The sequence below is a fragment of the Rhinopithecus roxellana genome, chromosome 9, assembly GCF_007565055.1.
Source record: "Rhinopithecus roxellana isolate Shanxi Qingling chromosome 9, ASM756505v1, whole genome shotgun sequence".
NCBI classification, from domain to species: domain Eukaryota; kingdom Metazoa; phylum Chordata; class Mammalia; order Primates; family Cercopithecidae; genus Rhinopithecus; species Rhinopithecus roxellana.
In genome coordinates, this window is record NC_044557.1 from 124,496,359 (window position 1) to 124,568,447 (window position 72,089).

General features: G+C 40.3%; 1 protein-coding gene and 1 pseudogene across 2 annotated transcripts; both read right to left on the reverse strand.

Moving 5' to 3' along the window:
- Positions 1-14,576: 14,576 nt before the first annotated feature.
- Positions 14,577-59,155, reverse strand: MTMR9 (myotubularin related protein 9). Of its 2 annotated transcripts, XM_010384580.2 has the most exons (10): positions 57,611-59,155; positions 47,744-47,852; positions 42,539-42,664; positions 37,637-37,810; positions 36,242-36,459; positions 32,947-33,108; positions 27,354-27,495; positions 25,528-25,748; positions 22,621-22,772; positions 19,424-19,862 (listed from the first exon to the last, which is right to left on the reverse strand). In XM_010384580.2, exons 1-10 carry the CDS (start codon positions 57,790-57,792, stop codon positions 19,699-19,701), a joined length of 1,650 nt encoding a protein of 549 aa, XP_010382882.1. In that variant the 5' UTR covers positions 57,793-59,155; the 3' UTR covers positions 19,424-19,698. The 2 variants fall into 2 exon arrangements, with proteins under 2 accessions (XP_030793601.1, XP_010382882.1); XM_030937741.1 differs by lacking the exon at positions 42,539-42,664 and having other exon boundaries at positions 14,577-19,862.
- Positions 59,156-70,802: 11,647 nt separating this feature from the next.
- The window catches only part of LOC104679118, a 19,527-nt pseudogene continuing 18,240 nt past the window's right edge, over positions 70,803-72,089 (reverse strand).

Here is a 72,089-nt window from a genome sequence, read left to right on the forward strand (position 1 = left end):
GAAGGAATAAGAGACATGGCAAATCACCACGAAACACTACTGCAATCATTGCTGCAGGCAGGGTCCCCAGATGTGGCAAAATTAGCTGGGGAAAACTTAAGGAGAAGCAGGATATTTGCATAGTCTCAGAGCATCTCTCCCGAAATAGATGTTTGTCAATAACAAAGGGAAAAATATTAACTTTGCAGTGAGGAAAACTGGCATCACCACCTTAACCACGTGACCCAGGTTTATCTCTCCAGAAACGTGTTGACAGAGGAGGCGCTGGGAAGAGTGCAGCGCGCTGGAGGTTTTCCTACCCAACAATACACAATCTCACTGCGAGAAAACATTAGACAACCCAAGTGGAGGGACATTGCAACAAGATAACTGACCAGTACCCTTCAGAAGTCTCAAAGTCACAAAAGACAGGAAGACTGAGAAACTGTCACAGATTAAGGAGACAATGACTCCTGTCAAGTGAAATCCTGGATTAGATCTTGGGACAGAAAAAGAGCGTCAGTGGAAAAACCAGTGAAATATCAATCAACTTTCTAGTTCATAGTACAGTGCTCTTTTTACTTCCTTATAGATGACTTCTCCATTAGAGTTGTACTATGGTTATGTAAGAGGTTAATATAAGGGGGTGCTGGGTGAAGGATACAAAGGAACTCTCTACTAGTTTTGCAACCTTGTCTGTCTAAAATGATCTTGACCGGGCATGGTAGCTCACACCTGTAATCCCAGCACTTTGCGAGGCTAAGGCAAGTGGATCACTTGAGGTCAGGAGTTTGAGACCAGCCTGGCCAACATGGTAAAACCCTGCCTCTACTAATCAAACAAACAAAGACAAAAATTAGTCGGGCGTAGTGCCACATGCCTGCAATCCCAGCTACTTGGGAGGCTGAGGCACAAGAATCACTTGAACCCGGGAGGCAGAGGTTGCAGTGCGCTAAGATCACGCCACTGCACTCCAGCCTGGGTGACAGAGCGAGACTTCATCTCAAGAAGAAAACAAATAAAAAAGATCTTAAAATAAAAACTTTTAAAAGTATCTTGATAAGTTAAAAAAAAATGCAGTAAAATTTGTCACTTGGTAAAAATGACTAAAGAGCTTCCTGACAAATGTTTATATGTAAAATTTCACTTGGGAAAAATATACTTTGCAGAAATAATGACCACAAAATAGACCGACAAAGGGAGAAATGGTTTAAACCTGAAATGAGCAAAATCACTGGATATTGAATCAAATCTTTGTTGCAAATTTAATAGAAAGTAATGAATTACAAATAAAATTCAGTAAAGAAAAAAGGAAAAGGAGGGAAAATGAAATCATTCATAGAAAATTGATTACAAGCTTAAATTTCTAAATGAAAAGATTTTTTCTTTGTATGCAATTAGAGAATGTGAATACAACTGTGACCCTAAGTTCCTAAACAGGGCATATCAAAACATTCTGTTTTAGTTTGTTTGCTTAAGATACCTAGATGTATGGTTCAGGAAGAATGGACAAAATATTCAAATTCCATGCTTCATTTCAAGATTCCACAGTGCTTTAAAATATGAAGGGAGAGGCTTGTTTCTGTATAAGGTCTAATAGCATTGCCTGGGCAGGGACTTATGCCCAGAATGACTAAAGAAATTAAGCCCCAGGGAACATGCAAGTAAATTACATCAAACCACAACTTCTGTCCTTAGTTACTAATGAAAAAGTAAATAAATAAATAAAAGCACCAGGTCTCCCCTTCCAATTGCAGGAGTAGAGGGTCTAGAAATGTAATGTCCCATACAATAGTCACTAGCCACATGTGGCTATTCATGCCTTGCAATGTAGCTAGTTTGAACTAAAATGTGCTGTCAAACACCATATTTTGAAGACATAGTGTTTAAAAATGTGACTATCCATTAATGAATTTCATTAATTGTATGTTAATTGTATGTTAAATGGAAAATATTTTTCATAAGGTAAGTTAAATAAAACATATTACAATTCATTTCATTTTTTTTACTCTTGTGTGATTAATAGAAATTTTAAAATTATATATGTGGCTCATATTAGATTCCCATAGAACAGCACTGACCTAGAAGTTCTGAGAGAAAGTTCTGTAGGCTGTGGACACCCTCTTTCTCCGTTATTTGTACAAGGCCAGTCTTGACCCTTCATTGGTCTAAGAATTACTTAGACCCTTGAAGATTTCCACTATCCAGCAGAAGCAATGAAAGCAATGCTGGTAACATCTAAAATAAAAATCCAAGCCATGTCCTATAATTCACAACCTCCTTCTAGAGAGAAATTACTATTTCTGAAAAAACAAACAAACAAACAAAACTGCTTCATGGACTCTTTGATTAAGACTTGCTCTGATAAGGTAGTTACCTACTAATGCTCCACCTCTTGGTGGACTGCTGATGGTTAGGAAGCGGGTGACGTCAAACCAGACTTTTTCTTTAAACATTTAGCCTAACAATTATTACCACGTCCAGTAGTTATCAAACTGCAGGATGTAACAGAATCACCTGCAAAGCTTGTTAAAACACAGATTTCTAGTCCCTACGCCAGAGTTTTTGATTCAGTAGGGATAGGGTGGGGTCTGAGACTGTATTTCTAGCGAGTTTCCAGATGAGGCTTATGTTGCTGGCCCAGGGACCATGCTCTGTGCACTGTTGCTCTAGTAATTCACCTTTCCCATGAAATGTCCCTATCTAGAGTCAGCCTCTGAATTGACCTATTAGAGATCTTTTCCCAATAAACAAGATTGTAATTAAATGTTGGCAAATAGCCATAAACAAATTATCTGACAAAACTTCTGTAACCCAAGTTGGTCTGGGCATGGCACTTGATAAGATATAAGCCAGTCTCTCTTTGTGTCCTGCAGTTTCTGTCTCAACATTGTAATGGTTAATTTTCTATATTAACTTGGCCACAGGGTCTCCAGATATTTCTGGATGAGATTAGCATTTACATTAGTGGACAGAATAAAGGAGAGTGCCCTCCCCAATGTGGGTGGGTCTTATCCAAGCCACTGAAGGCCTGACTAGAACAAAAGACAGGGTAAGGGAGAATTCACTGTCTCTGCCTGATGGTCAATGGGACGTTGGCCTTTTCCTGACTTTAGAGTTGGACTCAAAGTGGAAATCAGAGCATCGGCTCTCCTAATGCTCAGTCCTTCGGACTCATACCACAACACATCATCAACTCTCCAGGGTCTACAACTTATAAATCTTGAGACTTCTCAAACTTCATGACCACATGACCCAATTCCTTATCTCTCTCTGGAGAAGGTAATACAGTCATTAAATAAATCTGAAAATTCTGACAGATAGGGAAGTCATCCTGATTTGAGCAAATCTCCAAACAGAGTTAGCATTAGAAAACACTTCCTTGGCTAGGTGCAGTGACTCATGCCTGTAATCCCAGCACTTTAGGAATCCAAGGCAGGAAGATTGCTTGAGCCCAGGAGTTCAAGACCAGCCTGGACAACATGGCAAAACCCCATGTCTACAACAACAACAACAACAAAATAATTAAATAATTAATTAATTAAAAAGAAATAACGAAAAATAAGGCCAGGTGTTGTGGTTCATGCCTGTAGCCCGTAATCCCAGCACTTTGGGAGGCCAAGGTGGGCGAATCACCTGAGGTCAGGAGTTTGAGACCAGCCTCACCAATATGGTGAAACCCCGTCTCTACTAAAAATAAAAAATTAGCGGCCGGACGCGGTGGCTCAAGCCTGTAATCCCAGCACTTTGGGAGGCCGAGACAGGCGGATCACGAGGTCAGGAGATCGAGACCATCCTGGCGAACACGGTGAAACCCCATCTCTACTAAAAAAAAAAAAAAAAAATACAAAAAACTAGCCAGGCGAGGTGGCGGGCTCCTGTAGTCCCAGCTACTCGGGAGGTTGAGGCAGGAGAATGGCGTAAACCCAGGAGGCGGAGCTTGCAGTGAGCTGAGATCCGGCCACTGCACTCCAGCCCGGGCGACAGAGCAAGACTCCGTCTCAAAAAAAAATAAAAATAAAAATAAAAAATTAGCTAGGCATGGTGGCTGGGACCTGTAATCTCGGCTACTCGGGAGACTGAGGCAGGATAATCATTTGAACCTGGGAGGCAGAGGTTGCAGTGAGCCGAGATCATGCCATTGCACTCCAGCCTGAGTGTCAAGACGGAAACTCCATCTCAAAAAAACAGAAAAGAAAAGAAAAGAAAAGCCAGGTGTGGTGGTGCACACCTGTGGTACTAGCTACTTGGGAGACTGAGGTGGGAGGATCAATTGAACCCAGGGAGGTCAAGGATGCAGTGAGCCATGATCATGCCACTGTACTCCAGCCTGGGTGATAGAGGGAGACCCTGTCTCAATAATAACAATAATAATTTCTCGATGAGAAAACTTGGTATATGCATGATATTTGTTGAATATTTGTATTTATGAACAGACTCAAAATATCCACCCGGTCAAAATGATAATACAATGTGCCCTTTACTTACACTTCACATCTTAGCCCTTGTTAATAACCCATACCCAACAGAGATCCTTTCCCCTAAAAAGGGGGAAATCTCCCTCCAGCAGGCCCCTGGAGAAGCCTTCCCGACTCCACATAGCCAGGCAACCATTGCTCCTCAATGCAGGTAGAAGACTTAGCTATCATGGATACCTCCAGCACCATGATGTCCAATGCCTGAGTCACATGGCCCAAGGCACCAAGCTGCTTGTATAGCAGCTAGAACTCACTGCAAAGCCTCCTCTTGATCTTTGAGGCCCTCCTCAAAACTGGCAGCCTTTCAAGTCACCTGATAAATGGATCCAGTGGTATTCTCATGAGTGAATCTGCTGTCTATGAAATAGAAGAGGCCTAACCAAGTGCTGTGCCTGTCTCTTAGAAGTATGAGGTGCAAACTTGAATAAGTTAATGTCTTTATCTTGAAAAGGATGCCTCGGCATGCCCAGATCACCAGACCTCTAAAAACTCCACCAGTGTGGCAGGCCCCTCAATCTTTTCTAGGTCTATCTTCCATCCTCTGGAATTCATGAATCTTATCAAGGCACCCAAAGTACTCACCACTTCTGCTCCCCAGCTCTGAAAAACATGACTCACCAACATAGGGAGCAGCCTGATGTTCTAGAGCAGAGGTCAGCAAACTTTCTGTAAGGGAGCAGATTGTAAATACTTTATTTTGTTGTCACAGCTACTCACTTCTGCCATCATAGAGTGAAAGCAGCCATAGACAATACTGTACATAAGCAAAGGAGTGTGGCCGTTCGAATAAAACTTTATTTACAAAAACAGGTAGCAGGCTAGATTTGGCCTACAGATCTGAGTTTGCTGATCCCTGTTTTACAGAATAGCCAAATGATTAAGGACCCTTTGGACTGTATTGTGACAGAGAATGAATAATTATTAAAGGCCTGGAGCAAGATCATGAATATATACTGACTTTTCGAAGGGAATAGTTTCTGAAAAGACAAAATTTGCCAGATAAATAGTACACCAGTTGTCAGAGGCTTTGTAGGTCTGTTCTAGTAATGATGCAACATCTGGGCCTAGCAGCTGTGATTGGAGCTACCACTTAATTAAGATTACAACAGATCACTATCAACCACCATGACCTAACTGGATGTGCAGGGGTCAGACTGATGAATCAAAAAAAAAAAAAAAAAAGTGTGAAGGACTGACACCCCTGCATCCTTTAGCCCTGGAGAATGGTACTAATCTCTGCCACTGTGACATGGCCTTGCACACAGTGTCCTATAACCCAGACACTATATGTCCCTACTCTAAAAGCAGTCATGGTGGCATCAGCGCTCCCATGGCAGTATCAGTTCAGATGCTGTATTTAACAGCCCTCGAAAGAGCTACGGATTCCCTTCGTCCCAGCATAAAATTATTCTGGTAAGTGACCACACGTCTCTTTGGAGAAGGATTGAGGGAAATTGCTACTGTCTAAAGTTGCCATGGTGTTGCAGAGTCACTCCTTAAAAGGAACTACCTCTCCTCAATCAGTAGACTCTGGGTCTTAGAATATTTCAGATTTAAGGCCAGGCACGGTGGCTCACGCCTGTAATCCCAGCACTTTGGGAGGCCAAGGACGGGCGGATCACCAGGTCAGGAGATCGGGACCATCCTGGCTAACATGGTGAAAACCCGTCTCTACTAAAAATACAACAAAAGTTAGCTGGGCGTGGTGGTGGGCGCCTGTAGTCCCAGCTACTCGGGAGTCTAAGGCAGGAGAATCGCTTGAACCCAGGAGACGGAGGTCGCAGTAAGCCGAGATCATGCCACTGCACTCCAGTCTAAGTGACAGAGTGAGACTCCATCTCAAAAAAAAACACACACAAAAAAACAGTATTTCAGATTTAGAAACTGAGCACAAAAATGTAATTTTTCATCGTGCCAGCTGACTTCAGCCTTCAACTCACCCATTCTTGACCATATTTTGTATAAGGCAAAGCAGTGACCTCACTGGCTGCCAGTCTCATCCATAGGAACACCATGGTCTATTGGCCATTGCCAAAGATTGCTGTGGAAAAGGTTCCCCTGGTCATTATTCCAGCTTTGCTTCCTGTTACAGAAATTACATCTACCTTTCCACTGAAGATTAATTGTTGCCATCTGTCCTCTGCTATTCTGAAATTCTGTCCTCACCATTGACACTATGGAGCCCAGCTCAATAGAGACACTTCCCCTACAATGAACCCCAGCCTACAAAGGTCACCACCACTGAGCTTCCCAACAAGGCCAGTGCCATCTCACTAGCACATTTCTTATTGCTGTTATGATGGAAAGACCTCTGGACCCTCTGGAGAACAACGGAAACTGGTCCATATAATGAATTCGTGCAATCATACCCACCTCCACGTGCTTCTTGACTCATTCTTCAATAGTCTGCTGAGGAAGTTCTGGCATCCCCACCTCATTTACTAAAGACCATCATTTTTCCAAGCATCAGCTCCAGATGTCCTTGCCAGGATGCTAAATTCTGAGTCATAGGACAGTGTCTCCAAATCATTACTCCTCCTTTCTCAATCTTTTCCCCACAACTCCCAGTGCTCCCTCAAGATCCATTCCCAGACATGTTCTCCCTGGGCATATCAGCCAGGTCCTGAAGCTGCTGTGAACAATTCCTTGGGGAACTACAGCAGGAACCATGTTGAGATTTGATTCTATTTATATTCATTGTCATAGAATCCTTGAGGGGCGGTGGCAGTAAATCCTAGGAGGACAGGTACTATCTTGTGAAGACTCAACCTGAAGAGTGACATCAAGAAGATAGCAGAGTAGGAAGTGACAGGAATCTGTCTCTTCCTTTACCGGAGTACATGAATTCAGTCACTGGGACTTAGAATGCAAGGATAGATATGGCAAATGTGTTAAAAATTTATTTTGTCAAGGATCATGAGAAGTAGTTTGCTTTTCCCTAGCAGGACCATGAGTCTATTTCCACAGTTTTGCCCCAGGGCTATGTCAACACTCCTGGTCTCTGCCATATATAGAATGCAGAAATCTCCATTGTTTTGACATTCTTAGACTATCACACCGGACCACTTCATTGAATACATGAAGCTGACTGGATCTGATGAACAGGAAGTAACAAGTGCCTGAGATGTCTGAGGAAGACATACGCAAGGCAGAGGGTAGAGAAAAAACCCCACAAAAATTCAGGGCACCACCACTTTGATGAAGTTATTGGTGAGTGATGGTCTGGAGAATGTCAAGATATCCAAGATGAAAGAGAAGTTGCTGCACCTTGTACCACCTATTACTAAAGACCAAGTGCAGCGATGCATCATGAGCCTTTTTGGATTTTGTAGGCAACATATATCACACTTGAGTATACTTCTTAGAGCCACTTAAGTTACTGTAAAGTAACCCATCAGTCTACTGGTTCTGAGTGGCTACAAGAGCAAGAGAAGTCTAGGCAACAAATCTAGAATGCAGTGCAAGCTGCATTGCTACTCAGCGATCTAGTGATATTTGGTGTCTGTGGCAAATAAGAATGCTGTAGGTAGCTTCTGACAAGTCCCAGTAGATAACAAACCAGAACTCTAAGATTTTGCAGCAAAGCAATGCCCCCTTCTGCAGATTACCATTTTCTCTCTGAAAAACAGCTTCTGGCTTGCTCTTAGACCATGGGTCATCAAGAACTCATGCAACCTGAGGTACTCATTATGAACTGGGAGTTTTCTGACTTTCCAAGCCAAACAGTTGGATGCATACAACAGCAATCCATCCCAAGTGGAAATGGTATAGCGGATGGCGCTTGAGCAAGTCCAGAATGCACTAGAAAGTTGTATGTGCAGGTGATTCCGATCCCTTTCACACTTACTTCGGCTGCATTGCCTGCTCTCCTTTAGCTGGCATCGTTGGCATCCTGAGGATTTCCTTATGACCAGCTCACAGAGGAAAAAAGGTATTGGACCTGTTGAGCAGAAATATTCGAAAGAACTTTAATGATATATTTGCTCACTTTTCTGGCATTGGAGATGGCCAAAAGTACTTATCTACATCAATTCATGGACAGTGACCAATGGTTTGGCTGCCTGGTCAGGAAATTGTAAAGAACAAGATTGGAAGGTTAATGTCAAGGAAGGCTAAAGAAGTATTTTAAATACACCTTTCAGACTGGGCATAGAGTGTGCAGATTTTATAGTCCAGTGTGAATGTTCACCAAAGGGAATCTAATACAGAGGAGGTTTTCAACAGTCAGGGGGACACACTGACACATCCTGTGGGTCATAGAGTCAAAGGATCAGTCAGCCTCTTTCTCCAGCCACCCCAGGTCCTGGTTAATGGAACCAAATACAAAGTAGTCATATGGTAGGGATGGTGGCTATGCATAGTATGGACTTCCTCTGGGCAAGACAAATCTGACTACTGCCACTGCTGACTACCCAACCTATCAACACCAGAATCTAATGCCGAGTTCTTGATACGGCACTCTTTTCTGAAGGTGGGAAGCAGCCAGTCACCTGGTACAAGGTTGATTACACTGTACCTCTTTTATCATGAAGGAGTGATTTGTCCTCACCAAAATGTATACATTCTGCATACTGCTATGCATTTCTTGTCTGTAACACTTCTCCTATCTGAAGATAGAATGTTATTCACTACCATGTTATTTCTTGAGTTTAATTGTGTCCTTCCTGCAACTTCACGTGTTGAAGTCCTAACTCCCAGAATGTAACCTTATTTGGAAATAGGGTTATTGCAGATGTAATTAGTTGAGATGAGGTCATTAGGGTGTGATATAATCCAAAAAGACCAGGAAATAAAAGGGGAAATTTAAACACAGAGACATGCACACAGGGAGTTTGCCATGTGTAGATGAAGGCAGAGATCAAGGTAATACTTCTACAGGCCAATAAATGCAACAGACTGCCAGCAAAGTACCAGAAGCTAGGCAAGAAATACAGTCTCGATTAACATGGCTTTATAATAAATCTTGAAGTTGAGTATTGTCAGTCCTCAACTTTGTTCTTCTCCTTCAATACTGTGTTGGCTACTATGGGTTTTACATCTCATAAACCTCAGAATTAGTTTGTCATTATCCAAGAAATAACATTTTTTTTTTTTTTTTTTTTTTTTTTTTTGAGACGGAGTCTTGCTCTGTCACCCAGGCTGGAGTGCAGTGGCCGGATCTCAGCTCACTGCAAGCTCTGCCTCCCGGGTTTACGCCATTCTCCTGCCTCAGCCTCCCGAGTAGCTGGGACTACCGGCGCCCGACACCTCGCCCGGCTAGTTTTTTGTATTTTTTAGTAGAGACGGGGTTTCACCGTGTTAGCCAGGATGGTCTCGATCTCCTGACCTCGTGATCCGCCCGTCTCGGCCTCCCAAAGTGCTGGGATTACAGGCTTGAGCCACCGCGCCCGGCCGAAATAACATTTTGATTGAGATTGCATGGAATCTAGATCAAGCTGAGAAGCACTGATATCTTGACAATATTGATTCTTCCCATCCGTGAACATAGAATCTTATTTATTTAGTTCATCTCTGATTTCCTTCATCAGAACTTCATAGCTTTCTTCATGTAGATTTTGTATACATTTTGCTAGATTTATATCTAAGTGCTTAATTTTGGGAAGCTGCTAATGTAAATGATATTTTTAAATGTCAAATTTCATTTGTTTGTTGCTGACAGATAGGAAAGCAATTGAATTTTGTAAATTAACCATGTATCCTGCAACTTTGCTATAACTGTTTATTAGTTCTAGGAGATCATGGTTGCTTCTTTTAGACTTTCTACATAGAAAAACCATATAATCTGTGAACAAAGAGAGTTTTGTTTCTTCCTTCCCAATCTGTATACTTTTTATTTCCTCTTTCTGTCTTATTGCATTAGTTTTAACTTCCCATACAATGTTGAAAGGAGTGGTTACAGTGGACATGATTGTCTTGTTCCTGGTATTAGCAGGCAAGCTTCTCACCATTAAGTATGTTAGCTGCAGATTTTTTTTCTTTTATCAAACTAAGGAAGTTCCACTATATTCCTAGTTTACTAAGAGTTTTAAAGGGTTGGATTTTGTGAAATGCTTTTTCTGCATTTACTGATATGATCACGTGGCTTTAGTCTTGATATTATGGATTACATTAATTGACTGGCTGAACTGAAGGCTGATTTAAATGTTAAATCAGCCTTGCATACATGGGACTTCAATCTTTTTTCCATTCCGTCATTCTCTGCCTTCTGATTGAAAAGTGATTACATTTAATGTAATCACTGATAAGGACTTACTTCTGCTGTTTTGTTACTTGTTTTCTGTATGTTTTGTTACTTTCTTGCCCCTCATTTTCCCCATAACAACTGTTTTTTGTGTTTATTTTTGGTAGTGATCTTTTTATTCCCTTCTCATTTCTTCTTGTGTTTTCCATAGATGTTTTCCTTGTGGTTACCATAAGCATTACACATAACAACCTAAAGTTTAAACAGTCTAATCTAAACTGACTCCAAGTTTAATAGTATAGAAAAACATATGCCTATACAGCTCTGTCCCATGTCCTTTGTTATTGATGTCCCAAATCTTTATACACTGAGTGCTCAATAACAGATTTATTTTTATGCCTTTGTCTTTCATTCCTTAGAAAATAAAAAAGTGGTAGTCCCAGCTACTCGGGAGGCTGAGGCAGGAGAATGGCGTGAACCTGGGAGGCGGAGCTTGCAGTGAGCTGAGATCTGGCCACTGCACTCCAGCCCGGGTGACAGAGCAAGACTCCGTCTCAAAAAAAAAAAAAAAAAAAAAGAAAATAAAAAAGTGGAGTTACAAGCCAAAATTACAATAATACTTTTTTTTTAATGTTTGCCGTTGTATTTACTTTACCAATGTCTTAGTTCATTTTTCCGCTACTGTAACAGAGTACCACAGACTGGATAATTTGTAAAGAAGTTTATCTGCCTCAAGGTTCTGGAAGCTGGGAAGTCCAAGAGCATGGTGCCAGCATCTGGTGAGGGCCTTTGTGCTGCCTCATCCCATGGCAAAAGGTGGAAGGACAAGAGAATGTGTGAGACAGAAAAGGGATCAGGGCTGAACTTCAGAATCTTTTTTATCAGGAACCCACTCCCATAACTAACTCACTCCCATGATAATGGCATTAATCCATACATGAGGGCAGAGCCCTTATGACCTAATCATCTCTTAAAGGTTCGACCTCTTAATACCATCACAATGGCAATTAAATTTCAACATGCATTTTAGAGAGGATATTCAAACCATAGCAAACAGAAATATTTATTTCTTCACTCAGGTTTGAGTTATTGTCTACCATCCTTTCATTTCACCTTCAAGGACTCCCATTAGCATTTCTTGTATGGCAAATCTAGTGGTAACAAGCTCCCTAACGTAGATTTATAATATTTTTTATGTTTTTGTCTTTTAATTCCTATGGAAAATAAAAAGTGATGTTATAAACTAAAGTTATAATAATACTGGTTTTTATATTTGCCCTATAATTTACGTCATGAAGATATTTCTTTCTTCACACGGGTTCAGCTTACTGTCTAGTGTTCTTTCATCTCACTGAAGGACTCCCTTTAGCATTTCTTGTCAGGCACATCTCGCAGTAACAAGCTCCCTATGCTTTTTAAAAATCTAGGCATGTCTTAATTTCTCCCTTATTTTTTGGAGGACAGTTTTGCTAGATACATAATTCTCAGTTGACAGGTTATTTTCTTTCAACATTTAAAGTATATCATCCCATTGTCTTCTGGCCTCCATGAATCCTAATTAAAAATCAGTTGATAATCTCATTTAGGATCCCTTGTAATGTGATGAGTTGATTCTCTTTTGCTACTTTCAAGATTCTTGGTGATTTTTGATAGTTTTCATATAATGTGTCTTGGTGTGAATCTCTGAGTTTGTGGTATTAGAGGTTGTCGTAGAGGCTTCTTGGATTTGTAGAATTACGTCTTTCATCAAATCTGGGATGTTTACAGCCCTCAGTTTTAAAATAATTTTTTGCTTTTTTCTAGGACTCTCATAAACCATATGTTGGTCCACTTGATGGTATCCTACAAGCCTTTAAGTCTATTCACTTTTTAAAATTCCTTTTCTTTATGCTCCTCAGACTAGATAATTTCAAGTTATATCTTCAGATTTGCTGATCCTTTCTTCTGCCTGATCAAAAACTCTACTGAAGGCAGGGCGTGGTGGCTCAGGCCTGTAATTCCAGCATTTTGGGAGGCTGAGGCAGGTGGATCACAAGGTCAGGAGTTTGAGACAAGCCTGGCCAACATGGTGAAACCTCATCTACTAAAAACACAAAAATTAGTTGGGTGTGGTGGCATGACCTGTAATCTCAGCTACTCGGAAGGCTGAGGCAGGAGAATTGCTTCAACCCAGAAGGCAGATGTTGCAGTGAGCTGAGATCATGCCACTGCATTCCAGCCTGGGCAACAGAGCAAGATTATGTCTCAGAAAGAAAAAAAAAAAAGCAAACAACAACAACAACAAACAAACTATTGAACAATTCTAGTGAATTTTTCATCTCAGTTATTGCACTTTTCAGCTACAAAATTTCTACCTGGTTCGTTTTTATATTTTTATTGATATTCTCATTTTGTTCAGACATCATTTCTCTGATTTCATTTAGTTGTCTTTTAACTCTTTGAGTATATTTAAGACAATCATTTAGTCTTTGTCTAGTAAGTCCAAAGTCTGGGATTCCTTAAGGATAGTTCCTTTCAATTAATTTTATTTCTGTGAATGGGCCAGATTTCTCATTTGTTTGCATGCTTCATATTTTTGTTATAACCGAACATCTGAATGTTTATAATGTGCTATGGAAATTAGACCTTCACCCTTTCCTAGGGTTTATCATTATAATTATTGAAGGATGTAGTTGTCTATACATTTAGTTACTTTTCAATGTTAGCATCAGACAAACTTAAATACAAAATAAGTGATCTGCTTTCTTTTTTTAAGTCAGAGTCTGGCTCTGTTATCCAGGCTGGCATGCAATGGCATGATCATAGTTTACTGTATCCTGGAACTCCTGGGCTCAAGCAATCCTCCTACTCCAGCCTCTGAGTAACAAGGACTGCGGATGAGCACCATCATGCCTGGCTAATTTTTTTATTTTTTGTAGAGACAGGGTCTTTTTATGTTTCCCATGCTGGTTTCGAACTCCTGGCCCCATGTGATCTTCTCACCTCGGCCTTCCAGTGATTAACACAGACATATGGACCAATGGAACAGAATAGAGTGCATAGAAATGAATATATATGTGGCAAAATAATTTTCAACAAGGATACCAAGACCACACAATGGGAAAAGGACAGTCTCTTCCACAAAATGTTGGGAAAAACCGAATATCCATATGCAAAAGAATGAAATTGGGTCTTTATCTTACACAATATACAAAAATTAATGCAGAATGGATTAAGATCTAAATATAAGATTTTAAATTACAGAATTCCTAAGACTGCTTTTTCCCTCCAACAGTGGTGCTGTTTCTGGATGGATCATATCAGAAGGCACATGATGTTGATATCCACCAGTTCCTTTCACTATAAAGTTCGTATTTTCTCCTTTGTAACTAGTAAGTATTTTGTGGAAGGCTATTTGGAGATTATATTGTTCTTCACAAACTTTCATCACCTGCTAGTTTTGCCATTCACTAACGGGCATTGCCTAAGTCAATGATTACTGTAATAATTTGCCAAATAGTTGCTAATTCCATTTTCTTTCTACATTTAATAGCTGGCATTCTACTCTAGAAAGAGCTTTCCTTTTACCCTCATTGATTCATCTGTTTATATTAAATCAATAATATGTAGAATACATAATCCTAATTCTTGGGTGATACCTGTGAAGTATTTAGAAGGGTCACAATGTCTGCAGCTAACTCAGATGTTTCAGCAAAATAACAGTGTAACACACACACATACGTGGTATCAAAGCAAACGTGGAAAATGTTACCAATTATTCAATCTAGGTGAACAATCATTAAATCTAGGAACAACCTAGGGAGATCAGTGTACCATTTTGCAACCTTTTGGCAGATCTCAATTTTTTCAAAATGTAAGGTAAAAAATATATAGCAGATTTAATTGAAACACCATCCAAACCTTCACCAGTATGAAAAAACTTAAAATAAGCCCACAGGTTTAATTTATTAGCACTTAAATATATTCAAATTTTATTACTATTGTCTATAGAAATTTAACATTAGCCATCTGTGCAATTGTCCTCTGAGGCAGAGGAACACCATACACAAATATCACACACTAAGAACAGTACCGCATTTGACAAGACTGTTTCTTGATTCAGTAAACCAAGCTTGACAAACTGGCCAACCCAAGGTGAATGATAACAGTTATAGGGTATAGGTGAAATTATCACTTACTGAATATTACAAACAATATTAAAATGTTACACAGACGTACAAAAGTTCAGCTTTTTTTTCCCCCCCTAAGACTATATGTATATATGTGTGTGTGTAGACAGGTTCACAATATAGAAACCTATACCTTACAGCACTCTTGAGGTTTTAGCAAGGCATACATTTTATAGACACATTTGCCATACAGTGCAATTTTACTGTGTAAGCCATGAATAATAGTGCACTTAAATCCAAGAGTCACATTCAAATATATCAAGAGAACAACCCAAATACCCGGCTATTGAAGAAATACACATTCTTTGTTTTTATAAACTAAGTTCTGCAAGTACAACATGTTTTTGTGTAGATGGTATTAGATCAATAAGGTTTTAAACAATGAGATTTAGGGTGTATTTTGTAGAATAATTCACCTCTCCGAAGATAACGTGCATTGTAAATGTGTTGGCCAGACATACACAGGCAGTGCTGTACAACTCAGTTTTATTACAAATCACAAATATAGTTAATCCTTAGACCTGCAGACAGTTAAAGAGAATGGCTCTAGAAGTCAGTAAATCCTCATCAGAATTACTCTGCAGGACAATGTAGTGTTTACAGTGAGCCTCAATATCTTCCACTACATTGGGCACAAACTACTGTTCCACAGTGTAGTTCAAGAGCTAGGACATTAAGTTTCTTAAAAAGGATTTAGATAACAAGTTCAGACATTCTAATACCCAGTCCTAGAATTTCAGAGGGTCTCTTCTGGGACTACTGGTTTAAAGGAAGATGCTGTGGACAGTGGATTATAAAGACCAAGCAAAGGTAGAAGCAATTTTATTCAAGAAAATAAAGAAAACTGATACTATAAGAAAGTTATAGTATCAATATATATTTTATCATCTAAGAATAAATGTAAATGGAGAAATGAGTCTTATAATGTTCTTTAAGATGATGGGTAACATAAAAATACTATATGGTAATAACTTAGAATACTAGGTCTGGAGGAGAACAGGCCTAGCCCATGTGAAAGAATAAGCAGCAGCTAATCTATGTAGTCTTGAGGTATAGTATAAACCTGGAAACTTCTCTGAACCTCTTCAGTTCTGAAGGTTGCTCAATTAAAACAACAACAACAACAACAACAACACTTTATCACATGTACTGAATGACTTCATTCTCTGATAAATGTCAAAGCCTCCAGAACAGAGGATCAGCTATCGTAACTATCGCCCATTTTTGGTCCAGGAAATACCCTTCTGACAAAGAGTGCTCATAAAACGCTTGTGTCGCTTTCATTCATTCTATGTAGAAGTGGGCAAATACCAAAACCTTTATCCCAGATTAAGGTCTGATAATAAGTGAACCTGATGACCTACTTTAGACTGACAATTCAAACAGCTATTCCTGAAACCAGACAACTACAAGAGTTATGTCTTTAAGCAGATTTTTCAGAGTGCAACTAAACGTTGCTCCTGTTTTTCACTTGAGGAGACTAAATTATGGTCAAATCTTTTCCATGATACTGATTTTTTATTTAACATAAACCAAATACTGACTGATTCAAAGAATAAAATGCCACGAAATTTCATCCTTTAAAACAAAAAGCAATAAAACCCCATCTCTAAGTCAGGTCTCAAAGTTCAAAGAAATGTTTAAAAATCCCCCATATGGGATTTGACATGAATGTCTATTATTGTCCCCTCAAGTCTTCTCAAAAATCACTTTAAAATCTTGCTTTGAGACCCTAAGTTTTCTTGGAAATAAAATACATTTATAGAGTTTTAAACCTACTGAATTTTACTATTTCTGCTTGCTTTCTTCCCATTTAATAAAATCAAAATAAAAAATTTTGACCAAACAAATATATATTGAAAGGTCCTGCCACCAAAAAAGTTTCAGGTTTTTAAAAATATATAATCAACCAACAATGTTCTTCTGATTAAAAAGAAAAGTACTTATTTAAATCTGAGGATCCTTACATGTTCGATAAGAGGATTATGATGATCCTTTGTATTTTAAAAATATTCTTTGCGGGGCCTACTTTATGTATCTCCCATATAAAAACCAGCTTTCACTCCACATGAATAGAGGAGATGCTGAATACGCAGGAATCTGATGATCTCTCACGTGATTATTACTGGCTCCTCCGGGGCAATCCGCTTGCTCACTCATTCTGCCACCGTTCTCTTCATTCAAGTGTTTAATGCCACATTTATCAAAGGCAACTCTCCAATGCAACGTTTAACAAGTGTCTTCTCAGGAGTGTATCCATGTCATTTATTCTTCTCATCCAAGAAAGGATGAACTTAACAGTACTACTAAAAACCTCTTCAAATTATATTGATAATGGATTTATTTTTGACAGCTTTTGACTTTGGGAAAACTCAAATATTTGGATTACCAAATGATACTTTTGAACATACACTGATACCAAAGTTGATTTTTACAACCTGTAAACAGATGTGAAGTTTGGACAATTCCTAATTGTAAATTAATACTAAAATGCAAACTTGCCAAAACAGTATAGATTGTTGTCTCGGTAAGACAATGCAAACGAAATGCGAATACCGTGCTATGACTGTACTCTGGCTCGCACAGCAAATGTGCATCAGGAAGACAGGTCTACCTTGATGGCACATCATCTCTCCATTACCAGGCCTAATACAAACTCCCTCGCAAGTTTCTACCCATGGAAGCCCTATGGCTGATCAACAGAAGCAGTGGGAGTCACTTCTGGCTTTTTCTTTACTTAGAGACAGGGTCTCACTCTGTTGCTCAGGCTGGAGTGGCCTGATGCGATCATAGCTCACTCAGCCTCAACCTCCTAGGCTCAAGGGATCCTTCTGCCTCAGCTTCCCTAGTGGCTGGGACTATAGGCACACACCACCACACCAGGCTAATGGGAGTCACTTCTAAAGAAAACTCGCTAGATGGTTTTCCTTATACACCTGTTAGCTGAGAAGAAAAGGTTCCTTCATATACAATCTTGAGACAAAAAGAGAAGAAAACAAAAAGGTCAGCTGTATTAACAGGCATATCAAGCAATTTTGAGGGACCACAAAAGAGTGAGGGCTGTTTCTTTCTTTCTTTTCTTTCTTTTTTTTTTTTTTTACAAAACTAAGATGGACATTCCACACAATGCAGAGCTATGAGAACATCTCTTATGCTCCTTGCCATGGGATTTTAAAGCCCCAAGGTTCATAACTACAGCAAAGAAAGTAATTCAAAAATAAACCGAGCTTAAAGAAGGCGGCAGGCAAATTTTCCCAAAGAGACTGTGGGCTGCTGTGTAGCCTTTGCTACAAGGCTGAGGAAGCAGAAGAAAGATGAAACTTGGGCAACTGGTGATGAAAAGTATTTGCCATTTTCAAAGGCTTCTCAGTGTGGCCATAGATTTTGCCAGTCGATTTTTAAAAAACAATATTTTTAGCTCAACACACAGCCCTAAAGCAGAGTTCAGTGTAGTGTGTTCTCTTCTAAATGGTTACATACAGATGGTATGGAAATGGTTTTAAAGATTACTCATAAACTATCCTTTTAAAGAAAAACTAGAATTGGTCGTATTTGTTAAAATGAACAATGTCACCAAACAGAAGTGTAGGTGGGAAATACTGAACCACAAACACGTGGAGTTGCAGGCATAGCGTGAATGTGGCCATCACTGTTTCTACAACACTGAAACACTCAAATATGTTTCTGAGGCTTCAAACACAGAGCTATATTACATTCATAAACTTCCCCCTCCACTTAAGTTGGATTTGCCTAACGCATAATGGACAAATCAATAGAGCCAAAATAAATTTGCAAAAGGCTCAGGTCAACATGAAAATTTTCACCTTGGTATTAGTAAACTCTTAGAATACTTACAAATTAAAAAAAACCACACACAATAAAACGCACATACGCATACAAACCAGTGCAATAAGAACTTTAGACAAGGGCGGTGCATCTCTGGTTTAAGAAAACCGTATTTGTACCTTGATTATAACAATTTAACTGTATTCTAGATAATGGTTTAATTTTACAACCAGCATTTGATACACATTGTATATGTATGGTCCAAACCTGAAAATCAATTCAACAGTAACAATTCTCAATCAGTAACAAATTCCTTCTTTAATTCTATATTGCACATACTTTTAGTGTCTACGTTAAAATAAATTTAACTCTTCTTGATGTAAATATCAGAGGACCATACCTGTTGCCCTTGTAGAAATAATTTACCTTGAATAACAGATTTTCCTTTCTTGACAAACAAGAACGAGGATAGATTCAGCTTCGTTAGTCCAAAACTATTTTAAAGCAAATGGCTATTTTATGTGAAAGACACTGGAAATGGCTTGTTCAACACAAAACCCTTGGTTTATCAATTGCTGCCATTTTGAAAAACATTTCTATGGTAAGAGTGTTTAAAAGTCTGACCTTTTTTTTAAACCACCAAATAGTCCCTAGAGAGATTACCTGTCTCCTTAGTCCCTAGAGAGACTACCTGTCTCCTTAGTCCCTAGAGAGATTACCTGTCTCCTTAGTCCCTAGAGAGATTACCTGTCTCCTTGACTGCTCTGGAATGCTGTTTGGAGAGTGGACACAGAGAAAAAGCTTTGGATAAAATGGCATGAAACACAAACGGCATTAAATAGGTCATCTATTTCACATAAAAATAAAATGACTAGCACCTCCTCCCGGCTCCCAAAGTGACAGGGCCTAACAGGCCACATGAAACGTGAGTTAAGATAGTAACTTTCATTATTCATACAGTATTGAGAAATCCATTACATTAGAGGGGTCCCACGTCTAAAGCCTTCACTTCAAGGCTACTGTGTAAAAGTGAACTGAAGGGCACAAGGAGAGAACGGTAGACACAGGCCCAGGAAGGTCCTTGCAAACGGTGCGAGGAGACCTTTCAGGGACTCTCTTGCATCCCGTCCTCTGTTTCCAGTTCTGCCAACTGCCTTCTAAGGATATTGACTTTTGCTTGTAATTCCTTATTATATTCAATGATGTTAACCATTTCTTCATATGCTTCATCCAAATACTTAGAGGACCTATTCCAACGTAGGAAAATACCTATTGAATCCAGGAATGGAAAACAGAAGGAAGAAAGGTATAAACACTGGATTAAAATTATATTTGTGGATAAGATGTAATTTATGTATTATACATTCTTTTTTCTTTTGTTGCCACAACTCACATCTGTGTTTCATTATAATCTAAAATACACAGGAATCTTGAGGTACTGAAAAGGATGCAACTGAATACAGTATCTGAAAAGTCACTACTTGCATGTACATGCTCACTGATTCTTCAGAAATATCCCCCAAAATTATCAAATAGATGCAAACACCATTCTATGATATATTCAGGAAAACAAGATGATAATTTACAATGTCATCGACTTTCCAATTTCACAATATAAATCATTTATAATTATAGAATTTTGCTCAGACATGTAAGATCCCTTAAATGTGTGAAAACATTTTCACCAGAAAAGTGACAACTACGGTAAAAGCAGAACCACGTATGTTGTTATTTGAAAGCTGAACTGTAGTCCATGCACTCACACGCCTCTCTCCCTGTTACGTGAGAGGCAATCTTTCAATTCTGCAGGCAATTGCTTCTTTCCCCAAATAATAATAATTATCCTTTTATTATGAACCAAAAGGAAATATTTTCTCCTCTCCATGGGCCTATGTTAACTGTATCACACCAAAATAATGCCTTACAGATATTCAAGGAAGGAGGCATGAAAACCTTCCAGGCTGCACCCGCCAGTTGGCAAGTTCACAAAAGTTTTATGATTCATTAAAACACTCTCTACAAACCAAATTGCCTGGGTCCTAATGGGCCCTTCTAGGCAGGTCCCAACGTCAGGCTCTATCAGAAAGGGAAAGCAGAACGACAGCATAAAGCCTGACCCGCCCATGTTGATTCTTCTAATTCAGGAATTACTAAATATTAATGGTTAGCTGTGATGTAAATGTAAACAGCAGAGAGACATTTTAAGGCCGAAGAGCAGTCTCATCCAATATGTATGCCTACCATAGGATTTTAACTAATAGAGAGCTTCTTTCTCCCAGCTCTAGGTTGAGGAGCATGAAACACATACTGAAACTCTGGCATGGCAGGACTTAATCCACAGAACAAGGATTTCATCCCATCACTTATCTCTAAGCTCCACAAGGAGGTTTGGTACAAAGCAATTAAATCATCCTTCAGGCCACCCAGCTCCCAAAAGGGGTTTTCTCCCAAACAGCTATGCTCATTTCAGTTATTAAACATGACAGTGGCTTTTAGGTATATTGTCCCAGAAGTCCTAAACAGGAAGAATACTGTAACCTCTCAGTTAAGAGATCACAAACCCTGTACTGTGACTGTGACAACAATCACGAAAGTAAGCAAAGAGAAGTTCTGAGCAGTCACCATCCCTTCACAAATCAAAGCACTGAAGCTCACACCCAGAACCTCAAGACCATCTAAGGCCATTTCCCCACAATGCTAACTAGGGGACGCTTCAATAGATAAGATTAGAGGTGGAAGGAAGCCACTAATGGCAGATAAGCCAAGAGGAACTAGATGTGACAGCTGACATCCAGAGAAGAGACAGAAACTGACTTGTCTCAGACTGAGAGAACAAAGCATCTGAGATCCGTTGCCACAAAGGGCAAATCGTTTTCCACACATGAATTGCCTTTGAGAGTATAACATACTAGAACACGGTGTAACAACTGGCATTAATGGTAATTCGGTTTCATTTACCAAACAGCTACCATTCTTGTTACGTATACTTTATGCTGTTAAATATAAACATGAATAAATATGTGCTTATTATCTTCAAACTAACTTTAAAAAATTAAATAGTATTTTAGAGTCTTTGTTTAATGAAAAACTATATAGTTTAGATAGATTTTGGTTATTTTTATTTTTATTTTTTTTGAGAAAGTCTTGCTGTGTTACCCTGGCTAGAGTGCAGTGGTGTCATCTCTGCTCACTGCAACCTCTGCCTCCCAGATTCAAGTGATTCTCCTGCCTCAGCCTCCAGAAGTAGCTGGAACTACGGACCTGCACCACCCAATTAGCCTGGCTAATTTTTGTATTTTTAGTAGAGACAGGGTTTCACCATGTTGGCCAGGCTGGTCTTAAACTTCTGACCTCAAGTGATATACTCACCTCACCCTCCCAATGTGCTGGGATTATAGGTGTGAGCCACCACACCTGGCCAGATTTTGGTTATTTTTTAATTAACAAGCTTCAATACTTAAGGGGCTAAGCTTCAGTAGTTGGAAAAATCAGTGTATATAAAAAAATCTACTTTAGACTAGATTTAAAAATGAAGCATATAGTCCCATAAGAACAGTGAAATATCTGTTACTGCATTCACGGTATTTTGCACCCATTTATAGAAACTTACTGGAATGCCCAGCCATGTAACTCTTTAATACCATTTAACACATGAACCTATCCTAATGGCTGCTTAATTAAGGGACAGAAACCCTCCCTGAGGAGCTGACAATTTATTCATGTCCCAACTACCTACCAACTCTCTTAGGCAAAGAGTAATATACTTTCTTATCTAGAAAAAATATCCAACATAAACAGCAATGTAAAGAAACACTGTTAATTTCTCAATGGGAACTGAAAACAAAAAAAGTGTGGCTAGCTAACTGATTTGAAAGAGAGAAACATGTCCACATTGAGAATGACAATTCACACAGGTCTGAGGGCCACGTCCAGCTCACCATCTTCATATATCACCAACAGCACACACCCACAGGCAGCCGCGTGGACACCTGACCGTTAGGAAGTTTGCAAAGGATGCGCGGTTTACCTTCCCACAGCGGAAGACTCTGAGGAGCAACTGAAGGCCAGATGACAAGGTTGTTGGCTTCAAAGAGGGGGTTGGTGAATTTACTCAGCTCACCGGGCTGATTGACCCAGGACCACAAAGACATTGTCTTCTGCTGTAGCTTCAACTTACACCTGCTCAAGAAAGAACACTGCCATTAAAGTAATTAATTTATAACCACCATTATTAAGTGCTCCTCTTACTAGGATGATTTCTTCTCAGTATGGAAGAAGATAGAACATAAGACTTTTAGTAGAGAAACGAAATGTTGAAAAATAAATAGATTTGTCAAAATGCTCAACCGGCATTAGAACTCTCAACAACAACAAGACAAAGAGTATTTTACAGGCTTCCGAGAAGCTGGCAGGAGGATAAAAACTGAGTCCGGTCACATCAGGTTTGGTGTTAAACCTTAACCCAGAGAACATGACTGTACACAAAAGTCCTTTGTTGTAGTTGGTATTCTATTTTAATTAAAAATAGCTAAGTATAAAAAACTAACCTTTTTGTTTCTGGGGAGCCTACAATATAAACACAAAAATCGTGCACTTTTTGACATTTATGTCCCATTTATTTTTATAGTTTCCGTAAGAAAGGGCTTGTTGTGCAGAAACAAACAGGACAGCTTACAAACAGGAATGCCTGGAAAGGCCCCCAGGGTCTTTACTATTTACATTGTTCGAGAACCACTCTCTAATTTTTTTTTTGATTTTTAAATTTAATTTTTCCGTAAGTTGTTGGGGAACAGGTGGTATTTGGTTACGTGAGTAAGTTCTGTAGTGGTGATCTGTGAGATTCTGGTGTACCCATCACCCGAGCAGTGTACACTGAACCCTATCTGTAGTCTTTTATCCCTCGTCCCCCTTCCCTTACCTCCCCCACGACCCCAAAGTCCACTGTATCCTTCTTATGCCCATATTAATATTAAAAATGGAGGTTGAGTCAAATTTTAAACAAAACTTAAAATTTTTTAGAGACTTAGCTTTGAGGGAAAATAAATTACATGTACATAAAATACAGATTGTCAAAGATGAAAAATCAATGTGAATCGATGTAAATACATATTTAATCTATATCCACATACAATTAATAGGATTCATAATAATTCTAAAACTCTGGAACACTCTTTATCATGTAATAAACTGTCAGAGAAGGATTAACAGTTGATTGGCATGTTTTAGAAAAAAATACATTTTAACACAGATTGAAAGACAGCCTGTGGCAAACCTTACATCAACCAAAAAGATAATACATTCAATTCTCATAAGAATTTATTTAAATTGAAATTTTATTATAAAGTCAGTTTTGTCTCTGAAACCACATTATTTATGAGCTACGTGCAGCTTAGTGCATTCTTTTTGAGCAAGCAATAAAAATAATCCACATAATCAAAGAGCCTACGTGGCACTGGACTTTAACTGCTGGGATAACATGTCCCACGCTATGCTCCCAGGAACCAGGGATGACAAGGACAGGACATTCTTGTATCCACTGCCTCCAGCCCTGTGCCCCCTGCCCATGGCCGGCCAACCACTGAAGTTGTTCTGGCTGAGCCTGACACCACTTCAGAATCCTTCCCATTCAGCATTGCTGGCAGCCTCTACCAACTGGGAAGCAGAATGGGAATCTATTTTGATCCCTTCTTGAAAGCTAGTCCTGAGGATATTAACAGGTATAACACCAAAAAAAATTCATCGTCAAATACATTTCTTAAATGTTGAATTAAAGTTATATACACTGCTTTACTGAAGGGTGTCTTAAAGCCTTTAATGATTATGTGTTTGTGACCCTCTAAGCAGAGACGATATTATGCACATTCTCCAAACTTCCTTGGCTATAGAAATTGCCAGTCCCTCCTGTCCCTCCCTGCCAGAGTACAGTCCAGGGCTAAGCAGCACATGCTTTAGAAAATGGTGGCTGCCAGTAATGAGGCAAGGAAGCCTGGTGATGGTACCCTAAAGAGATCACCAGGCAACCTCCCTGAAGAATCATTCTGATGTCAATCTTCTAAATGAACCTATACACTTGATGGTGCCTGGGCTGGGAGGTGAGTTTGTTACTCTGGGCCTGAGGACAGTTTCTAGGTGTAACAAAGTCTACAGCAAGAGGGGGAAGACCTGTAATCTAGGCCAGGGATCCCCAAACCCCAGGCCATGGACCCTTACTGGTGGAACCGGCCACACAGCAGGAGATGAGTGGCAGGTGAGCGCATATTGCCACCTCCTGTCAGATCAGCAGCAGCATTAGATTCTCACAGGAGTGCAAACCCTACTGTGAACCGCACATGTTGGGGATCTAGGGTGTGCCTTTATGAGAATTCTCCTTATGAGAATCTAATGCCTGATGATCTGAGGTGGAACAGTTTCACCCCAAAACCATCACCAATCCCGCCGCCACCCAATCCACAGAAAAGTTGTCTTCCACGAAACCGGTCCCTGGTGCCAAAATGGTTGGGGATCACTGCTCTAGGCCACACTTTTGATGACCAACTGGCTGTACATCCTGGGAAAAGTCACTTAACTTCTCTGGATCTTACTTTCTTAATAAAATTAGAGGGAAGAGCTACATTATAAATTAAAGCTTTTTCCACATGTAAGATACTATGATCCTATGTCAAGAAATTAACATTTAAAATGGTTGCCCCTTAATTCATATATGGACTAATTTTAATCTAACAGAACAAAGTCTAGGACATGCTCTCACCTAGCATGAGATTGTCTCATAATAAGAATATACTTCAGGTCATTTAACTTATAATTAACTGTAGCCCTAGATTTGGCTCTAATTTTAACATAGAGCCAAATCGTGGTCTCCTAGGAGATTTTGGCTACTTAGAAAGTAGCCAAAACAAGGGAAAAGGAAAGGTCCCCACGTGAGCAGTGTACTCACCTTTCACTTTCGTTGTTGCCCAGAAATGTTCCAAACTGTGAAGCATAAGCATGCTCAAAGAGCATGATGAGGAAATTCTCATTAAATTCAAAAGAACAGGGAAACTGACGAAGGATCTGCCACACGCAGTCCAAGAAGAGAAGAAACACAGGAGCCTCCCACTTCTGCTTGGTGTTACAGTAGGCTGACTGTGCACAGCGCTGCTGGAACGGGTGACCAGCCTGGGGGAAGATGGAAGCGTGACAGTCATATCCTGGTGAGATCACATGACAGAGCATTCTACTGACACCACTACACACAATCACAGTGACACTCCTAGTACCTGGAACATCATATAATTAGGGTAGCTGTTGTACAGATTAATGATTTCTTGGTATAAAATAAATAGTTGCAGCAACTAAGGAAAAAGACACACTTCCAAATCCTTAATGAGGCTGTGCAGCTAAGGTGTGACCACAGGAACTGCATTGCCCTTGGAATATCCTATGGAAGAATAACGAACTTAAGTAATAATAAACTTACAAAATAAACCTTTCTAGGTCTACAAAATCTGGAGCAAAGTCAAAGAACATAAGCTCTCAGTACAAACAAAGAAGAATCATCACCTCTATCTAACGCTGTAGATTGTCTTGTACACTATACAAACCTCACCCTAAGTGGAGACAGATATGGAACTCTGATCAACTGTATAACGTCAGCTCTGACAGTAAATCTCTAATTATGTATGAAAAGTTATTGTGTTGAAAGATCTTTATGAGTACTTTTCTACTGGAGATAAAGCTGTCCTTAATTACCCTCTTCTCCCAAAAAGAATGGCAAGGGTCTGCCACCTACTGACAAAGTAAATTTAAGACTCATTTGACTGTCTTGTTCAGAACCCAAATACTGACCTTAACACAAATCATACTCTGCTAGGAATTTCACAGATCTGCTTTGTCTCTGGGTCCTTCTGCTACTGTATGTGACAAAGGTAATGCCACAGAAATTTTACAGTGGTTCATAGAATTTTGATATCCATTAAAATAACATATAAATAAGTCAGTCATACTCATTTGCCTGTCTACTATGCATCATGAGGAATATAGCTCAATAGACTTTCGTCAAATATGGAGCATAAACTTAGGATGGACTGACTTAAACAGAGGTAAGGTCAGTTGTCAGGCAGGGTGGACATGGTGTACGTAACAACATTAGTACATAATAAATGTGAATTGTAACCAGAGGGCAAGATAGTCTTTTTGCCAGAAAAATGTCTGCTTTCAAGATATGTAAGCATTTGTGTTCAAATACAATTATTTACCAGGTGACACAGTAAAAATATATTCAAAAGCAATCTCTGTGGAGGACATCAACCCCCGTTATGAAGGAGACCTTTATTTTGATAGCCATCCAACATTACATGATCCAGTTTTATCTGTGAAAGAAGCTTCACAGGGTGGAGCAGCATGAGCAAAAGGCAGAAGGGGCTAAAGTGCTTTCCTTGCAACTACAGGCCCCAATCTCCATTCCCCGACTGCTTGTGTCTTTGCTCCGTCAAGACCCAGCTTCTGGGAGACCGCACTATGCTTCCCATTCTTTGTATTTCTCCTGTAGGTGACAAAGCACAGCCAACAAGAGTTTGCCAAGTGAAGGAAGGGTCAAGTGAGGAATACAGGCAAAGAGACATCCAGAAACGAGGAGAAGACAGATTAACTGGCCTGCAGGAAATTAAACACACCATTTAGAAATTTTAATCAATCAAAAATTCACATTATGTCAGCTACCACACAAACCAGGATCACAGCGTCGATGAGCAGTTCCTCTGTGAAGCGAACAGCTCTTCTCACCTGTAGCCACTCTCTTTCAACCAGGGCCTCGAAACCACGAATGGTCCTGCTTCTTGGCTCCAAGATGATCTGGGCCAGGGAGGTCACCTGGAGTGTGGAATCAGTTCCTTCTGTTCCATGAATCAGTATTGATGCTCCTTCCCTGACAGGAAAATCAGGGAAGAGTACAAATGGGAAATGCCCGACATGGTCAATGAACTCTGTTCATAACAAGCGTTTATTGAGCACAACATTTTAGTCTACTGAGTTCAGTCTATTCAGTGTATTGAGCACAACATTCTGCTCTGACTTGTAGAGTTCAGAATCTAAATCTAAGGCACACGATAGATAAGTTTCTCTTGGGAAAAAGTACGACTATAATGAATCCCAAGTTTCACATGGCAAGACCTCTTTAAGTTGTAACGAATTTCACAGAACCTTTCAGCTGAGTTTTTCTTTCCCTTTACAAAACCAAAAAGCAGTTCTTACCACAGAAGGCATTTACCCTTTCCACTTTAATCATTGGTTAAAGCCTCTTCTCATCAAACGTACAGACACACACTAAAATTATTTTTCTGACTTTGACTCTACCTTTCCACCATCAGCTGACTATAAGGACACCTTCAGAAACTAATTCAATCTGGAAAATGAGACGTAGACCACACTTTGAGAAACATGACAACAGGAAAAAAACAAACATAAAACTGTCAATCTAGAAAGTCAGTGGTAAAGATACCACTGCATCATGAGACTCATAAGTGTCTGGAACCCCGTTATTCTAAAGAGGATGAAAGAAAACACCAAAACTAAATTTACTACATCTTCTCCCCTCCCCTTCTTCCACCCTTTCTGTTGAAACAATGAAGGAAACTTTGGAAAAATAAAAACCACCACCTTCACACAAAAGCTTCGGGTTTGGTTACTACTGTCAGTTTTTACCCATGTACATACATACTACATACAGCTTTAATAGAGGCAATTTCCTCTATTCTCACTCTTATTCTACACTCGTAGCCTTCCATGTTTGTACGTCATCTTCAGAACCAGGATATTAACAGTGGCAGGCACAGCTCATTCATGGAGCTTCCCTCGGTTGCTCTTCACAGATACTGCATTTTCCACAAATGGAAGGTTTGCAGCTATCCTGTGTCAAGCAAGTATGTTGGCACCCATTTTCCAACAGCATGTTTTACTTTGTGTCTCTGTCTCATTTTGGTAATTCTCACAATATTTCAAAATTTTTCATTATTATTACAACTGTTACGGTGATCTGTGATCAGTGATCTTTGATGTTACTACTGCAAGTTTTGGGGGCATCACGAACCACATCCATATAAGACAGTGAACTTAATCGACAAATGCTGTGTGTGCTCTCACTGCTCCACTAACCACCTGTTCCTTTGACTCTCTCTTTAGGGAGACTCTCTATTCCCGGAATCACAACAATATTGACATTAGGCCGGCCAATTAATAACCCTACAATGGCCTGTAAGTGTTCAAATGAAAGGAAGAGTAGCATGTCTCATTTTAGATTAAAAGCTAGAAATGATTAAGCTTAGTGAGGAAGGCATGTCAAAAGCTGAGACAGGCCAAAAGCTGGGCCGCCTGCTCTAGTTAACCAAGCTGCAAATGCAAAGGAAAAGTTCTTGATGGAAATTAAAAGTGCTTCTCATAACACATAAATGATACAGTGACACAGCCTTACTGCTCAAATGGACAAAGTCTGAGTGGTCTGGATAGAAGATCAAACCAGCTGCAATATTCCCTTAAGCCAAAGCCTAACCCAGAGCAAGGCCTTCACTCTCCTCCATTCTACAAAGTTCTATGAAGGCTGAGAGAGGTAAGGAAGCTGTAGAAGAAAAGTTGGAAACTAGTAGAGGCTGGTTCATGGGGTTTAAGGAAAGAAGCCATCTCCCTATAACATACAAGTGCAAGGCGAAGCAGCAAGTGCCGCAGGCAGAAGCTGTAGCGAGTTACCCAGAAGATCTAGCGAAGACCATTGATAAAGGCAGCTCCACTAAACAATGGACTTTCAGTGTAGATGAAATGGCCTTATATTGGAAGAAGATGCCATCTAGAACTTTCATAGCTAGAGAGGAACAATCAGTGCCTGCTTTCAAAGGACAGGTTAACTCTCTTGTTAGGGAAAAAATGCAGCTGGTGACTTTAAGCTGAAGTCAGTGATCATTTGCAATTCTGAAAATCCTAGGGGCCCTAAGGGTTATGCTAAATCTACTCTGCCTGTGCTCTATAAATGGAACAATGAATCCTGGATGACAGCACGCCTGTTTACAGCATGGTTTACTGAATAGTTTAAGTCCACTGTTGAGACCTACTGCTCAGAAGAAAAGATTCCTTTCAAAACATCACTGCTCATTTACAATGCACCTGGTCACTTAAGAGCTCTGATGGAGACGTACAAGGATATGAATGTTGTTTTTATGCCTGCTTAAAACAACATCTATTCTGCAGGCCATGGATCAAAGAGTAATTTCAACTTTCAAGTTTTATTTTAAGGCCATAGCTGCCCTAGCTAGTGATTCCTCTGATGGTTCTGGACAAAGTAAATGGAAAACTTTCTCTAAAGAATTCACATTTCTAGATGCCATTAAAAACATCTGTGATTCACGGGAGGAGGTTAAAAACATCAACATCAACAGGATTTTGGAAAAAGTTGATTCCAGATCTCATGGATACTTTGAGGGGCATAAGACTTTATTGGAGAAGTCACTGCAGATGTTACGGAAATAGCAAAAGAACTAGAATTAGAAGTGGAACCTGAAGGTGGGGCATAGTGGCTCATGCCTGTAACCCCAGTACTTAGGGAGATCAAGGCAGGAGGATTGCTTGAAGCCAGGAGTTTGAGGTTACAGTGAGCTACGACTGTGCCACTGTACTCCAGCTTGGGTGACAGAGCGAAAGACTGTCTCTAAAAGAGAAAAAAAAAAAAAAAAAAGGCTGAGTGGGGTGGGTCACACCTGTCATCTCAGCACTTTGTGAGGCTGAGGCAGGAGGATTGTTTGAGCTCAGGAGTTTGAGACCAGACTGGGCAATAAACAGAGACCACACCTCTATTAAAAATTGAAAAAAAAACAAATTAGCTGAGCGTGGTGGCGCACACCAGTAGTCCTGGCTATTGGGAGGCTGAGGTGGGAGGATCATTTGAGCCAGGAGTTCTAGGCTGCGGTGCACCGTGATCCTGTCACTACACTCCAGCCTGGGCAACAGAGCAAGGCCCTGTCTCCTAAATAAATAAATAAACAATTAGGAGCCTGAAGATCTGACTGAGTTGCTGCAATGTCATGATAAAACTTGAAAGAATAAGGAGCTGCTTCTTATGGATGAGCAAGAAAAGTAGTGTCCTGAGATGGAACCTGCTCCTGGTAAAGATGCTGCGAATATTGTTGAAATGACAAGAAAAAAAGATTTGGAGTACCACATCAACTTAGGTGAGAAAGCAGTGGCAGCGTTTGAGAAAACTGACTCTAATTTTGCAGGTTCTACTGTGGGTACAATGCTATCAAACAGTATCACACGCTACAGAGGAATCTTCCATGAAAGCAAGAGCCAGTTAATGTGGCAATCCCCATTGCTGTCTTGTCTAAGAAAGTGCCACAGCCATCCAAAGCTTCAGTAACCACCGCCCTGATCAGTCAGCAGCCATCAATGGGGAGGCAAGGCCCTCTCCCAGGGCCAATAACCTCAAATATTAATAAAGTATTTTTAAATTAAGGTATGTATATTGTTTTTTCTTTTTAGATGTAATACTACTGCACAATTAACAGACTGCATTATAGTGTAAACATAACTTTCTATGCACTAGAAAACCAAATGTTAATAATGAATGTGACTCACTTTATTGCGTGATCTGCTTTCCTGTGGTTTTCTGGAACCAAACCCACAACATCTCCAAGGTGTGCCTGTGTGTAATACACTATTAAGTGATGAACTGCAATTTACTTAATCCTCTAGTTGGACATTTAGGTTATGCCAATTTTTGTTACACTGTAAATGATGTACTTAGCTTTTTGCCTTCTGTTGAATTCCTTCAGGGGTCTTAATTTAAAAGTAACAGATTCCTTGAAGTCACTTATGGTTAAGTGAACCCCATTCTCAGGATAAAACCTAATGACTAGGCTGAGGGGGGTGAGCACGTACTTTAAGGCTCTGTGTATATTGCATATATACCTTAATCATCTGTGGGATATTCTGAATTCGATTCACTTAAAGTCTATTTTTATGTTTCCAGTCATTAATTATAAAGGCAAATTTCTATGGAGGTGAAAATAATAGGCTAATATAGATGAGAAAAAAGGACCCAAACCTGGCAAAATAACCCAACCCTGAATCTTCCCAAGAGTCTGCAAGCCTCTGTCTTTAAGGCAGCCAGCTCAAACGAAAGGAAGGTGGAGATCATGAGAACTGTTCTGCATTCTGCACTGAGGGGTGTCTTAATCTGCATCGTCGTGTTATTACAGCTGCAAATTGAGACAATGCAGTGATAACTGTTTATACAATTCCTGTTTCATGAGAAAACAGAAGCCTCTGTACTCATAATGTAAGGAGACATCTGGTCAACTCAGGTTAAAAAGAAACAAAACCCTCAGTCTTAACAAAATTACTGTGTATTTGTTATTTCTCTGCCACAGAACCTTGGTAGCTAATTCCCCCAGTTTATTAGCTAAATGGGCTTCACCTAATGCCTAAAACAAAAAGAACAGGGATAGCCTGGCAATCTTGACCCCAAGGGACTCTACCTGTTCATGGTTCTGTTACTAACTTACCACATGATTTCAGCAACCCGTTCTATTATGAATTTCTCTCTAACCATAACAAATTACGTATATATTTCCCTAATTTGGAAGCATTAATAAAACAAGTTAAAGTCTTAAAGAAAAGTGCCATCTAACCATGTGGTGATAATACTTATACCTACCTACTGTTTCAGTGGAATCCCCTTCTTAGAAAGGGCATTCTAAGCTTCTGCAAGAATTTATGCCAATCCTTCTGCCTCTGTTCAAGTCTTCTGCCACAAGACTCAAGGATTAGCAACCTTATAACTGAGTGGATAAACTAAAATCACTTCATACACTCAACATCACTACAATTAGGCGTTCTCAATTTGAGATCCAGATGTAATGCCACATATCAAGTAGTTTGAAATAAGATATCCCAGAGGTTAGAAAGGATCATTTTATTGTGTAGCAAAATTACATGTTTCCTTTCGCTGATATTTCAAAAGTAAAGAGGTAAGTTTGCTCCTCTAAGAAAAAATAAGAAAACTTCCTTTCATTCTATTTCACAGTTTAAGAAAAAAATTGGCAAATTCATGATTTAAGGATGTTATAGAAAAAAAAAAAAGGTCCATTAGTACTTAAAAATTTGTGTCATGGAAGACATGTAGTATACGTACATGGTTCATATATATTAAACAAACATTATCTATCAAATGCCAGACGTTAGGCACACACCTCATCAATAATGGGGTGGTGTTGACTAGCCTACACAGTAATTTACTGCAAACTTTCACATAATCTATAAACATATGTCTGGATAAACACAAAGTCTAGTTATCAGCGCACGTCCTGCTCAGGAATGCTGAAATGCACTTTACCTGTCGATGCACTGAGCCGCGAGGCAGGCAGCTGTCAGAATCTCTTTGATGTGAGTCAGCCAGTTAGAGGCCTCCAATTTACTGAGCCATCGGTCCATGTTATGTGTTTGGTCATTACAAGCTTCCACAAGTTTGATTAAGCTCTCCTGAAGAATGTGATACCTTTTAAAAATAAGAAAGCAAAAAATAACAAACCCAGAAAATAGAAAGATAAAGAAACCAAGCCAAAGACTCAGCCTCCAACATATCTAAGAGCAAAAGTAGTTCAAAATACTATAAAAATATGTACCCTGCTATACAGTAATTTGAGGATTAAAGGTTGAAAAAGTAATATTTAAATATTATTGCAAAGGCTTAAAATGCCTGCCATGGTAACGTATTCCTCATCTGAACAGATTAAACCTAGTTCACATACCTGGATTATCAGACTATAGGAGAGGCCAGAGCCCCGCGTTTTGTGACAGGTCAGGAGACACAGCACCACTTACATTTGCAATCCTGTTCCCACCCATCTAACACTAGAGACCCAGTGCCATCAGCAGTCTTACCCAACCCAGTTCAATCCCACTGTTTTCTAGCTACAGCTCCCATTCACCCACCTAGAGACACTTATAAATCACTCTTTTACAGTGCAAACAAGAGACTATAGGTGGAGGAAACTGTGCGAAAATAGGTCGATCTGGGGAGAAATTAAATCTCTAAAGTCTTTGACTTAGGAAAATATAAGTATACGTAGCAAATCTGTTCAGTGTAGCAACTGCTGATCTACATGCAGAGGAGCTGTCCTTGTGGTGATAAGACCACAGGGCTGGCTTATAGAAAGAATGCTAGTGACAGGGACTCCTGCAGGCCTCCAAGAGCATGGCTTTCGCTTATCAAACACAAGAGCTGGCTGTTCAAAAAGAAAGATAAAACTGACAAACCTTTAGCTAAAGGTTCTTTCACTAAAAGCAGAGAGAAAAACAATGCAAACACAATTAGAAATGAAAGATGAGATATTACAACTGATATCACAGAAGTACAAGGGATCATAAGAGACTGTGAACAATTACACATTAACAAATTGACTGGATAATCTAGAAGAAATGGATAAATTCCTAGAAGCATACAATCTACCAATACTGAGTCATGAAGAAAGAAAATCTGAACAGACCAATAATGAGGAAGAAGATTAAAAAGGTCTCCTATCAAAGAAAAGCCCTGGTCCTGATGGCCTCACACACTACCTGATTTTAAAGTATGCTACAAAGCTATAGTAATCAAAACAGTTTGGCACTGGCATAAAAACAGACACATTGACTAATGGAATACAATAGAGCCCAGAAATAAGTCCATTCATTTATGGCAAATTGATGTTTGAAAAAGTTGCTGAGAGCATACAATGGGGAAAGGAGTTTCTTCCATAAGTGGTGGTGGGAAAACTGAGTATGCACATGCAGAAGAAACTCGACCCTTATCTCACACCATACTCAAAAATCAACTCAAAGTAAATTAAAGAGTTAAACATAAGACCTGAAACTGTAAAAATAATTAGAGGAAAACATAAGGAAAAAGCTTCTTGACATTGGTCTGGGCAAAGATTTTTTTGGATATGACCTCAAAAGTACAGGCAACAAAAGCAAAAATAGACAAATGAGACTGCATCAAACTAAAAAGTTTTTGCACAGCAAAACAATCAACAGAGTAAAGAGACAACCTATGGAATGGGAGAAAACACTGCCAAACCATACACTGGATAAGGGGTTAATATCCAAAATATGTAAGAAACTCAACTCAATAGCAAGAAAACACATGACCTGATTAAAGAATGGGCAAGACCTGAACAGACATTTCTCAAAAGAAGACATACAAATGGTCAATAGGTATTTGAAAAAAAAATGCTCTGCATCACTTATCATCAGAGAAATGAAATTCAAAACCACAATGAGATATCACCTCACGCCTGTTAGAATGGTTATTACTAAAAAGACAAGATTTAACAAGTGTTCTTGAGAATATGGACAAAAGGGAACCCTCGTACAATGCTGGTGGGAATGTAAATTAGTATGGCCACTGTGGAGAACAGTATGGAGGCTCCTCAAAAAATTAAAGATGAAACTGCGATAAGATCCAGTAATCCCACTTCTGAGTAAGTATTTCGAATATCTGAAATGAAATCAGGATCTCAAGGAGGTATCTGCATTCCCATGTTCACTGCAGCACTACGCACAATAGCCAAGATAAGGATTCAAGATATGGATTCAATCCAATCGTCAATGGATGAATGGATTAAGAAAATGTGGTACGATACACAATAAAATACTATTCAGCCTTAAAAAAGAGGGTAGGCCAGGAGCAGTGGCTCATGCCTGTAATTCCAACACTTTGGGAGGCCAAGGCAGGCGGATCACTTGAGGTCAGGAGTTTGAGACCAGCCTGGCCAACATGGCAAAACCCGGTCTCTGCTAAAAATACAAAAATTAGCCAGGCATGGTGGCAGGCACCTGTAGTCCCAGCTACTTGGGAAGCTGAGACAGGAGAATCACTTGAACCTGGGAGGCAGAGATTGCAGTGAGCTGGGATCGTGCCACTGCACTCCAGCCTGGGTGACAGAGCAAGACTCCATCTCAACAAAATAAAATAAAAATTAAAAAGACGGGAAACTTGTCATTTGCCACAGCATGGATGAACCTGGATGACATCATGCTACATGAAATAAGCCAGGCACCCATGCACAGAAAGATAAACACTGTATGCACTCACTTATATGTGGAATCTAAACAAGTTAAACTCATAGAAACAGAGAGTAGTATGGTGGCTGCCAGAGGAAGAGAAAGTGGCAGGAGGGGTCAGGGTAGGAGGGACACAGATATGGGGAGATGTTGATCAAAGGTTACAAAGTTTCACTTAGGAGGAATTAGTTCTGCAGGTCTATTGTACAGCATGGTAACTGTAGTTAAAAATAATATATTGTATGCTTGAAAATTGCTGAGAGAATAGATACTAAATGTTCTCACCGTCCAAAAAAATGGTAACTATGTGAGGTGACAGTTATGTTCATTCACTTAATTTAACCAGTTCTCAACGTATATGTATATCAAAACAGCAGAGTGCACATCACAAATACATATAATTTGTATTTGTCAATTAAACCTTAATAAAGCTGACTAAAAAAAATGAGAAGATGGCTAGACAATCAGTGACCCTAAATTAATGCATAGGTTAATTTGAGCACTTGTGATTTTCAAATGGCTAAGGGCTTACCCACTGTAATTAGCTTCTAATAAGAGTCCTTACTATCTCTGGAATCTTTTACCTCTCAATGGACTTATGAATTCGCCTCCACTGGGGATAATGAGCTTCTTGTTCGAAACCACCTCCTTTGGCTCTAGCTTGCTGAGCCACGTTCAGGGATCGGGTGTCAATGATGTAGCCACGCTTTCCCGCCCTGAGGGTAGCATTTATCAGCTTCTCATCTTCCTTGCACCTCCTCCCATTTGTGCCAGTGAGTGGCTGACCACTTCGCATAATTACCTAGAAGCACAATAAAGCTGAAAATTCAACAGCAGTTGCTTTTACGGTTTCTGAAAACAGAAAGAAATTAGCTAGATTAAGAGTATCTCAAAAACAATTGTGTGACACTCTGGAGATGGATTTGATCCAGAAACAAATAAATATTTGCATGTATTGATAATAGTTAATAACTGTAAAAGATAAGCCTGGAGCTTTTACACAGTTTCTCTGTCTCAAAACACTGTCACATAATAAATTCTATCACCTCTTTAAGATCGAATATTGCAATTCATTTAGTGTGTGAGTCAAATACCTGTGGACCTGGCCGTGTAATAAGACAATAATGGCCTAGGAGTCAGTAAACCTTGACTTCAACTAAACATACATAGAGTTGGTAGGTTTTAAACAGAATTATAAAAAGTAAAGGCACCAGTGGCAAAATTTAAAAGTTCAAACACTGTTCTCATTGTTTGGGAAATCATTTCCAATACCTCAGAAGCTGACTGTCTATTATTTATTCTCCAGCAGCCTCTACCATCCTTTTCAGTATTCCAGGATTTAACTACTTGTTTCCAAAAACTACCCTACCAACTATATATCTGGAAATGTTTGCTTTTGAAACTTTTCTCAAGGAATCAGTGTCTAGTATACTAATGTCTTCCCTGGTGAATGGTTTAGAGTTCTTTCAAGCGGCCACCATTACAAGGTAGTTATCTTAACTCCTTGTTTAATCCTGACTCCAGTGTTACTAGAGTTGTGAGTAAATGACATGAGCATCACTCTTCTCGCCTTTGAAAATAAACACATCTGCTCAATTCACCTTTCACATGGAAAGTTGGTAAGAAAAATTCAAGTCTTTTACCATTATTCTGCGCAGAGAAATTTCTCATTTTTCTACCAGAAGAATGTTGCTGTAAGCATCAAATAAACACTAGTTTCCTTTGTATAGTGTCCTGGAGATAAAGCTATCAGGGCTTTTATACGGCTGAGCAGGATCATGGGAAGAATTCAGCATCACATCCTCACCACAGAAAACACCCTACTCCTGATTCCCTAAAGCTTACACTAAGGAAGCCCTCGTGGTGGAGACCTGGACAATCATTTCAGTGAACAGACAGATAGAAAAAGGGAACATTTCTATGAAAAGATCCCCAAGCCAAGCCTTTCAGTACATCAAGCAGTAGTGCTGTGCACTTACCATCCCATTTTTTTTGTGATAATAGCTTAGTACTGGGAAGCGCCCTCCATGTCGAAATGTAGCTACCTTCCGAAGAGCTTCATCATCGATGGATTTGGGCACTGTGACAATTGGCGGGTAAGAGGGACAGACAGCAAATTCCTTATTGACATAGCTTAGCCTCCATTCACTGGTCTGAAAAACACAAAATACTTCAAAGCTAAGCAACTATCTCAATGTCACAAAATAATCTGAGAAATTTTAAAAGACCTTAGAGGTCAACTTTCACTGATGAAGAAGCCATTTCTCAGGAATTTAACAGAAGGATCTGTAGCTTATATGTAAGTAAGTAGCTGCACAGAAAAGGAGCTCCATGGTTCAGGGCCAGCTTCCCGCATTCCTAGGTATCACCAGTTCCTAGAAAATTCTTTCTCATACTGAGCAAAACTTGTTGCTCTGTAGCTTCCTCTATTGGTTTTTACCGTACTTTCAGAAAACACGGCACAAGTTCCCTATTTTACATGGTATCCCATCCGATGTTTGAAAGACAGTTGTTTCTCCTTAGTGTTCTATTCCCCAAATTAAATATATTAAGCACATCCACAATTACCATGGGCAACATCATCCCACTTCTTCCTTTTCTGGGTCCCATTTAGTTTGTGAATGATCCTCTAAAAGCACAAGTAAGACGGTAAGACTCCAGATAATGCATCCCCAGAACAGATGAGAACAGAGCTACTACCTACGTCAAGTCCTTTGTTCTTTTCTTGTAAAAAAGGTAAAAAATGTACTAAGATTGGTAACACCTTTCTTAAACCAGTAACAACTCAATACTAAGGAAGGTTAAGCTTAGAAGTCAATGAAATAATTTCAAACTGAATACACTAAGGACTAAAAGTATATAATATAAAACTATCAAATGACAACTTATTTTAACATCGGAACTGAAAACACCTTGAAGACTGTCAAAAAGTTTTACAGTAAAAAAAAAAAAAAATCAAATTATATATAAATTTCAATATGTTCTGTATATCTGAGTTGGCCTAACCATGGGTTACAAGAGCAGGAAGATAAAGCTAAAAAGTACGTTAGATGTACTACAGGACAAGAGTATTACTTTAAAAACATGATTTTATAAGATACAGTATCACATTTTTAATTAAATTTTTTCACTTTTCGAAGTTATTTATGTTACCAGTTTTAAAAACATAGTTTCTAGGCTGGGCACAGTGGTTCACACCTATAATCCCTGCACTTTGAGAGGCCGAGGCAGGCAAACTGCTTGAGTCCAGGAGTTCAAGACCAGCCAGGGCAACATGGCCAAACCCTGGCTCCACTAAAAATGCAAAAATTAGCCAGGCACAGTGGCACACGCTTTTAGTTCCAGCTACTTAGGATGCTGAGGTGAAAGAACACGTGAGCCCAGGAAGTCGAGGCTGCAGGTAGCTGTGACAGTGCCGCTGCACTCCAGCCTGGGCAACTGGAGTGAGATTCTGTTTCAAAAAATAATAAATTAATTAATTTTAAAAAACACAGTTTCTAAAGATTTATTATTTTAAAAAAAAATGTAGTTATCTGTTCCTTGCTAGCCCATCCCAATTTGCTTTCCCCAAAGACAATCATTTTCAACATTTTTAGCTTTTTTGGTGTTTACCTTTACATTTCTAAATCACATGATTATACTGTTATTTCTTGAATTTTCGCTATGATATATTATTTATTGATTTCCTACTCTGGAGAATGACAGGGCTCTCCATTGATCTGCAATGTGGCTTCTGTCAGTCCCAGTGTACTGTGCTTTCTATCCTGTCCCACTAGTCCACTTAAGTAACTCCTAGAGCTTTTAAAATAAGTTTGGTATCTAGTAGGCTAAGTCTCCTCCTCTCACCTTTTTGTACTTCAAAGAGTAACTTGGCTCCTCTTGGTCTTTTGGTCTTCCACCATGTAACTTTTATCAAATCCAATGTAAAAACCAACTGGGGTTTTTTATTAAGATTGTATTGACTTTGTAAATCGGAGGGAATGAGTTCCATCTTCAGAATATTCAGTCTCTCTATCCATGAGTATATTGTCTCTCCATTTATTTAAGCTTTTAAAAATTTTTCCATAAATTTTTATAATTCTCTCAATAAAGGTCTTACTATCTTTTCTTAGATATAGTCCTAGAAACCCTATAATCTTTGTTGTATTTTAACTGCATCTCTTTAAACTTGTGTGTGGCGTAGAGAAATGCCTGTGGTCTCAAGATTCTTTCCTTTTCCTATAAAGACAAGCATATAATCAATAAATAATGACAATTTTGCTACCTTCATTTCAATCCCTATACCCTGTATTTTTCCTTGGTGTCTTATTGAGCTGACTAGGAGTAGTGATAATGGACATCCTTGTCTCGTTCTTGAACTTAGAGAGAATGATACAAGATTTGTTTTTGTTATGTTTTTGGTTTTGGTAGCCATCCTTTATCAGATTAAAGAAATTCCCTTCAAATCCAACTCTTAAGAGCGTTTAGCATGAATAGATATGGATCAAATTTTTTTCCTCTGTTAATCTAACACCATGCAGGTAATTTGTCTTTTCTTTAATTTTGTGGTATTTTCTTTGCTTTATTGTTCAGTAGCTGAACAACAACACGTCTAAAGTTTTTTTTTTATTATCTTGTATGGTATTTGCTGGCATACCTTAGCTTAAGGGTTCAGTTAACTTTTACTGATTCTGGAGAGTTATCAACCATTATGTATTTGAATATTGTCTTTCTTCTATCATCATCATCTTTTTTTTCTTCTTCTTCTTTTTTTTTTTTTTTTTTTTTTTTTGAGACAGGGTCTTGCTCTCTCACCCAGGCTGGAGTGCAGCAGCATGATCACTGCTCACTGCAACCTCAACCTCCTGGGCTCAAGCAATTCTCCCACCTCAGACCCCAAGTAACTGGGACCACAGGCATATGTCATCACACCTAGCTAAATTTTTTCATAGAGATGGGGTTTCGCCATGTTGCCTAGGCTGGTCTCAAACTCCTGAGCTCAAGTGACCTGCCTGCCTCAGCCTCTCAAAGTGCTAGGATTATAGGTGTCAGTCACCATACCCAGCCTCTATCATCTTTTATCCTAAACTCCCATGTGATAAATATTGGATCTTATTCCTTTATTACACATGCATGTGTCTAACCTCTCTGTTTTTCCATCTTCCTTCTCTGTTCCGTATTCTGAGTAATTATTTCAGATCTATATTCCAAATCACTTATTTTCTCCTTAGCTGTTTCTAATCAGCTACTTAACCTTTGCATTATTCTTTTATCTTCTTTTCAGTCAACAAAACTTATAAAAAATAAACTGGATCCATTTTGACTACACAATTTCATGAGTCTTGACAGTTGTATACACCTGTGTAACACCCAATACCAGGAAATCACTAATCTGCTTTATCTGCTTTCAGTCACTTTTGGTGTCATATCTAAGAAATCTTTGCCTAACTGAAGGTCATAAAGATTTTCTCCTGTGCTTTCTTAAAGCAGTTTGATAGTTTTAGTTCTTATGTTTAGGTCTATAATACATTTTAGTTAATTTTTGTGGATGATATGAGGTAAGGGTCTAGGTTTATCTTTTTTTACATATGGATATCCAATTGCTCCAATGCTATTGGTTGAAAAAGCTATCCATTCCCAATTGATTTTTATTGGTACTTTTATCAAAAATCAACTGACCATTAAGGGGAAGATTTATTTCTATACCCTGTATTCCGTTCCATTGGTCTTTATGTCTTTCCTCACGCCAATACCATACTCTCTTGATTACTGTGGCTTTACAGTAAGTTTTATAATCAAGTGTTTTGTCAAAGCTGTTTTGACTTTCCATACAAACTTATATACTTAAATCTGCGTTTCCATAAAATTTATATCATTTTGTCCATTTCTACAAAAACACCTATTAGAATTTTAACAGGGATTGCACTGACTCTGTAGATCAATTTAGGGAGAACTGCCACTTTAATGAGCCAAATCCAGCCTGCTGCTTGTTTCTGCAAATAAAGTTCACTAGAACATAGCACCATCCATTCATTGATGTCCCATCTGATTGCTTTTTTCATGCAACAACAGCAGCGTTCAGCAGTCATAATAGAGACCACACGATCTGCAAAGCTTAAAATATCTACTATCTAATGGTCTTTCACAAAAGTCAGCCAACCACTAACCTTAACTATATTGTCTTCCAATTGATGTACACAATATAGTATATCTCTCCTTTCATTTAGATCTCTTGTAACTTCTTCCAACAATGTTTTGTGTCTTTCAGTGTATAGATCTTGATTTTCTTTCGTTAAATTTATTCCTAAATATTTTATTCATTGTCAGATTGCTTGTCGCCAATTCATTTTTGTATACTGATCTTATATCAACCAACTTTGCTAAACTTGCTTATTCTAGTTATTTTATTGTTTTCTGCTCTTATTTTTATTATTTTTTCTTTCTAGTTACTTTGCTCTTTTTTTCTAGCTTCTTAAGTTGGTGCTTAGGTCAATAATTTAGGCTTTTCTTTCTTTTCCAGTAAAAATGTTAAAGATATAAGTTTATCTCTAAACACTGCCTTAGCTGTCTATATTCCACAAATTTCAATATGCTATTTTACCATTATCATTCAGTTCAAAATGTTTTCTAATTTCTTTGACACACAGATTATTTACAAGTGTTCTGTTTAATTTAGAAATACTTGGGGGTATTCCTAGATATCTTAGAATTATTTATTATTAATTTAATTCCTTTGTGATCAGAGATCATACTCTATATGGCTTCAATCCTTTTAAATATAAGATTAGGAATGGATAAGTCAACTTCACCTTATTACTCTTCAAAAGAAGTGATCATTTTCACAAGTCAAATAAGGTATTGGGTTACTTCTCATAATCCACAGTTCTCAAAAGTTAACTCACAGCTGAGGAATAGAGTTCAAATTCTTGCTCAGGAAGGAAGGAATGCCAGCCATCTTCTATCACTTCAAACATAGGACGGTAAAAGAAAGGGTACATCAGAGTGATGGAGTCCAGGGTAGACAATGCCTGGGGGGCAAAAAGAAAAGAAAGACAAAAAAGAAACACCCACCATTGGAAACACATTCTAAGTGACAAATTACTATTAAGCAAACATGGTCTAATAATGATGGGCACTCAATATGTTTCTCTAACATTGTGTTTATCACTAGACACAATTACAGTCCTACAAAGCTGATTTCCTTGCTTCTAGTATCTAACAAGGCATCTGACACATAACATACACTCAAAAGTGTTGACAGGATGAAAAAAAGAACAAAAAAAATGTGCATATGAATTCTAGAAGAAAAATCAAGTAACACCTTTTGACATCACTTAATAAAGCTTAATAAAAAGGTCTAAGTATTTCTGGGGATCAGTTTTTGGCTAGACAGTAGGGTCTTAGCTCAAAATCCAGTTATTACCTAAATAAACTTATGTAAATTATTTGAAATCAGAGTGGGTTAGTAACTGTAAAAAAGGATGATACAGCTTAGAGGTGTACAGTCAGATGGGAATCGGAATGCTGAACTGAAATTCCAAGTCCTAGCACTGCAGCAGGAAAGCCATGTAACCACTCTATGCCTCAGTTTCCTCAACTGTAAAATGGGGGAAATAACATACCTACTTCATAGGGTTGTTGGAGCATTAAGAGAGATAATGTGTGTAATAGGCTTAGAACAGTGTCTGGCACATAATAAAATCTAAAATAATTCCCGCTTTTTTTTCTGAGACAGAGTTTTGCTCTTGTCACCCGGACTAGAGTACAATGGCGTGATCTTGGCTCACTGCAGCCTCCGCCTCCCGGGTTCAAGCGATTCTCCTTCCTCAGCCTCCTGAGTAGCTGGGATTACAGGTGCCCGCCACCATGCCCAGCTATTTTTTTGTATTTTTAGTAGAGATGGGGTTCACCATGTTGGCCAGGCTGGTCTTGAACTCCTGACCTCAGGTGATCTGCCCACCTCAGCCTCCCAAAGTGTTGAGATTACAGGCGTAAGCCACCGCACCTGGTCAATTTCAGCTATTACATGCTCTACATACGTAGAAATTGCATCAATGTTCACTTCCTCCCTTCCTAGACTAGTATGCCATTTGGTCAGGTATCATCATATCTTTATGCTGCAGGGATCTATTCTCAAATGGGGGCAATAACTCTATCATCCCCAAATGGGCCTATATTTATCTGGAGCACTTGAATCCTGGATAACAGACATATGAAAACCTGAGTAGATGGGAGGAACAGACAGACAGAACAGTCTCTATCACCAGGCAGATTCTTCCTTCTGTCAAGGGGATTATGGAAAAAAGTATTTCCATGACTGGGGTTGGGGGGGTGGGGTGGGGAGGGGAAAAGGATACCATATCAATTAGCATAATTCAAACTGCAGGAATGATGGCAACATTCACTTGGACGGGAGGAGGAAGCCCAACAGCAATGCTCAGAATGCAGTTATCTCCCTCCAGGTCAGAGGAAGACCAGGCATGCAAAAGGTAGGCCCATGAGTACTCAACAGTAGACTGGACATACAGCTCAGCAGTTCAGCAAAAATAACTCCATCCAAAGTTATTCTTCTATCCATCTATAAATCATGAAACCTTCTCCCCTACCTCATAAAACAAAATAGAGAGAAGCATGGCTGTATAATCCATTATCTATATAAATGTATATACATATTTTTTTTCCTACATTTATATTGTCTTTGGCTGCCAATCACACCAACCAGAAGCAGAACAGCCAGTGTCCATGTCTGACCTAACTCAGGGCTGCCATCAATCAGAACCACCACTATTTTAAATGCAAGTCAGCAACCACTCTGATAGGCAATAAGCACTCATATTTCATCTTGAGATCTTATGTCACTAGAAAGAGGTATTTTCCTTTAAACACATTAATGCTGAGAGAACTGAAAACATTTCAATTCCAAAGGCAGGTGAAACACAGAAAAAAAAGTTTCACCAACTTATTACTACAATTTAGAGAACTGAGCACTTGCCAGCTATTCTTCCAATGGGATTCTATGTGTGGCAGCTGAATATATTTGAGTATATGGACTCCTAATTACAAAGGACATCTCAGCTATGCTATATGAGAAATTCAATTGTTACTCATAAATCACGTCCAGATGTATTCGGGGAAGGGTGGAGGGCTAGCAGGAGGGATTGTGTGCCAGGAAAAGGATAGAGGACAGGTTCACTATGTTATTCACTATGCTGTAAGCACATTTAACAGAGCATTCATTTTCTGAGGTCAAATGAGCTCATAATTTATAGCTTCTTTTCAGTCTTAAGGGCTTCTATATGATCCATCAGTTTCTTTTTTTTTTTTTTTTTTTTTTTTTTTTTGAGGCGGAGTCTCGCTCTGTCGCCTGGACTGGAGTGCAGTGGCCAGATCTCAGCTCACTGCAAGCTCCACCTCCCGGGTTCACGCCATTCTCCTGCCTCAGCCTCCCGAGTAGCTGGGACTACAGGCGCCCGCCACCTCGCCCGGCTAGTTTTTGTATTTTTTTAGTAGAGACGGGGTTTCACCGTGTTAGCCAGGATGGTCTCGATCTCCTGACCTCGTGATCCGCCCGTCTCGGCCTCCCAAAGTGCTGGGATTACAGGCTTGAGCCACCGCGCCCGGCAGGATCCATCAGTTTCTAAAGAGCTTTAAAATATATACAGCGACTTAAACAACTGATCAGCGTCAGCAAGTGGGTAGCACACTTCCCCTTTCCCTTCACCACTGTGCTTCACCACAGGCAGCGTCTCTGACACCAACCAAACAGCCAACCAAACAGCCACCTGACAGATCACTTGTCACAAAGCGTAAGAAAAACGAAGACTGGTCAGTGAAAATCCAATCTCCTAACTGAAAAAAAACACAAAACCCACAAACACACACATGCTCAATGGAAGTGGGTAATGTTCCTCTGCCCAAATGCCCAAATAGTGGGACATTATTTCAATTTAACAGTCTATAAACTACAGGCATTCTCATTCAACCTAACAAATTACATCAAATCAAAATCATGCATTACTTTCGAATGACAGACGTGTAAGACAAACAGTTCAGTTCACCTTCTCATTTTCTTAAGTAAAATTCAACAAAGGCAGGAAGAAATGTGTTATGTACCATTTACTTAGTACTGTAACAGTTTTTCCTCTATTTCTCTTTTCCTGTTTTAAAAATCAGTAAAATCCTACCTACAGATTTTTAAGACTTTCTACCCATTTTTAATAGCTAAACTGATAGCATTTTTGGACACAAAGTCCAGATTAGTTACACACACACACACAAAAATCTATGTCCTTACAGTAGTCTAGAAAGTACTACAAACCTAAGATCAACTGACATAATTTAGCGGCAATAATTTAAAATAAGGCAATTTAAAATTTCAGTGTATATCAAAATGGTTGGTTAGAAAGGAAAGAAAACAGTGTGAGCTCTTCCATTTAAACTATCCAAGTAAAATTTATATTATTTGTAATCTGAGCCAATATTCAATATTGTTTACATAAATATAAAGCAAACATACACTGTCTTAAGCTAATTGATACATGAAAATTCAGATTACTAAAAACAAACAAAAAACTACAATCACTGGTGATAGTTACTTGCTTTAGAAAAGAAGTAACTTTTTAATAAAAAGTCTCACCACATACATCTATAACAATGGAATATTACTCTGCCTCAAAAAGGCAGAATTTACAACACAGATGAACTGTGAGGATATTATGCTAAGTGAAAAAAACCAGTCACACAAAGATTATGTACTATGATTCTACTGATACGAGACCCCTAAAGTAGTCAAATTCAGAGAAATAGAAAGTAGAAAGGGGGTTATCAGGAGCTGGAGAGGGGGAAAATGGGGTGTTGTTTAACACAGAGTTTTGTTTTTGCAAGATGAAAAAGTACTGCAGATCTACTGCACAACAATGTGAATAAAGTTATACCCTACTAAACGGTACACTTAAAAATGGTTAAGACTGTAAATCTTATGTTAGGTATTTTCTAACCACAATTTTTTAAAAAATGCATCACCATAAAATTATAGTAAGTAATGACAGAGAACCCTCAAATGGTAGCTGATATTTACCAAGTATTACACTAAGTATTCGACACACATCAACTAATACAATTCTTACAACAGTCCGAAAAGATCGGTTCTATTGTCCTTGTTTTATAAAAGGTAGAAAACAAATCAGAGAGATGTTAAGTACTTTACCAATGGTCACAAGCTACCAAGTGGTGAAATCAAGAATCAAACTGTGCTATGATTCAATAATATACTAATACATGTAATAATGTATATATATGAGTAATAATATAGTACAATATTGTAATTTATTAATATTTCTATTCAAATGTTTAGAATTGTATTTATTACAGAAGATATACTAGTATATTCAAGAAGAAACAATTTCACTTCTAGCTGCTAACCTGGTAGAGAAGTGAACAGTGCACTGGTTAACTCACTAGTGGTTTGCAGTGTCTCTAAGGAACTCTCTAGAGGGCAGGTGGGAATAGTCGAGTCAATGAGGGCTTCTAGGTCCCCCCAGTCCATATCTACTCACTGTAATGTGACTAAAAGCAATTCTAACGGTATCTATTTTATTGGTTTAGAATTCCATATAAGATTTTACTTGAACAAACCTCAAGTAAAGAAAAAGAAGTTTGCGGTCTTCGGCACTGAGAAAATACCAAGATTTGTATAGTGAACATAAAACATCAAGCAAAACTTTAAAATTTCTCCCAAGAACCTCTTTACTAAATCTTCTAATGGTTTTCCTAAATAAGAATTCATATACACTCAAGTGAAACAGTATCTGTTATTTAACCAGCATGAACTCATGGAAATTCCATAAAGCCATTGGAAATGCAATTCCATGGAATTCCAAGCAACTCATGGAATTGAGCTATTCATATAAAACGAGTTAACACCAGACACTGCTGGAAGTCAAGAAAGTCCCATTATACTCATATAACAATGAACCAGGGTTTTCCTATCAATCTTCAGTGTTTGAGTCAGAGAACATGACTAAATTATCTAATGAAGAAATGGAAGAGCTACAATGAGTCATAATATAAAAGTATGTTTCATTAGATTTTGCTTCCAAAATACTTACCTCAATGGAACTGGCTATATTCAAGCATTCCTCCATTCCAGGAATATCCAACTGAATAATTCGAAAATCTTTACATTTTATGATGATGGTACCCAGTGATCCCACAAATCTGTAGGAAATTGCAAATCATGTTTAGGAACACATATACTACTAACTTTAAATACATTATTATTTCTTCGAAAAGAGAATATAGTTGTTAGTTACCATCTATATTAACTTTCTTCTCCTCAATTAGTCTAATTACGGAAGCAGCAAGGCTGCATCATTAAAATGTGAGCCATACATTACTTAAAACATATGTCTTTTTTAAAATTTCAAATATACAAAGTAATTCACATTAGGCTAATTGTTTTGATGGAGATTATTTGGGGCCTTATTTCAAAGAATAGGAAAAAGATCTGTAACTAATGTGTTAAGTGTTTGTACAGAGATATTTCTGGAGCAAAGGAAAATAGTTCACTTCAGATATCACTTACTTCCAAGTGATACATACTATGTATCAATTTATAAAAAATAAAAGGGCCCGGTGCCGTGGCTCACGCTTGTAATCCCAGCACTTTGGGAGGCCGAGGCAGGCTAATCACAAGGTCAGAAGATCGAGACCATCCTGGCTAACACGGTGAAATTCCATCTCTACTAAAAATACAAAAAATTAGCTGGGCATGGTGGTACGTGCCTGTAGTCCCAGCTACTCAGGAGGCTGAGGCAAGAGAATTGCTTGAACCCAGGAGGCAGAGGTTGCAGTGAGTTGAGATTGAGCCACTGCACTCCAGTCTGGGTGACAGAGTGAGACTCTGTCTCAAAAAAAAAAAAAAGTATTTGAAAAAAATCTAACATCCATTTCTGATTTAAAAACATGAAAACCCAAAAATTTCTCAGCAAACTTGAAACAGAAGGGAACTTCCTCAACCTGATAAGGGCATTTACAAAAAACCCCACAAAAAAAAAAAAAAAAAAACAAAACCAAAAACCCTAAATCTAATAGCACATGTAATGGTGAAGGATTGAATTATTTTTCTCTAAAATCATGAATAACACAAAGATGTTCACTCTTATAACTTCTATTCAACATTGTAACTGAAGGTTATAGCTAGTGAATTGAAGTAAGGCAAAAAGAATAAAAAAGGATTAAAAAGGAAGACGTAAAACTATCTTTATTTGCAGATGACGATTGTGTAATGTACCCAGAATGTTCTTTTTATTGTCAATTCTCCCCCAAATTCATCTAGTGATACAACCTAATTCCAAACAAAATGACAGCAGACTTTCATATAGAAACTGAAAAGGTGATTCTAAAATTCATATGGTAATGCAATTGTCTTCAAATAGCCAAAACAACTTTGAATAAGAGCAAAGTTTTATGGCTAACACTACGTAATTTCAAGGCTTACTATAAAGCTACAGTAATTAAGACAGTGTGAAAATGACATGATGATAAACGATCAACTGAACAGAAAAAAAAGAGTCCAGAAATAGATCCACTTACACGTGAACAAAGATACAAAGACAATTCAATTGAAGACACGTCAGTCTTTTCAACAAATGGTGCTGGAACAACTGGATAGCTTTTTTTTTTTTTTTAAGAATTTGAATCTATAACCATGAACCATATACAAAAACTAACTCAAAATGGGATCTTTTACTTAAATGTAAAACTTAAAGCTAGAAAACTGCTAGAAGAAAACATGAGAGAAAATACTTATGAACTTAGGTGAGGCAACAGTTTCTTAGACAAGACACTAAAATCCCAATCTATAAAAGAACAAACTGACAAACTGGACATGTTCAAAATGTAAAACGTCTGCTCTTTGAAACACAGGGTTCAAGAGCATGAAAAGGTAAGTCACGGGGCCTTTCCATAGGCTGCTGAAGACTTCATTAACAGGCTACACTAAATTTATTGTTCAAATGTTTCTTTCTTCAATAATAAATTAACCTTACTTTACTGTAACTTTTTTACTTTATAAACTTTTAAATCTCTAATGTTCTGTCTCTTTTGAAATAACACTAAGCTGAAAATACAAACACACCATACAGCTGTATAAAAATATTTTCCTTCTTTATATCCTCATTGTATATGATTTTTTCGATTAAAAAATTTTGGGGGGTAAACTTTCTTGTTAAAACCTAAGACACAAACACACACATTAGCCTAGGCCTACACAGTATCAGGATCATCAATGTCACTGTCTTCCATCTCCACATCTTGCCCCACTGGAAGGTCTTCAGGGGAAACATTAATATTATACATGGAGATGTCATCTCCTATGATGATAATGCCTTCTGGACAACTCTTGAAGGACTTGCCTGAAGCTATTTTACAGTTAACATTCTTTTTAGAAGTAGAAGGCGTATACTCTAAAATAACAATAAAAAGTATAGTAAATTCATAAACCAGTAACAAAGTCGTTTATGATCATTTATAAATATTACGTGATGTATGCAATTGTATGTGCTATATTGTTGTGTAACTGGCAGCCCAGGTTTGTTTATATCAGCATCAACACAAACACAACATCACTGGGCAAGAGAAACTTTTCAGGTCCAGTATAATCTTATGGGACTACCATCATATATACAATAAATCACATGACTGTGTATGTACATACAAACATAGACTCTCAAAAGTCAATAAGAAAGCAAATAATCCATTACAAATGGGCAAAACATATGGATGGTCACTTCGCCAAAAAAAAAGACATATGGATGGCAAATAAGCATATGAAAAGATGCTCTACACCACCAGTCAAAGGGAAATGCAAATTTAAGCCACAATAAGATAACACTTAACATCTACTGGAATTGCTAAAATTTAAAAGACAGACCATAGCAAGTGCTGACAAGAATGTGAAGGAACTAGAACTCTCACACACTGCTCATAGGAATGTAAAACTGTAGGTACAAGCACTTTGGAAAACAGTTAGGGGCAGCTTCTTAAAAAATAAAACACATACCTACAACTGATCCAGCCATTCCACTGGCAAGTAAATGGCTTGCCACCCAAGAGAAAAGAAACCACATGTTCATACAAAGACTTGCATAAGAATATTAATAACAACTTTATTTAATAGCTTCAAACTGGAAATAACCCACATTTCCAGCACCAGGTGAATAAATGAACTATGGAATACTACACACTGGATGCTTAGTACTCAGCAATAAAAAGAATGAACTATTGATATATACACCACGGACAAATCTCAAAAGAGAGTACTGCATGATTTATGATGTATTGACATAAATTTCTAGATAATGCAAACATCTGTGACTACTTGGAAAAGAAAAGAAGGATTACAAAAGGGCACCAGAAAACTTTTGGGGGTGATACATTCGTTATCTTGAACTTATGGTGACAGTTTCAGGCTGTGTACATACATCAAAACACACCAAAGTTTACACTTCAAATATATACAGTGTGTTATATGTCGACTGTACCTCAATAAAGCTGTTTTAAAACTCACTGTCATTCTGCTTCAGCTGGAAGTGAAAGACACACCACAACCAAATTATCAGTAAAAAAAGAAATAAAAAATGTACAAGACATATGGTTATTCTCTTGTAAATTTCCATATCATCTACGCTTGTCATACTAACTCATTTTGTAAGGTGAATTTTGTTTTGTTTGGCAGGTTTTATTTAGTTGTTATAAAGTACAATGAATGACTAGAGGAGTTAAAAATAATTGTTACTTTATGTCAGAACAAATATGCTATAAACTATTAAGGTATTCTCCATTCATTTATTCAATGTTTCTAGTCAGTTACTTACAGAACAGTGGGCCAAGAAAAATGTTTTAAAAGCATAAGAGCTCCACAAAATTCCTATGACTCACATCAATTGTCAGATTCAGTTCTATTTTTCTCCTTATTGTCCCACCCATAGCCTGTACCTACCCCATCATAGCATTTAAAATACTTTATTAAACTTTCTAGTTTATATGTTTATTTCTCATAATGGTTCTTAGCTTCTTCAGGTAGAAGCCATGTTTGATTAATTTCTGCATCCTCAGCTCCTAGTACAGCACCTAGCATACACACCATCTTAAAGCTCCATTAAGAGACTTAAAGGAAGATCTGAATAATGTAATATTGTTCATAGATGTCAATTTGACTCCAATTAATCTATAAATCCAAAACAACTCATTTTTTAAAAATCCTATGAAAATGGCATAAAGTCTGTGGTCTAGTGAATAGTACTGCACCAGTGTGAATGTCCTATTTTGTCCTCATTTTGATTACACTACAGTTATAAAACATGTCACTGTCAGGCCTCTGAGCCCAAGCTAAGCCACCATATCCCCTGTGACCTGCACGTATACATCCAGATGGCCTGAAGTAACTAAAGAATCACAAAAGAAGTGAAAATGCCCTGTTCCTGCCTTAACTGATGACATTCCACCACAAAAGAAGTGAAAATGGCGGGTCCCTGCCTTAACTGATGACATCACCTTGTGAAATTCCCTCTCCTGGCTCATCCTGGCTCAAAAGCTCCCCCACTGAGCACCTTGTGACCCCCGCCCCTGCCCGCCAGAGAACAACCCCCTTTGACTGTAATTTTCCACTACCCACCCACATTTTATAAAACAACCCCAGCCCCCATCTCCCTCGCTGACTCTCTTCAGACTCAGCTCGCCTGCACCCAGGTGAGATAAACAGCCTTGTAGCTCACACAAAGCCTGTTTGGTGGTCTCTTCACAGGGATGCGAGTGAAAGTCACCATTAGGGGAAGCTAAGTGGACGATTCTAAAACCTCTATGTGTAATTTTTGCAACTGCCTGTGCCTCTTCAATTATCATTAAATAGAGACTTTTAAAAATCCCTTGAATATGGAAAGCTTTCCAAAATTGCATGGAAACATAAAGGTCAAAACATAATTGTCAACTTAAAAAAAAAAAAAAAGGAAAGCGGGGCAACTAGCACTATCTGCTTTTTGGACACATCACAAAGCCACAGAAGGAAAGAGAGTGTCATGATGACAAAAGAACAGATCAATAAACCAATGGATTATGACAGAGAGCTCAGAAATAGACCCGCACATATAGGATAACTTGACATAAACCAGCCAAGGTTGGGTTGTCAGGTGATGGGATAAGAAAACTAGCTTGCTCTATGGAGAAAAATAGGTTCTTATCACAATTGAAGCAAAGATAGAATCCAAATGAATTAAAGACCTAAAAATGAACAGTAAAACTATGAAGCTATTATGGAAGAATATGTAGGAGAACATCCTGGTGATTTGGGGACAGGGAAGGAGTTCTTAAGATAAGCCACACACCATTAAGCAAAACATTGGCAAGTTTTACTTTAAAATTAAAGACTTCTGTTCAACAAAGGACACCACAGAAAAAAAAAACAGATGGGTGACACACTAGAAGACATTCGTACTGCCTAAATGAAGAACGAATACCCAGAGTATACAAGGAACCCACGCAAATCAACGTAAGAAAGACAATAAACCCAATGCTTAAAAGTAGACCACAGAAATTAGGCAATTCACAGAAAGGAAAAATAATTTTAAGTATATTGCTCACAAACATATATAAAGATAATTAAACTCACTAATAAGTAATGAAATTCAAATTAAAACAAAGCAATAACTATTTCAGAATCTTCAGACTGGAAAAATCAGAAAGACAATACCAAATGTTGGTAAGAAAGTAGAGAAGAGGTGCCCTCTCCTGCACCATCATGGGAAGGCAATCTTCAATTGTCACTTTGGAAAGCAATTAGTTTGTGAAATGAGATATGCACCTACTTTATGGCTCCATCCCATCCTAGGTGCGGTTCCAGAGGAATTATGGCACAAGACTACATAAGGGGGCATGGATGAGTATGTTTACCAGAGTTGTTTGTGATAGCAGGGAGTTGGAGGTTACCTAAAAGGTCTATTAAGGAAGTTATTTTAGATACTTTGGAATTCTATGCTGCTGTCAGAAGCAGTGAAATGGCTGTACACTCAGCAATATGAAGAGATCCTGAAAGAGCATTGCATCAACATATTAAGCAGCAGAACAAGATCTACAACATAATCCCAGTTAGGCAAATTAAACTCACACATGCATGTGTGCACACACCCATACACAACAGTGCTATCTATTTTATAGTAACAACTAACATGGTTGCCTACAGGGATTGTGGATGAGGCAGGAAACGGGAGTGAAAATTAGAGACGAAGAAAATAAACAACAGAGGAAACCTTTTAAGGAATCAATCATGAAAACGATGAGTCATCAACTAAGTAGGATTAACTCAATTTTCTGAGGTCCATTAAAAAAAAAACAGGTATAACTGTAAAACTTATATACAACCTTGTATGTTGAAAGGATCAAACAAAATGATGTAAGCAGTGTATATGAAAGTTTTCCATAGACTTGTAAAGCATTATTCAAACATAAATTTCTAGGAGGTTAAGTAGTTTGCCCAAAGGCACTTGTCTAGTAAGAGGCAGAACTGAAGGAGTCATCCTTAATGAGTTTCTCTCTTACCTCATTTACAATTCACTAGCAAGGCAAGGCAGCTCCACTTTCAAAAACACATCCCAAATCAGATTCCTTGTGACTACACTACCGCTTTTTTTTTTTTTTTTTCCTGAGACGGAGTCTCACTCTGTCACCCAGATTGCAGTTCAGTGGCACAATCTCGGTTCACTGCAACCGCAGCCTCCCAGGCTCAAGTGATTCTCCTGTCTCAGCCTCCTGAGTAGCTGGGATCACAGGCGTGCACCACCATACCCAGTTATTTTATGTATTTTTAGTAGAGATGAGGTTTCACCATACTGGTCAGGCTAGTCTTGAACTCCTGACCTCAGGTGATCTGTCTGCCTCAGCCTCCCAAAATACTGGGATTACAGGTATGAGCCACTGCGCCCAGCCTACCACCATCTTTTATGTGAACTACTCTACCCTCCTAGCTGGGCCTGCTTCCAGTCTTGCCCCTGTACAGTTCACTTTCTGCCAGCAGCCGTAATTGTCTTCTGAAATGTCTATCAGCTGCTGCTTCCTAGCTTTTGCCTCTCCAAGGTCTCCCATGAAAACCATTGTGGCCTGCAGGCCCTCCACGGTCTGGCCACTGCTTATCCCTCCAGCCACCATCTCTACCATCGGCTTCCTGTACCCTCTGTTCCCTGCCCTGCAGCCACACTGGCCTCTTTGCTCTTCCCTGCACATGCCAAGCATGTTCCCTGTCTCAAGTCTTTGCATTCACTGTTCCCTCCGGCTGGAATGCTCTTCCCCCAGATACTCACATTTCTAGCTTCCTCGTTTCATTCCAGTCTCCAGTCAGATGTCACCTGCCTTCTCTGAAATCCTTTCTAAAGAAAATGCCTCCCCGTGCTCTTTATCCTCTCATCTTCCGTTATTTTCCTTCCTGGCACTTATTACCTGACATCATTATACGTATTTATTTCTGGACTTGCTTGATTGTCCATCTCCCCAGCCAGTACCTAAGCAGCTTGTCTTAGTCACCACCGCAGTCGCACAGCTAGACAGCACACATGGAAAACAGGTGGATGTGAAGATTTCTTGAAAGCAGCAATTTAACAAACTCTGATCTGATGCCTCCCCTATGCTCTTTCCACTATACCACGCTGCTTCCCAGGAAAAGGATAAATGTGTGTACAGTTCGTCATTCTCTCCCAACAGATTCAAAGGTCCATGGTTCATCTGCTTCTTCGTCATGCATTACAAAGCCCAGCACCTTGTAAATGCAAGGTAAACAGGAGGAAAGGAATGAGCGAAAAGTAAACACAATAAAAGGTAAATAAGAAAGGAAAGGCAGTTAGTTGATGGTCACGGAGAGACTACTCATTTGTATTCAATGGCATCACTGAACCATTCAGTGGTCAATCCTTCTTTTATTTCCTATGCGTCTATATGCCCAAGCCACAGTTAGAAGTTTCGAAAGAGATAAAAATGAATTCCAGTTGTGGAATTAACAGAAGAATCTGTGAAGGACGTAGCGGTCGAAATGGTTAAACTGAATACTCATAGATGGGTAACAGGCTCACTGCCTGTGAACTCCTGAAAGACAAGAACTGTGATATATTTTATTCATCTTGGTGTCTTAAGTGCCTCACAAAATGTCCAGAATATAAAGGCATTTGGCAAATGTTTAACAAACTTGGGAGAGGCAAGGCATTCCAGCAGAAGGAAAAAGTCAATAAAATACACAGATGACGGAATACAGGACATATACCAGCACCAGTAAATGGTGAGGACCGGCTAGTAAAAAGGTTCATGAAAGGAAATGCAAGAAGGGCTCGTTGAAAGAAATGGCAAGAAATAAAGTGAGAAAGTAGGCTAGGGCTGGGACACAGAATGCCATGAATGACTGTGAGGGGTTTAGATTGTCAATGAGAGACCACTGAAGACTTTTTTTTTTTTTTTTTTTTTTTGAGATGGAGTTTAGCTCTTGTTGCAAAGGAAGGAGTGCAGTGGCGTGATCTCGGCTCACTGCAATCAATCTCTGTCTCCAAGGTTCAAGCGATTCTTCCACCTCAGCCTCCTGAGTAGCCGAGTAGCTGGGATTACAGGCGCCTGCCACCACGCCCGGTTAATTTTTTGTATTTTTAGCAGAGACGGGGTTTCATCATGTTGGTCAGGCTGGTCTCAAACTCCTGACCTCAGGTGATCCGCCCGCCTTGGCCTCCCAAAGTGCTGGGATTACAGGTGTGAGCCACCACGCCAGGCCCACTGAAGACTTTATGCAGCAAAAGGAAATCAATCTACCACTGCTTCACCCAAACTTCTTGCAATTCTACCATTAGAAATTATTATTTTAGGCTGGGCACGGTGGCTCACGCCTGCAATCCCAGAACTGTGGGAGGGCGAGGCAGGCGGACTGCGAGGTCAGGAGCTCGAGACCAGCCTGGCCAATATGGTGAAACCCCATCTCTACTAAAAAATACAAAAATTAGCCGGGTGTACTGGCAGACACCTGTAATTCCAGCTACTCGGGATTTGCCACTGCACTCCAGCCTGGGCAACATAGTGAGATTCCGTCTCAAAAAAAAAAAAAGAAATTATTATTTTAAGGCATATCCTCTCTAGGAGTCTTCCTAATATCCAAATTATCCTGTGAGGCAAAGGAAAACGTTGTCGTCATTCATTTCCACTTCCGTGTAAACTGGATAATCAGTTTGCCCTCTCCTGGCTAGAGAGAAGCCACTAAGGAGATGGAAATTTTGACTGCAGATGAAAGTATAACTTTCTGACTTCGAGGCACTGCCTTGGAGAGATAAAGTCTGGAGTACAAAAAGGAAAAAGAGGTTAATTGGTCCATGCCTTTCCTTGAGAGCCAACCCTGTTCTTTCAGCAAGCAGAACTGAGTAAAGATGAAGAGAAGACATCAGAACCTCTCTTGGTGAGAATGAAATTGATGACCCAGAAGGTAAGAAACATAATAAACTGAACATATTTCAGAAAATAAAAAATGATTGAGGCATGTAGACCCTCATAACTTTATAATCAGTTGAATTTTCCTCAAAAATGGTAAACATTTACCTAAATCACATCCAATCACAACTTCATGAACCGTGATTGACAATACCGATTCAAGGAATACGATGGGGCAAGAAGAAATTTATAAAGACAATGCCGAAAATCCACCCAAATGGTGTTACGAACCAGATCATCAGGATGATACCAGCCACACGATAACCCTGAGAACTCCATCAGGTTTAATGGAAACCGGATCCTCCAGCTGGACGGGTTTCTGCCAGGTAAATCCTGATTCTAGGCCACAGGGGGCTCATCCTGCCGGCCAGCTGGGCGGCAGAATGCGCGGAAAACGCCAGGAAGTGTTTCCCGGGGCGCCCACAGGGGATCCCCGGCTCCCTGCGGAGCTGGGGTGGGGTGGGGCGGGCACTCACCGCTTGTCGATGGCGTCGATGTTTGAATGAAGGAGCCACAGCTCCTCCGTGTTGTCCTGCCGGGAGGACAGGATCAAGTGGTGGCCCGTCAGACACAGGGTGCCCTCGACAGCCGGGTAGAAAGGCCGGTGCAGCACCACATTGTCCACCCGCGGGGTCTTAATCAGCTCCGCAAACTCCATGCTCCCCCCGCGGCCGGAGCCAGGGAACCGAGCTCGGGAGGTGCGAGGCGGTTATCCCGCCGCAGGGAGAGGAGCGGAAACACCCGGCGCGGGGCTGGCCCCTGGGGCGGGGCGGGCCGGGCGGTGAGGCTGGGCCCGCCCCAGGCTGGGCGGGCGCGGCGAGGCCTGCAGCCGCGGGCACCGGCGGCAGGGAGACAGGCGCTGGGGCTGGGCTAGGCCCAGGCGCCTCTCCCGCACCGCCCGGTCCCCCAGGCCCAGGACTCGGCCACAGAGAATGCCTCTCCACAGGCCCAGGGACCGCCGCTGCCACTGGGCTCCGGGTCCCGCGTGGGCAGGCGGCGGGCAGTAGGACGAAGCCGCTTCAGGACCCGCTTCCACGCCCTGGCCGCTAGGGACTCCTGGCGGAAGTGGCTGCTCGCAACTGGAGTCCACAGCAACTCCGGGCGGAAGCAGCAGGTCTCCAAACTCGGAAGACATGGAAGTCGCAGCCGGAAGTTGGTCCTCTCTGGGTCCTCTGGAAATGCCTCCGGAAACACAGCCAGACCAGAAGATTTGGGTTCCTACGAGAAAAAAAAAACTTGTCTTTGCCTTTACGCCCTCCCGCTGCCCTTCTCACCTATCCACAAATGTTCCTTATCAGAAGAGGCCCGTTAAGAGGGGACGACGGGAGGAGGTCCCTGTCTTGTCTCGGTCCGCTTGAGTAGTACCCCCTCCAGAAGCTCTTCAGAGCGTAGGGCTGCTGTAAATTGTGACAATTGTTATGCATTAGCCCTGAAGAGATGGCAAGTATGGGACGGAGGCGGTGACTGTGACCTTAGGGAATCCTCCAGGGGTCAGGGAGGGACACGGGGCCACGCCACTGACTCCCCGTGAGTGCCGCGCCACGAAGCGTGACCTGGAGCAAGACAGGAATACCTGTGAGAGGAACCCAAGTAGATGTAGATGCAATGCACAGAAGAGCAAGTCACTTGAGTTGCTGGCGGCCACCCAGTCAATCTGCAGCAGAGCATGGACTTCGATCTGCACCTGTGAAACCCAGTGCATGGGTGCATTGGTCACCACCGCACAGCCTCAGCGTCAGACACCCATGTTACGCCAAAAATGTATTCAAATAATTAATCCTTTGCTTGTTCCTTTCCCACCGCCCACTTGAAACTGACATTTTTATTCAAAAATAGAAAATAAAAGAGAAATATGTTTGAGTGCTGGTCTGCTGTGACTTCACTGACCCTTTAAATCCTCACCATCTAGTACGGAAGCACAGCGAGCTGGAAAAATCTCACAGTATTCACGAAGAAAATTGCCACAACCTCATCAGCTCATCCAACACTTGTCCATGTTTTTGATTTTGCCCTTCTTAACATGTTCCCTTCTTAAAATAAAATACTTTTTAGAACTGTTGTGAGATACGTAAATGCCTACCAACTTTCCTTAGTGTCTCTGTGGCATAGTTACTGTAGACTGGATAATAGTTGCCATTTTTTATATTTTTGCAGTTTAATTGCTTTCGTCCAAATAGATGGAATCACTTCTTTTGTAATATATGAAGTGTTTTAATTCATTTTTATAGCTAGCATTCCTGACAGCATAGGTATCCACACCCTGAAGTTCCCATTCTGTCGCACAAAATAGCAAATAAGTATGTTTTTGTTCCATAATGGTCACACACAGCCTCTGTATGCTGAGATCATGCATACGTAGAATCAGCTTGCTTTTACCACAGAGCTTCACTTTACCCCTCTGGCAATTAATCGATTCTGAGTATTTATTAAGAACTTTAAATTTAATGCAAAGATTGTTAAATATCACCAGCTCAGCTCTGGCAAAGGACTGTTGGCTTTGTTTATCTCCATCTTCATCCAGATATACTGCCATCCCAATCCCAGCCCGATCTTGGGCCCTTGAAAAAAATGACCTATCATTCCAACTACCAGGGAGGAACTCCCTTTGAATTAATGAATCTGGACGACTTATAAGACTTCAAAAATATGGAAATGACAAAAGTTAAAATGACAAGATGAGCAGTAAACCGTCTCCAGTCCTATCAGAGCAACCTTTCTGAGGTACCATTCCCACAGAAAATCACTGGGGACCCAATATCAACATGCACAGAGCTAAAATTCCAGATGCCACTTTGTATTGAAAGAAGCCAAAATTCTGTTCAGGCCCTGGGAACCTTGAAGGCATTAGTGCAGCCACACCCTAGAAATTAACCCTCACACAATCATGTAAGCTATGCAGTTAACCACACTGCATCACTTAGAAAACCTGTGTGCTTTTCATGCAAATCATCCCTAGTTAAGGGCATTTTAAAGGATACACAGGCTAAGTACTGTGAAGGTGGGCCCACTAGCTGGGTTCATATTTTCCCTTGGCCACTTTAGCAGGAAACTTAACCACTTGGGAAAGTGAAAACAACCAACTTACCACATGTTCACCATGGAAAACAATTTTTGTCTTGTAAAACAAGGAGCCTTTTCCCTGTGCGGCACCAGTTCCTACTACGTTTACCAGCCAGTTGGACTGGAACCTGTATACTTGGTTTTTAGCCTCCGAATTCAATATAGCTCCCGGCCGGGCACAGTGGCTCACGCCTGTAATCCTAGCACTTTGGGAGGCCGAGGCAGAAGGATCACCTGAGGTCAGGAGTTTGAGACCAGCCTGGCCAACATGGTGAAACCCCGTTTCTACTAAAAATACAAAAAATTAGCTGGGCATGGTGGCGCACACCTGTAATCCCAGCTACTCGGGAGACTGAGACAGAAGAATCGCTTGAACCCTGGAGATGGAGGTTGCAGCGAGTGAAGACTGAGCCACTGCGTTCCAGCCTGAGTGACAGAAGGAGAGTGTCTCAAAATAAATAAATATATATATATATGTGTATATATATATTTATTCACTGTCTATATATATAGAGAGAGAGCACGCGCGAAAGAGAGAGCACTCTCAACAACCAATCCCTCATTATACCTTTAACTGCAACCGCCAGACACAAATGAGCCATCCAATTCAAACGCCTTTTGGTTGGGCTAGGAATAACAGTGGGAGTAGGAACGGGAGTTAGCGGGCTTGCAACTTCCCTATACTGTTACCAACACTTTCCAAGAATTTTGTGGAAAGCTTGGATGACATTGCCCAAAGTATCGTCACAACACAAACTCAAATAGACTCCTTGGCAGCAGTTGCTTTACAAAATAGAAGGGGACTGGATCTCCTAACTGCTGGAAAAGGTGTCTTATGTCTCTTTCTAGAGGAAGAATGCTGTTTCTATGTCAACCAATTAGAATTAGTAAGGGATGCCACCCGGAAATTAGCTGACCAGGCTTCTAAGATACGACAACAGCTGTCCAAGTCATGGTCCTCCTGGTCAAAAATGCTAACTAGGGGTTCATGGGTCCTTCCTCTGGTGGGCTCGTTATTAATCATTATACTTGCCTTGGTTTTTTGGACCATGTTTGTTAAATCAGTTAACCGAATTCATTTCCTCTCGCCTAGAGACAATCAAGTTTCAGATGATCATGCAACAAGGTTTCCAGGTCCAGGTGAAGACACCACTCCTGCCCATCAAGAAGTTACCCTGTCTCCACTAGACAGTAGGGTGAGAGTTCCGTGATCTGAAATAGGTAGGGACCACACCCCAAGTCATCATGAAGCAGTTACAGAAGAAAGACCATTGGTTCCTCTGCCTCCCATAAAGATTTGCGGGGATCATGTCTCCCAGTGGGGAAATGAGGCAGGACAACAGGGTCTGGAGGCAGGGAACCTACGGCCGATTCTCACTGACTTCCTAGAACAGAATCAGAAGGGAAACCCCACCTCTCCACACCAATGTAACAAAAGGATCAGATGCCACTGCCATCGCACTGCATTGCAAATGAAAAATGGAAAGTACCTCTGATTGGTCCCCTCCCACAACCAATCAGACTGGTTGCAGGCCAAGTCTTCATGTGTAACTTTGTAACTTCCTTCACTTCAGCCTCTGATTGGTCACCTCCCATGACCAATCAGACTTGTCAAGGGCTACTCCTTCATTTACATAGGGTGTAACCAAGTAACCAATGGGAAACCTCCAGAGGGATTTAAACCCCATGCTGCACAATGGCTCACACCTGTAATCCCAGCACTCTGGGAGGCTGAGGCGGGTGGATCACGAGGTTAGGAGTTCCAGACTAGCCTGGCCAACCAACATGGTGAAACCCCGTCTCTACTAAAAATACAAAAATTAGTCGGGTATGGCGTGTGCCTGTAATCTCAGCTACTGGGGAGGCTGAGGCAGGAGAATTGCTTGAACCTGGGAGGTGGAGGTTGTCGTGAGCCAAGATTGTGCCACTGCACTCCAGCCTGGGTGACAGAACAAGACTCTGCCTCAAAAAAAAAAAAACCAGAAAATTCTGTAACCAGCACTCTTGAGCCACTTGCATGAGCTTGCTCCCACTCTGTGGAGTGTACTTTTGTTTCAATAAATCTATGCTTTTGTTGCTTCATTTTTTTGTTGATTTGTGTGTTTTGTCCAATTCTTTGTTCAAAATGCCAAGAACCTGGATGATTTGTAGACAGTACTCTCCACCAGTAACAAAAATATTGTTACACCTGAGAGTCCAATCTAAACACAGGAACCCACAGATTAGGGAAGATGAGGGGGATGATTTATAAAGTTATTTTCTTAAACTGGAATTTCTGACTTTCGTCCTTTATGTGGATAAGTTATAACAATTACCAGTTGTGGCATGAAGAATTTAATTCCAGAGTGAAGAACCAGAGAAGGTTTTATGGAGAAGGTGTCCTTTGAAAACAGGGCCTTGAAGGATGAGGGTCACACTCTGAATGGAATGTGGCCGACAGAGATGTCCAATTTAGTGATATCTGCTAGAGGTGGGGATGCATTTTTCAGTAATTCCATTACCTTTTTCTTTTAGTTTCTTTATGTGGGGGGAGGCACATGAAAAGATCATGGTTTCATTAAGTTAAAAACGTTTACTTTTCTATAACACCATGAACTTTTTTGCCCATGAAAGAAAATTGTCAATATCATGCTGGATTGTTATAACAAAACTATTTAAAAATTACATCTACTTGTGTTGAAGCTCAAAGCATAGAAGGCCCTTGAGGTCTGAGGAAAGCAAAAATTCAGTGTAAAAAATAGAGCATAGAGGTGGGGTTGGGGGATTGAGAGCACAATGTGTTATTTTATTTTATGAACAGTAGATGGCAGTAGAGTTTAACAGTAGTGGATAGGCTCCCATTATGTTAAAATAATTCAATGAAGCTGTGGTCAAACACATTCTCATCCAAACTGCCTGAACATAAGGATCTTAGAGGATTCTGATGACCCAAAGAAGATGGTGGCATTTATGATGCCCGTAAAAGACTTACTCGACACCTTACAGATGTTATTAATATAATCAGTCTGTGAGATAACAAATGGCATTGATACGTAACCGTCTAGATATTATTCTCCCAAATAGTCAACTAGCTCTTAGTGCCTATTTGCTCATCATCGCTGTGGGGAATGGAAACTATAGGTTTGACATGGTCATTGCCCTCAAGGAGTAATAGCTAATTTGGGAAGACTAGCACGTGCCACACTAGGGGAGAAAATACAAAAATCACTGTTGAGGTTTGAAGTACAGATTTACGTTCCTGGTTTTGTGTTACCCTTCCAAGCCACGAGTACTTAGTAGAAACTGAGGCCTTTTGAAGGTGGTTTGAATAAAGCGGGCTGACCATGTCCAAAATTAGCAGGAATATCTGAGACGGAGAAGACATGGCCTGTGTGTGTTCCTAGTGAACAGCCATTCTCCGTGTACTTAGTTGTTTTGTATTGACCGTCAGCAGCTGAAACCAACCCAATAACCTCATTCCAGGTCTTTCTTATGTCTTCCCTTCCCTTCATCTCCCCCAAGCAAACCAATCACCAAATGGATGATTCTGTCTTTTCATAGCTCTTGAATTCCTCCACTTCTCCCCATGCCTAAGGCCACTATGTTAGATCAGACTACCATTATTTCTCATCTACTTAACAGGAAAAATATTTTAATTGGTTTTCTTTCTCCCGGTGGGGTTCTCCTTCAACCCATTTTTCCATTTGGAAGCTCTTTGGTTGTCTTTGGTGCTCCAGATCTTTTTGTTGTTGTCTCCTTCCTTCCTTCCTTCCTTCGGAGGAAGGAAGTAGGGCAGAAGGGAGGGAGGGAGGAGGGAGGAAGGAAGGAGGGAGGGAAGGAGAGGGAGGGAGGAGGGAGGGAGGGAGGGAGGGAGGGAGGGGAGGGAGGGAGGGGAGGGAGGGAGGGGGAGGGAGGAGGGAGGGGGAGGAAGGAAGGAAGGAAGGAAGGAAAGAAAGAAAGAGAGAAAGAAGGGAGGATGGAGAGGGAGGGAGGAGGAAGGGAAGGAGGGAGGGAAGGAAGAGGGAGGGAGGGAGGAGGGAGGGAGGGAGGGAGGAGGGAGGGAGGGAGGAGGGAGGGGAGGGAGGAGGGGGAGGAGGGAGGGAGAGGAGGGAGGGAGGGGGGAGGAAGGAGGAAGGGGGAAGGAAGGAAGGGAGGAAGGAAGGAAAGAAAGAAAGGAAAGAAAGAAAGAAAGACCCTCCCTTCTCCTTTCTCCTTCCTTCCCTCCTCCTTCCTCCCTTCCTCCCTTCTTCCTTTCTTCTTTCCTTCCTTCCTTTCTTTTTCTTCCTTCCTTCCTTCCTTCCTTCCTTCCTTCCTTCCTTCCTTCCTTCCTTTCTTTCTTTCCTTAACTTATAAGGTCCTTTCTGATTTAGCCTTTTAGGCAGAGGTCAGCATCACAGGTCTCATCTCTGCTCTTCATTCTCTGTTCAGCAGTCTCTAATCTCCACCCATATGCAATTTTCATGCCAGCTATCCTCAAATATCTTGCCACTTCCTCCTGAGATTTTACACCCAGTTATAACCTTGCTACTCCGTGGAGATGTGCAACAGGGACCAGCATCACTGGCATCCCCTGGGATCTTTGTTAGAAATGTCTCACTCTGAACCTACTGAATCAGAATCTGCATTTTTATAAGATTCTTATATGATTTATACATACATTAAAGTTTAAGAAAGCAGTGTTTTAAATAATTTTTGTATTCTTTTTCGTGGTATATACTTACCTCACTCACAGCAACTTGTCTCTTGACCTACTAATGCTACAATCCTTCAGATCTCCTCTCAGAGGTCACTGCCTATGGGAAGCCTTCCCTGATTTTCCCTCACAAACATGAATTTGACAATACATAGGCTTCATAGCACCGTATAATAATAACTTATACTAATTGAGTGTTTAGTCTGTGTTCTAGACATTGGCTAAATGCCTTCCATGTAGTCTCATGTACTCCTTCTACAGTGCTCTGAGGTTGATCTTGGGAGGAATTGTGTCTCTCCCCCTGCCAAATTCATATGTTGATGTCCCAACCCTCAGTACCTCTATAGGCAACTATATTTGGAGATAGGGTCTTTAAAGAAGTAAGTTAAATGAGATAATTAGGGTATCTCTAATCCAATATGACTGGTGTCCTTATACTAAGAGGAAATTTGGACACAGACACATATGAGAGGTGAGGAGAGAGGGTTCAGGAGAACCCAACCATGCCAACGCTTTGATCTCAGATTTCTGACTTCCAGAACTGTAAGAGAAATTTTTGTTGTTTAAACCACCCAGGCTTTGACACTTTATTATGGCAGCCCTAGCAAACTAATACAGTTGGTTACTATTCTCCTTTTATTGCGGCACAGAGAACTTAGGAACTTCTCCAAGGTCAGATGGAAGTAAGCGGTCTGGATCTAGACTCAAGCAGTCAAGTGTAGACCCCATGATCTTTACCACTGTGCTACGTTGCCACCCATGCACACTGAGTGCACCCTGGTTCCTGATATGGTTTGGCAGTCTCCCAACCCAAATCTCATCTTGAACTGTGGTTCCCATAATCCCCACGTGTCATGGGAGAGACCCAGTGGGAGGTAATTGAATCATGGGGGCCTTTACCTCCATGCTGCTGTTCTTGTGATAGTGGGTGAGTTCTCCTGAGACCTGATGATTTTATAAGGGGCTTTCCTCCTTTTTCTCGGCACTTCTACTTGCTGTCAACATGTGAAGAAGGACGTGTTTGCTTCCCCTTCTGCCACGATTGTAAGTTTCCCGAGGCCTCCCCAGCCATGCTGAACTGTGAGTCAGTTAAACCTCTTTCCTTTATAAATTACTCAATCTCAGGTATATGTTTATGAGCAACATGAGAACAGACTAATAAGTTACTCTCTCTAATTTTACTGATGCAGGGCAGGCAAGCCCCAGATTGGGACTTAGCCCAGGATGTTTCTTGGCTTTGCCCATGAAAGAATTAAAGGGTGAGCCGGCGGTGTTAGACAGTAACTTTTATTAAAACAGTAGTGCACAGCAACAGCAAAGGCACGGCTCTTTGCGGAACAGGGCTACCCCATAGGCAGTGTGCCCAGAGTAGCAGCTCAGAGGCAGTTCTGCAGTCATATTTATACCTACGGATTTTTGTTATTGTTGTTTGTTGTTTGTTTTGAGATGGAGTCTCACTCTGTCACCCAGACTGGAGTGCAATGGCACTGTCTCAGCTTATTGCAACCTCTGCCTCCTGGGTTCAAGTGATTCTCCTGCCTCAGCCTCCTGAGTAGCTGGAATTACAGATGCACTAACCTGTAATACCAAAGGCTACCTTTGGTATTTTTAGTAGAGATCAAAAGCTAACTTTGGTATTTTTAGTAGAGATGGGGTTTCAACATGTTGTCCAGGCTGGACTCGAACTCCTGACCTCAGGTGATCCACTCTCCTTGGCCTCCCAAAGTGCTGGGATTACAGGTGTGAGCCACCGCGCCTGGCATATACCTACGTTTAATTACATGCAAATTAAGGGACAGATCATGTAGAAATATCTAGGAAAGGTGGTAACTTCCAAGTCGTTGGGCTGTTGCTGTGAAAAGGGGCAGCAACTTCTGGGCATTCCCACAGCAACGGTAAACTGACATGGTGCACTGGTGGGCGTGTCTCAGGGAAAGCTGCTTCCACCATGTCCCTGTTTTAGCTAGTCCTTAATTTAGTCTGGTGTCCGAGCCCAGCACCTGCAGTTGAGTTCCGCCTCCTACTTCATTACTACTTAATAAAGTCTATTAAGAGAGCTTTCAGGCCGGGCACGGTGGCTCAAGCCTGTCATCCCAGCACTTTGGGAGGCCGAGACGGGCGGATCACGAGGTGGGGAGATCGAGACCAGCCTGGCTAACCCGGTGAAACCCCGTCTCTACTAAAAAATACAAAAAACTAGCCAGGCGAGGTGGCGGGCGCCTGTAGTCCCAGCTACTCGGGAGGCTGAGGCAGGAGAATGGCGTAAACCCGGGAGGCGAAGCTTGCAGTGAGCTGAGATCCGGCCACTGCACTCCAGCCTGGGCGACAGAGCCAGACTCCGTCTCAAAACAAAAACAAAAACAAAAAAAAAAAAAAGAGAGCTTTCTGTGTCCATAATGTTCCACTAGACAGTAAGTTCCTCGAGGGGAAGGGCCATTCATTGCTTTCGGTGTGTCCACAACCTAGATTGGTGCCTGTACATAGCAGCCATTCAGTGCGTGTTTGTTGAATAGATACCCTTTATTTACTTAACATATTCCACCCTGACCTCTCCTCCCCACACCCCAATCTGAGTGACTTTAGTTGTTATTGCACATATTTCTAGCAGTGTCTTGATGAGAATAGGGGAAAGGTCATTTTATTGTCCCCACCTTGCAGATGAGGGAATTAAAGCAGATAAATAACTTCTCAGTGACAATAACACTGATGGTCTCTTGCATTTGGTTAGCATATTACAGCTTACAAAGTGTTTTCAAGTATGCTATCACATATGACTCTCTCAATACGACCTGGTGAAGTAGACAGGTGAGGTATTGTTCCCAGTTCAGAGAGGAAGAATGGAAGCTCAAAGGGACAGTGCCATCCTTTCAATGACAAAATCAAGCAGTGAGGCAGAAACCCAAAGGCAATACTTGTAAGTCCAAGGCCCAGGCCCTTGCTGTCACACTAATTTAAATTAGACTTATTTTGCCTGTTAAGATTCAGAACTGTGGATATTGGGAAAAGATAGTCTTTCTTAACTAGTCAAAGGGGGACTAAGGTTTCCTTGCACAGAGCAACAAAAGGAAAGTTCTGGGGACAATAATATAATCAATGGGTCTGCCTTCAGATATTGCAGTCTAACGATCACATTTCCTATGTCTGGGTGCTGCGTCTTCAATCCCTGAGCCACTTCATTTTTGAGACCAATCAGAAGAACAGGAATCTAGCACCTTAGAAGAAAGTGGAGAAGTGAAAGAAGGAGGCCCTGTTGGTATTGCTACCTTTAAAAACACCCCAAACAGCGTTGCTCAAAACAACACTGATCAGTTCATGGATGGAACTGGAATAATGGGAGGCTGGTGGAGAGACGCTGAAGCCACTAGGGCTGTCCAGTCAACTCTGTCTCTTTCTCTTTCTCTCTCTCCAGTCTCAGGGCCTCTCTTCATGGTCTCCTTGGGAGCTGGTTTGGTATTCCTGCTAGTATGGTGGCCTCAGAGCAGTAAGGCTGCCCACATAGCAGATTTTGAGGGCAACGTGAAACCTGGGTCATTTTTTATGACTTGGAGGCCGCATAATGTCGCTTCCACTGTGCTCTGCTGATCTAAACAGTCACGAACGCCCACCCAATTTCAAGAAGACATAGACCGCGCCTCTCAATAGGAGCAGTGTCTGAGGGCCCCTGTTGAGGGTGGGAAACATGTCTATACAAATTAACTTCCCCTATTCACACTGGCAACTGGAAAGAAGAGTAAAAAGAACATGTGAAAAGTCAGCACACTTTTCTGGCAAAGCGCTTTTCTGCTCATAGCCAGAATGAAATGAACTAAGAATATGCAATTACATATAATTAGGTATAATTAAAATACAGAGACACATCTAAAATAAAGGCCTAATTAAGAAGTAGGATAACTAGGTGGGAATGTCAACAATGATAATTCAGTGATTACTGTTGGGGTTTATTTTGTTGTCATTGACCCTAAATCACGGTCAGCATCCAGTGAAATAGTGAAACCACCTCAGTCTGCTCTCAGGTCTTAGTCACACCTCCCTAACTTCACGTTTCTTGTTTCTCCACACCATTTAAGTGAAGCCTTTTATTTTATTTTGAGACAGGTTCTCACTCTGTTGCCCAGGTTAGAGTGCAATGGCATAACCAGGGCTCATTGCCGCTTCAACCTCCTGGGCTCAAGCAATTCTCCCACCTAAGCCCCCTGAGTTGCTGGGATGACAGACAGGCATGTGCCACTATGCTGAGCTAATTTTTTTTTTTTTTTTTTTTTTGTAGAGAGGAGTCTCACTATGTTTCCCAGGCTGGTCTCGAACTCTGGGGCTCAAGCGAGCCTCCTGCCTCAGCCTCCCAAAGTGCTGGGATTATAAGCGTGAGCCACCGTGCCAGGCCTATATATAATTATAAATATGATATATAGTTATACTTTCAATCTTTTTATTTTTTAAATGGACTATGACACACCTTCCACATGCCCTCCCTTACGTACTTTCTCCCCCTTTTGTGTTCTTTTCTTTTCCTGCTCTACTTTTCTCAGAGATGATCACCTCAAGAGGATAGATCTGCAGGTAGCACCTGACCCGTAACTCAGTGATTCCAAAGAGAAGAATATACCTTTCTAATGGAGATGTCTGGTGATCACCACCACAGCCAAGGGATAGCAGTGCAGCACCTGGATGTGCTGAGCTCCAGGCACAATGACAGATGCCCCCCCCGCCGGGAGGTGATCTTTCCCAGCACTTTAACTCGAATCAAAGCATGAGGAAGCCATCAGTCAGGTCCACATGGAGGGGTGTCGCAGGGAGACTTTCTACAGGCTGGTGGCCTGAACTCTCCTAATAATCCAATGCCACGTAAAACTAAAACAAAAGCAAGAAGGCAGGAGGACCACTCTAGACTAAAAGAGGCTAAAGCGATGTAACCACCCAATGTGAGACATGAAACCTGATTAAATCTGCAATCAGGAATAACATGCCACAGAAGACATTTTGGGGGAAGCATGAACATGGATTGTACAAGAGATGACATTATTGAGTTATGTTGATTTTCTTAGATAGGATAATGGTGACCTGATTATGGAGGAGCATGTCCTTTCTCTCCGGAGTCATGTGCTGAAACATTGAAGATTAACTGTTATAATAGCTGCAGGTTACCTTCAATTGTTTACGAAAACATGCATATACATATATTTATTATATGTACTGTGTGTATGAATGTGTTATGTATGTGTATGTATATACACACTGTATTGGTATGTTCTTGTGTTGCTATAAATACCTGAGACTGTAGAATTTACAAAGAAAAGAGGTTTAATTGGCTCATAGTTCTGCAGGCTTTACAGGAAGCATGGTGCCACCATCTCCTGGGATCTAGGGGAGAATTCAGCAGTCTTACAATCATGGTGGAAGCAAAGATGGGAGCAGACATGTCACACAGCAAAAGCAGGAGCAAGAGTGAAAAGGGAGGTGCTACACACTTTTATATGAGAACGAACTCACTATCACAAGCATCAAGGGGATGGTGGTAAACCATTCATGAGAAATCCACCTCCGTGATCCAATTGCCTTCCACCAGGCCCCACCTTCAACACTGGGGGTTACAATTCAATATGAGATTTGGGTGGGGACACACATCCAAACCATATCACATACATACACACACACACACACACACACACACGGAGAAAAAAATGTGGCAAATTGTTGACAATTGGTTAATCTGAGTGAACGGTTTAAACATGTTTATTGTACTGTTGTTTCAACTTTTCTGTAGTCTGAAATTTTTTTTCAAAAGTAATATTTTTAAAAAGCGAAATTAAGAAAAAACATATCAAATTTTGACCTGCTACAGTGTAACAGGCATTAAAGTGGAGTTCTGGAATTTGACGGCTAAACACCCAATATTAGCACCACTCGTGGTTGGGAGTGGCAGGGTTGGTGGATCGATTTTAATGGGCCTGACATTGGGAAGCACAGTCGTCTACCAGTTTGAGGATGATTGGATCCCTAAGGTCACCAAAAGGCTTGGCAACAGCAACTGCTGCTGTGGACTTGATTGTCCTGTTGTTAAGGGGTGACTTGCAGGCATTCAAATGGGAATTGTTGAATCACACATTCATAATTTAAAGTCTGTGCACTGTCATCTTGTCATCAAGAAGAACTTCAATGCATCTGAAATGTTCAAATCCTGAAATTCCACCTTTTGACTGTGGTTTCCTTTTCCTGACTTTCATTTATGATAAATCTGCCCTTCTCAGGGAGCCTTTGAGTCTCCACGGTCCTTATTTAACATCACTTCCTTCCCTGCCCAGGCTCCATCTACGGGCTAGTAATTTTCATTATGCTCTTTCAAGCACTGATACCTCCTTTACCCATGTGAAGTCAAGGGCTGGGATTCATTGATCTTTGTAGCTGGTACATAATAAGCATTTGATAAATATGCCTGCATGGAGTTGAAGTTGGATCATCCAATTTAGCCAGATTGTTTTACAGGTGAGGAGACCGAGATTCAGAGATATGAAATGACTCAGCTAAAAGCACACAGCTAGTTAGTGGAAGGACAGTGACTAAAATCCTTTTTTAAAAAATTTAACCCTCAAGTCTTTTTTTACTGCCAATGCATCTTTCCCCTTTATTTGCTTAGTCTAGCTCAAGTTTTACTTTTGAGATGGATTGGTGACAAAGATTCATTGCTTGGCCAAGCTTGAGTTAGAGTCTTGAAACTTCCTGTAGGCCCATCTGTGCAATACCTTATAAAGAGCCCTGCTAATGAGGACTCCACCATCTTCAATACCTAATCAGGTTTCTCATCCTCCACCATTTCGCAGGTGATGTGTGGTCACTCTTGCCTGCCTTCAGTAGGAATCCTCTTATGTTAGTTCAGCCGAAATCCCTCATATCCCTGATGGTTCCTCTTAGTAATTTTCACCCCACTAACCACTCCCCTACCCCACCCACTTGCCCAGGCTGCGTCTGGAGTGGAGCTCAGTCTCTCTCCACCACTGCAAGATGCAACTGCAGTGGTCCTTTCATCTGTCACAATGGTCTTGAATAAAGTCTTCCTTACTGTGCTTTAACAAGTGGCATTGCATGGTTTTTTTCTTTAACAGTGAGTGAGGAACAGGGGAAGAATGAAAAATCAGCAAACTGCCCAACACAGGTATCCCACAGGCTGGCCTCTGGTCTCTGCTTTCTACAACTTCCCATCCTCAGGCAGTGGAGGAGCATGTGACTAG

What these genes read in the sequence shown, in the direction of transcription:
- MTMR9 (XM_010384580.2), bottom strand. Translation starts at nt 57,792, where the DNA reads ATGGAGTTTGCGGAGCTGATTAAGACCCCGCGGGTGGACAATGTGGTG. An exon ending in ATTCATAAGTCCATTGAGAG is followed by an intron (nt 33,109 to 36,241) that starts GTAAAAGATTCC and finishes TATTTTTAAAAG; the next exon opens with GTATCACATTCTTCAGGAGA. An exon ending in GCGGCTCAGTGCATCGACAG is followed by an intron (nt 27,496 to 32,946) that starts GTAAAGTGCATT and finishes TTTTCCTGTCAG; the next exon opens with GGAAGGAGCATCAATACTGA.